At 55.4% G+C, this 66658-nt stretch overlaps 21 protein-coding genes across 21 annotated transcripts in view; 11 read left to right on the top strand and 10 right to left on the bottom strand.

The window, feature by feature from the left end:
- The window catches only part of C8A04DRAFT_40509 (cytochrome P450), a gene marked incomplete at both ends in the record, with an annotated part of 1699 nt that extends 1319 nt beyond the window's left edge, over positions 1-380 (bottom strand). Inside the window, 2 exons of the mRNA XM_062784970.1 lie at positions 1-157; positions 221-380. The exon at positions 1-157 is cut by the window's left edge and continues 188 nt beyond it. Of these exons, the coding sequence (XP_062633092.1) occupies positions 1-157; positions 221-380 (317 nt within the window). The remainder of the gene's footprint in view (positions 158-220) is intronic.
- Positions 381-1215: 835 nt separating this feature from the next.
- Positions 1216-6870, top strand: C8A04DRAFT_32793 (uncharacterized protein; the record flags this gene model as incomplete). The annotated part of the gene is made up of 6 exons (XM_062782219.1): positions 1216-1286; positions 1378-1404; positions 1478-1935; positions 1991-4122; positions 4222-4612; positions 4706-6870. The coding sequence occupies 6 exons, from the start codon at positions 1216-1218 to the stop codon at positions 6868-6870; spliced, it is 5244 nt and encodes a 1747-aa protein (XP_062633091.1).
- Positions 6871-7876: 1006 nt separating this feature from the next.
- C8A04DRAFT_40507 (putative capsule polysaccharide biosynthesis) lies at positions 7877-8689 on the top strand (the record flags this gene model as incomplete). The annotated part of the gene is made up of 1 exon (XM_062784969.1): positions 7877-8689. The coding sequence occupies one exon, from the start codon at positions 7877-7879 to the stop codon at positions 8687-8689; it is 813 nt and encodes a 270-aa protein (XP_062633090.1).
- A 1052-nt stretch (positions 8690-9741) lies between these two features.
- C8A04DRAFT_40506 (major facilitator superfamily domain-containing protein) lies at positions 9742-12067 on the bottom strand (the record flags this gene model as incomplete). The annotated part of the gene is made up of 5 exons (XM_062784968.1): positions 9742-10449; positions 10525-10653; positions 10724-10800; positions 10867-11633; positions 12051-12067. The coding sequence occupies 5 exons, from the start codon at positions 12065-12067 to the stop codon at positions 9742-9744; spliced, it is 1698 nt and encodes a 565-aa protein (XP_062633089.1).
- A 1342-nt stretch (positions 12068-13409) lies between these two features.
- Positions 13410-28258, top strand: C8A04DRAFT_40505 (uncharacterized protein; the record flags this gene model as incomplete). The annotated part of the gene is made up of 5 exons (XM_062784967.1): positions 13410-19637; positions 19677-19992; positions 20086-20873; positions 20975-22760; positions 22815-28258. 5 exons carry the CDS (start codon positions 13410-13412, stop codon positions 28256-28258), a joined length of 14562 nt encoding a protein of 4853 aa, XP_062633088.1.
- Positions 28259-29222: 964 nt separating this feature from the next.
- C8A04DRAFT_40504 (cytochrome P450) lies at positions 29223-31513 on the top strand (the record flags this gene model as incomplete). The annotated part of the gene is made up of 3 exons (XM_062784966.1): positions 29223-29247; positions 29708-30726; positions 30791-31513. The coding sequence occupies 3 exons, from the start codon at positions 29223-29225 to the stop codon at positions 31511-31513; spliced, it is 1767 nt and encodes a 588-aa protein (XP_062633087.1).
- A 1785-nt stretch (positions 31514-33298) lies between these two features.
- Positions 33299-34010, top strand: C8A04DRAFT_15603 (uncharacterized protein; the record flags this gene model as incomplete). The annotated part of the gene is made up of 3 exons (XM_062778549.1): positions 33299-33509; positions 33606-33813; positions 33887-34010. The coding sequence occupies 3 exons, from the start codon at positions 33299-33301 to the stop codon at positions 34008-34010; spliced, it is 543 nt and encodes a 180-aa protein (XP_062633086.1).
- A 2325-nt stretch (positions 34011-36335) lies between these two features.
- Positions 36336-36590, bottom strand: C8A04DRAFT_15608 (WD40-repeat-containing domain protein; the record flags this gene model as incomplete). Its single annotated transcript, XM_062778551.1, has 1 exon — positions 36336-36590. A coding segment is annotated over one exon (255 nt), but the record flags the coding sequence as incomplete, so codon positions are not given.
- Positions 36591-36835: 245 nt separating this feature from the next.
- On the bottom strand, positions 36836-37648 carry C8A04DRAFT_15602 (ankyrin repeat-containing domain protein; the record flags this gene model as incomplete). The annotated part of the gene is made up of 1 exon (XM_062778548.1): positions 36836-37648. One exon carries the CDS (start codon positions 37646-37648, stop codon positions 36836-36838), a length of 813 nt encoding a protein of 270 aa, XP_062633084.1.
- A 487-nt stretch (positions 37649-38135) lies between these two features.
- On the bottom strand, positions 38136-40076 carry C8A04DRAFT_40502 (acyl transferase/acyl hydrolase/lysophospholipase; the record flags this gene model as incomplete). The annotated part of the gene is made up of 3 exons (XM_062784965.1): positions 38136-38199; positions 39192-39764; positions 39838-40076. 3 exons carry the CDS (start codon positions 40074-40076, stop codon positions 38136-38138), a joined length of 876 nt encoding a protein of 291 aa, XP_062633083.1.
- Positions 40077-40840: 764 nt separating this feature from the next.
- C8A04DRAFT_32785 (uncharacterized protein) lies at positions 40841-41734 on the bottom strand (the record flags this gene model as incomplete). The annotated part of the gene is made up of 1 exon (XM_062782218.1): positions 40841-41734. One exon carries the CDS (start codon positions 41732-41734, stop codon positions 40841-40843), a length of 894 nt encoding a protein of 297 aa, XP_062633082.1.
- Positions 41735-43441: 1707 nt separating this feature from the next.
- C8A04DRAFT_15615 (putative amidoligase enzyme-domain-containing protein) lies at positions 43442-45033 on the top strand (the record flags this gene model as incomplete). Its single annotated transcript, XM_062778553.1, has 3 exons — positions 43442-43799; positions 43922-44043; positions 44143-45033. 3 exons carry the CDS (start codon positions 43442-43444, stop codon positions 45031-45033), a joined length of 1371 nt encoding a protein of 456 aa, XP_062633081.1.
- Positions 45034-46253: 1220 nt separating this feature from the next.
- C8A04DRAFT_40500 (beta-lactamase/transpeptidase-like protein) lies at positions 46254-48225 on the top strand (the record flags this gene model as incomplete). The annotated part of the gene is made up of 3 exons (XM_062784964.1): positions 46254-46314; positions 46656-47039; positions 47117-48225. The coding sequence occupies 3 exons, from the start codon at positions 46254-46256 to the stop codon at positions 48223-48225; spliced, it is 1554 nt and encodes a 517-aa protein (XP_062633080.1).
- Positions 48226-48833: 608 nt separating this feature from the next.
- On the bottom strand, positions 48834-51365 carry C8A04DRAFT_15616 (Six-hairpin glycosidase-like protein; the record flags this gene model as incomplete). The annotated part of the gene is made up of 3 exons (XM_062778554.1): positions 48834-50545; positions 50609-50835; positions 50893-51365. 3 exons carry the CDS (start codon positions 51363-51365, stop codon positions 48834-48836), a joined length of 2412 nt encoding a protein of 803 aa, XP_062633079.1.
- Positions 51366-51999: 634 nt separating this feature from the next.
- C8A04DRAFT_15617 (uncharacterized protein) lies at positions 52000-53928 on the bottom strand (the record flags this gene model as incomplete). Its single annotated transcript, XM_062778555.1, has 3 exons — positions 52000-52450; positions 52506-53425; positions 53521-53928. The coding sequence occupies 3 exons, from the start codon at positions 53926-53928 to the stop codon at positions 52000-52002; spliced, it is 1779 nt and encodes a 592-aa protein (XP_062633078.1).
- Positions 53929-55632: 1704 nt separating this feature from the next.
- On the top strand, positions 55633-56344 carry C8A04DRAFT_15612 (cellobiose dehydrogenase; the record flags this gene model as incomplete). Its single annotated transcript, XM_062778552.1, has 2 exons — positions 55633-55961; positions 56014-56344. The coding sequence occupies 2 exons, from the start codon at positions 55633-55635 to the stop codon at positions 56342-56344; spliced, it is 660 nt and encodes a 219-aa protein (XP_062633077.1).
- A 644-nt stretch (positions 56345-56988) lies between these two features.
- Positions 56989-57640, top strand: C8A04DRAFT_40496 (uncharacterized protein; the record flags this gene model as incomplete). The annotated part of the gene is made up of 2 exons (XM_062784963.1): positions 56989-57498; positions 57557-57640. The coding sequence occupies 2 exons, from the start codon at positions 56989-56991 to the stop codon at positions 57638-57640; spliced, it is 594 nt and encodes a 197-aa protein (XP_062633076.1).
- A 474-nt stretch (positions 57641-58114) lies between these two features.
- C8A04DRAFT_15598 (uncharacterized protein) lies at positions 58115-59151 on the top strand (the record flags this gene model as incomplete). Its single annotated transcript, XM_062778546.1, has 3 exons — positions 58115-58180; positions 58244-58847; positions 58901-59151. 3 exons carry the CDS (start codon positions 58115-58117, stop codon positions 59149-59151), a joined length of 921 nt encoding a protein of 306 aa, XP_062633075.1.
- Positions 59152-59359: 208 nt separating this feature from the next.
- On the bottom strand, positions 59360-60970 carry C8A04DRAFT_40494 (Alpha/Beta hydrolase protein; the record flags this gene model as incomplete). Its single annotated transcript, XM_062784962.1, has 1 exon — positions 59360-60970. One exon carries the CDS (start codon positions 60968-60970, stop codon positions 59360-59362), a length of 1611 nt encoding a protein of 536 aa, XP_062633074.1.
- A 518-nt stretch (positions 60971-61488) lies between these two features.
- C8A04DRAFT_32777 (uncharacterized protein) lies at positions 61489-62747 on the bottom strand (the record flags this gene model as incomplete). The annotated part of the gene is made up of 2 exons (XM_062782217.1): positions 61489-62057; positions 62111-62747. 2 exons carry the CDS (start codon positions 62745-62747, stop codon positions 61489-61491), a joined length of 1206 nt encoding a protein of 401 aa, XP_062633073.1.
- Positions 62748-65205: 2458 nt separating this feature from the next.
- On the top strand, positions 65206-65751 carry C8A04DRAFT_40492 (uncharacterized protein; the record flags this gene model as incomplete). Its single annotated transcript, XM_062784961.1, has 2 exons — positions 65206-65404; positions 65474-65751. 2 exons carry the CDS (start codon positions 65206-65208, stop codon positions 65749-65751), a joined length of 477 nt encoding a protein of 158 aa, XP_062633072.1.
- Between the last annotated feature and the right edge of the window lie 907 nt (positions 65752-66658).

The following is a 66658-nucleotide window of genomic DNA, read 5'->3' as shown; positions in this document are numbered from 1 at the left end:
CCGCCTTTGATGGTGAGTGTATTGGGCGCACGGTGAACTAGCGGTTCGTATGCGCTAGCCTTTACGACCTTGGAATTGCCACTGGTGCTGTAGATGTCCCGGAGAGCCTCGGTGGTGTTGAAAATAAGCCGGCTGGGCCCGTACCGAACGTGGTCGCCTTGATATCAAATGCTTTGATCAACAAAGGTTTGGTTCCATTGCAGGTTTCATTATCACCTACCGTATCGCTGATGGCATCGCCACATGTCCAGATGAATATCGCCTTTCCAAGCATGGTATGCCGCATAGGCATTGGTGAACTTGGCAATCCAGGGGCCTGGATATCTTGCCAGTGGATGGAAGAATGCCAGGTACGTTGCTCTTGCGAGAAGCTGGGACATGTAAGAAGAGGATCGTGCAAGCAATCAGAGACAGAGAGTGCAACGACAAGTCCGACGTACCGAAATTACCAGAATCCCAGCGGCAGCACTGACGCCAACGGCGGCTGATCGGGAAAGGGCTATCCAATCCATCACAAGCTAGCTAGGTAGCTTAAGGCCGGTACGGTAGGTGTTTGTGTGCGTGCGAGGGGTGCTCCGTCCGGTTGGTCGGTGGTCTGAGTAACTCAAACCAAGGTTCTGGCAACGAGTGATGCCCTGCATCGAACTGCGCTTGGTTGGAATAATAAGGACCAAGTTTCCCCCCCGATAAATTATCAGACAAACTCGCTAATTGCGACGACAAAATTGGAATCAGGAATTTCCCTCTGCTAGGGCCTGGCTATTGCTTTCCACATGTTGCATAAGTCTTCGAGTCTCCCGTGGCGCTGCATTGTCTGCTATCGTTTGGCTTACTCCTACCGCTATGTGCCTGGGAGTTTGTGGTAGTTGTGGGATGTAGTAAGCATTGGGTATAATCGTAAGCACGTGCAGCCAGCGTCGGCACCGCGAAGCACATCGACCCCTGTCCCACATCAGATTGGGATACCAGATTGGTACTGGCAATCGCACGGCATGACCGCCGTATTGTGGTTAAATGTAATGTCGTCGGGCTGGATTCCGCTAAAGTCGGGCGTAGGAAAGTTTCAAAATTCGAATTGAGTGGGAAGGTTGGACGGGACATATCACGAATTGCCATCCGTTTGTCGAGACAGCCATCGTATCGCACTGTGCACGCATTGCCCTTGTCTCCACTACTTGCTGTACGCAACAGTACCAGATCTTGGAAGCGTCCAAGATGTCCTCCACCAAGGATTACACCGCTGCCGAGCATCAACTCACGCAGATTCTCCTCACTGAGCTACTGGCGTACGTCACTTCCGTCAAGCGGTGGAAACATCACAAACATAACCCCCCAACTCCCAAGATGTGCTATCTAACATGGCATCCATGGTTTTAGACACCAATTTTGCTCCCCCGTTCAATGGTAAGATTACAACGCAAGTCCGGGTTTTGTGCTCACAGTAGACTCAACACACTAAACCATGGATGGGTCATAGGATCAAGACACAAGATGCTATTCTCGGAGAATTCGCGACAGAGCGGCTGGTGGAAATTGGCCCCGCCGAGACGTTGACAAACATGGCGTCGAAGACGGTGAATCAGGACTACAGCTTTCAGGACGTTGCACTGGGGGTGCAGAGAGAACTACTGAGCTACAACAGGGATGCCCCCGCCATCTACTATGATACCCCAGGCGAAGAGACGGCCGCTGCCTCTGTTGCCCTCGATGCTGCCGTCAAGAAGTCACCCATCACTCCGGCTCCGACCGTATCTCCGGACATTGTCCCAAGTCCAACGATCGATGTTGCGGTGACTGCACCCGCACCGACCATCGTCTCGGTCCCCGACAGGGCTGTATCCCCCCACGACATCATAACAACTCTTGTGGCGCTTGCTCTAGTGAAGCAGCCGAGTGATATTGCCCAAGACCAGACACTCAAAGCGCTGTGCGGCGGTAGGTCGAGTACCCCATTCCGGCTTCCTCAACTTGGTACTAACACGAGAGACAGGTCGATCAACAGTTCAAAACGAGATCATCGGCAACCTCACCAGGGAGTTTGGGTCTCTTCCAGACCAACCCGAAAGTGTGGCATTGGAAGACCTCGCCTCTACAGTTGCAGATCATGGGGCTGGGGCCAAGCTGGGGCCCTTCACCAATGCCTTGATCAACAAAATGGTCACAAGTAAGATGCCCGCCAACTCGAATGTGACGGTTTTGCGGCAGCATCTAGACCATCGCTGGGGATTTAAGAACGGCCTTCAAGACCGGGCGCTCCTTGCCGCAATTCGCAGCCCACCTCCGGCAAGATTGAAGGGCGAAAAGGACGTGCATTCTTTTCTGGACGAAATTGCTCGGACCGTGCTTGGAGGTGTTGGTGTTGACCCCGCCAGCCTCACGACATCAGCTGGCCCCGGGGGGGATCAAGCCAGGGCCATGGCCACGGCCACTGTCGCGGTCTCGTCCGAGGCTCTCAAATCCTTTCAGAATGAGCGAACGAAGCATGCGGAAGACTTGCTTCGCGTATATGCCAACCAACTGGGCCGTGACATCAACGGCACGACGAGCGAGAAAGCCGAAGCCAAAGCCACCATCGACCAACTCCAGGCCAAGCTCGATGCCTGGTCGGCCGAGCACGGCGATGTGTACGAGCAAGGCATTCGCCCCGCCTTTGACGTCAAGAAGGCTCGCAAATACGGCTCGTGGTGGAACTGGGCCGTCCAACAAGTCGTGGCTCTCTTCTCTGCCGCCCTAGTCGGCCAGTTAGACGACTTCCTCGTTCGGAGCAGACAGTCCTTGGATCTGATTTCCACGCGGGCTTCCCCGAGACTGCTGCAAACCATCGACTGGCTTCTGCGAGAGCTTCGGGAGGTGCCGGCGTCCCAGGCCGTGAGGCGGGATGTTGCCCAGGAATGGCTGCTTGACCTGCAGAGAAGCTGTAAAGATTCCGTTGCCTGCAAGCACCCGTTGTTCAGATGCTCCGTCGTCTCGAGAGTTCCTATCCTGGAGATTGACCAACGGGGTCGGATCTCGGTGAAGGAAGCGGCCCGCATGGCACGACCATTCGAGGCAGACAGCGCTGTCCGGTGCGGGCCTGGCTGCGATACCTTTGATTCCGACGAGACGTGCTCTGTCGTTGACGCTCAGTCATACTACGGTTCCTTCACAGTTCCAACCTTGTCCATCTCTATGTTCGAGTCCGCCTACCGACCTCCTGGGCCTCCTGGGGGGGCCGAATCGCCCAACAGCTCCGCCATGGATGAAGACGGGGTGTTTCTCCAAGTACCGGGGACCATCGAGAGTCCAGTAGGAGGAGGCGTGCTGAACAATAACACGTGGACCCCCCAGCTCAAGACAAAAGGCCGCAGTGGATGGCGCACCAACCACGTTATCACCAACGGCTACCTCCGCTGGTTCCAACAGTGCTCTACGGAAGGCATCTCGTTTGCCGACAAGACCGTGTTGGTGACCGGGGCCGGCAAGGCATCCATTGGATCCGAGGTGGTGGCCCTGTGTCTTGGTGCCGGTGCCAAGGTCGTCCTCACCACGAGTTCCTACTCCCAAGAAACTTGTGCCTATTACCGCGATCTCTACCATCAACACGGCGGCCGGGGCTCGCAGCTTGTTGTCGTCCCGTTCAACGGCGGCAGCAACCAGGATGTACAGAAACTCGTTCGGTACATCTACGATGACGACGCCAAGGGTGGTCTCAGCGGGCTTGGCTGGGACCTCGACCACATCGTCCCGTTTGCCGCTGTAGGCGAGACGGGTCGTCCCATTGACGGTATTGATGACAAGTCAGAGCTTGCGCATCGCGTTATGCTCACCAACGTCGTAAGGCTTCTCGGCGCCGTCAAAGCAGCCAAGGCAGAGCGGCGCATCACCACGCATCCCACCCATGTTGTCCTTCCGTTTTCTCCCAACCATGGCGTCTTTGGCCAAGACGGGTTGTACGCCGAGTCCAAGCTGGCCCTGGAGGCCTTGATGAACAAGTGGTCTTCCGAGAGCTGGAGCGAGTACCTGACGCTCTGTGGTACTGTTATCGGCTGGACCAGGGGCACGGGCTTGATGAATAACAACGACCTTCTCGCTACTGGTATCGAAGCCGATTTGGGCATCCGCACGTTTTCGGCTTCTGAGATGGTCAGTTTAAATCTCCTCTTTCTGTGTTCATGTGTTTATAAGGTATACAAAGCCACCAGGTATACCAGTAATTACTAACCGTGACCAAACTGCGGGCAGGCATGGCACATCGCCGGGCTGATGGACGCGAGTACAGCCTCGTTCTGCGACCTCGAGCCAATGATGGCTGACTTGGGTGGCGGCTTGTCTTCCTTCATCAATCTACGACCAGTCCTTCAGCATATCCAGGACAAAATCAACTCCAAGAGTGACATGAACAAGTCCATCTTCGAGGAGCAGCTTCTTGAAAACGGCGAGGACCACCCGTCTTTCTCGTCGACTAACCCGACTCCGAGTCCCCCGTCTCGTGATCGTTTAGCCCCGAAGGCCAGGCTTCAGGTTGAGAAAGCGAGTCTCCCAGAGTACCAAGAGATCCAACCTCTGGCTGCCAAGTTACGGGACATGGTTGATCTCGAGCGTGTCGTCGTCGTCGTCGGTTTTGGAGAAGTCGGTAAGTGCATAAGTGCAATTGGCCCTTTATCTTATGTCAAAGCACAACGCGTCAGGTCTGTTTATAAGCAGCGGTGCAGCTGACCTTACCTAGGCCCGTATGGCAGCAGTCGCACTCGATGGGAAGCCGAGTGCTCCGATACCTTTTCTGTGGCCGGTTGTGTGGAGTTGGCTTGGGTCATGGGCCTCATCCGATATCACTCCGGTCTCCTCAATGGGAAGGACTATTGCGGCTGGTTTGATGTCGAAACCAAGTCTCCCATCGCAGACGCCGAGGTAAAGGCAAAGTATGAGTATCACATCACGCAACACTCTGGCATCCGCATCGTCGAACAGCGAACCCACGACCTCACTTCCCCCGACAAGGAGCCGAAGCTTCACGAGGTGGCCATCATCCAAGATCTTGAGCCGTTTGAAGTTCCTCTTGAGATTGCAGAGGAGCTGAAGAGAGAGCATGGCGCCAACGCGGCCGTGACCGAAATCGACGGCGGCCAGTGTTCCGTCGTCTTGAAGGCGGGCACTACCCTGTGGGTTCCCAAGGCTGCTACGTCGCGAAGCACAATCGGTTCCCAGGTACCTACCGGGTGGGATCCCAAGACGTACGGTATTTCCGACGACATCATCGGCCAAGTAGACCCCGTCACTCTGTACGCACTCGTGGCCACTGTTGAGGCATTCCTGTCTGCTGGGCTCACGGATCCGTACGAGCTGTACCAGTACATACACGTCTCAGAACTAGGAAACGCCGTCGGGTCCAGTATGGGAGGCTTGCAGTCGCTCGACCGCATGTACAAGCGTCGGTTCCTCGATCGGCAGGTTCAGAGCGATATCTTGGCCGAGACGTTTGTCAACACGACGGCGGCTTGGATCAACATGTTGCTGCTCGGTTCATCGGGTCCTCTTCGTACCCCCGTCGGTGCGTGCGCCACCTCACTCGAGAGCCTCGACACCGGATACGACATGGTCATCAACGGGCGGGTCAAGGCCGTGCTTGTGGGCGGGACAGACTACCTGGAGCGGGAGCTTGCCCGGGAATTCGCCAACATGCAGGCCACCATCCACGCGGGTGACAATGCAGCGGCCGGGAGGACGGCCAAAGAAGCTTCGCGGCCTGCCACTACGACCCGTGCTGGGTTCGTCGAGGGCGAAGGCTGTGGCGTGCAGCTGCTCATGACGGCACGTCTTGCTCTCGACATGGGTCTCCCAATCCGCGCCATCGTCGCTCTGACACACATGGCCTCGGACGGCATCGGCCGCTCCGTGCCGTCGCCGGGCAAGGGAATCCTGACAATTGCAGCAGAGAAGCCCAGTGCCGAGTTGGTCGCATCGCCACTGCTCGACGTCAACCACCGCCGCCGACGGCTGGCGATCCGCCTGCGCCAGATCGACGAGCAGCGCGAGGCCGAGCTGGCCCGGGTGAATAGCTGGCTGCAACAACAGCAGCTACTACAACAACAACAACAACAACAACAGCTGCAACAGCAACAACAACAGCAACAGGAACACGGGCAGCACAAGACGAGCCTGTCAAGGTCTACCTCGGCCGAGAAGCACGCGGAATACTGCCGTACAGAGATCGACAGGGACGCCAAACGTGCCCGACAGGTGGCCAAGAACACGTACGGCAACGACTTCTGGAAACACGACGAGTCCATCTCGCCCCTGCGCGGCGCCCTCGCGGTCTGGGGCCTCACAGTGAACGACCTCGGCGTGGCCAGCCTGCACGGGACCAGTACCAAGCTGAACGATGTCAACGAGACGGCCGTGGTGCAGGCGCAACTGGCCTCGCTGGGCCGGACGCCCGGCAACGTCCTGCCCTGCTGTCTCCAAAAGGGACTGGTGGGCCACGGCAAGGGCGCCGCGGGCGCCTTGGCCGTCAACAGCTGCTTGCAGATGCTCGCGTCAGGCGTGATCCCCGGCAACCGTAACGCCGACGACATCGACCCCGCGCTGCAGCAGCGCGACCTGCTGTTCTTCCCATCGCGCACCTACCAGAACCCGATGGGCGTCAAGGCCTTCTCCGTCACATCGTTTGGCTTTGGCCAGAAGGGCGCCCAGGTCATCGGCGTTAATGCGCGCTACCTGTTTGCCACGCTGTCCCAGGGCGAGTATGAGAGCTACCGGGTCAGGGTCACCGAGCGGGAGGCCGCGGCGGATAAGGCGCTGCAGCAGGGCATCTACGGGGGCAAGTTGGTAAATGTCAAGGAACATAACGTGTACGACAAGGCCAAGCTGGAGGAGGCCATGTTGTACAGGTAAGTCGTGCATCGGCAAGGTACGGCAAGACACTGAGGGGCAGCTGCTCCCTAGCAATCCGGAGCTACATGTGTATTTTGGTTCTTTTCCTTTGCCAATTTATGTCAATTATCAAGTTGTTCATTCCCTCAACATCTATCCACGCTTCATGTCGTTGAAGCTGGAAAAAGTTGAATCCCTACAGGCATCTCGTCCTTTAGATCGGAGGCCAATACAACAGAACAAAACCAGCCTTACAGTGCACTGAGTGCAGTTGCGGATCCCGCCATAGACTGGCGTCTAGACGTGATTGTCTGGACTCTGTGAATCCAGTGGCTTCGGTGGGTTTACTGTTGGTGGCCCCTCGGCCCAGGTTACGTTCGCTTACACTGCCCCGATGCAGTAAGTCCCAGCTCGGCCTAAACAAGACGATGCCTATTTCGTACCGGGCACTGGGTGCATTGCTTCGTGTCGTAGTGTTGCCGGCTTCCGCTGACTGTGGAGCAAATTTGACGTTATACCACCCATCATGACCGATGCAAGGCACCCTACACATTGCCCAATGTACATGTAATTACAGTAAAGTATGTACAGTACAGTAATTACCACCGCGCCCATTAGGTTGTATTAAACTCTGCCGTGCAAGCCGATTCTAGATTTAGCCTGTGGGTCCGACCCACGATTTTTTCGGCCCGTTGAGGAGGTATGTACATACTCAGAGTCCCAGCAGTAAGCAGCTTACTATTGCAGTGTCTTGGATAAGTTACTACGCCTCCGAGTTGCCTCGAGAGGCTCGAACAAGCAAACAAGCGAATCTCGTCTTCTTCTCGGTCTCCGATCGGCCTGGAGCCCATCTGGGACGCTGTTACACAGTTACGGTGTGATCTGTAATTCCGTATACTGGCTCGTGGCCGTGCTAAGTAACAGCTACAGCACTGCACTCAGTGCACTGCAACCTACGAGCCCGCAAGCCACAAGACATTCTCATTTTTCTCTCATTCAAGTACACAGTACCGTCAGGCGGCTCATCATGGACAACCTCCCAGCTTCAATTCCGAACACTGCCGCGCTGCTCGGCTCAGCCCTGGCGGTGTGCTTTCTCCTCGCCAACGCCAAGAGCCTTCCACTTGCTCATAGCTTCCGCTTGCTGCCGTCGTTCTACGGCTTGTTGCTAAAGCCCCGCCTATTTCCGGTGGCAAAGAAGACAGGAGTTTTGCCCTCCGAGCCGAGCACTGCAGCAGCAGCGCGGCCAGCCCTCTTCAAGCACCATGTCACCAGCTCCCGGGCGGTGCTGCTGGACCTCGACATCAACATGCACAAATCAAACAGCACCTTCTTTGCCGATGCCGATATCAACCGAGCCGAGCTACTCACGAGGCTCTTGGGGCCGGGGCTCGCAGCCACAGGGCCACCCGCCGCGATTCCCCTCCTAGCGGCGGTCCAGTGTAACTTCAAGCGCGAGATCAGCCCGTTCCAGGCCTACCACCTCTCGTCGCGCATCCTCGCCTGGGACGACAAGTCCTTGTTCACCGTCACCTACTTCTTGAAGCCCGGCGCCAAGCTCCCTGCCGACGTGGAAGTGGCCGGCGGACCAGGGGCTGTCCTAGGGGATCCGAGCCTGAAGAGATCCGTGTATGCCGTCATGGTAACGCGCTATGTCTGCAAGGCAGGACGGGTGACGGTCGAGCCCGCTGCTGTTCTGGAAGCAGCCGGTTTGCTTGTTGCCGGGGCCACAGCGCAAGGAGCGGAAAAGGAGAAGCACGAGGCAGGGCTGGTCGCAGCTGGTGATGTAGAAATAGCTGTGAAGCATGGTATACAGTACGTGGGTGACTGTATGGTATGAAGATTCCATCCACTTTAAATACCAAGTAGAGTCGGGCAGCCCTGTTTTTGGACGACTTTTGTAATTCATTACTTTGTATGGGGATGGTTGAAAGCCAACTTTGCAAGCAGCGCAGCTCACCTCACCGTGCATTTGGCAAAGAACATGATGCTAAAAGGATCTGAAACGGCACATTTCACCACAAAATAGAACAGTTGTACTCTTAATATGACGCTTTGGTATATCAAATTCCAAGATATCGTGGTTCAAAGTTTGCCTTTCAGTTTGTCTATTTTAGCTGTGTTTGTTTGGGAGTGTGATACAGTCAAGCAAAAAACAACAACAAATGAGGTCTTGGCCCCCCCACCACCAACATAACCACTCTCATTCAAATGGCCACAGTGATCGGATTCGAGAGGTAAATGTAACTAAATACAGTCATTAAGACCGTGGGAATGAGTGCTTCAATACGATACAGGCTAAAACCTTGTGCATTATCCTCTTGGCCGTGGAATAAGCTCTACATGGTATTAATTACCCTAACCTCGAACTTCTTAGATTGTTGACTACGTTAGTTAATTGATTAATTAGGTCTATTCTAATCTCCAACTCTGTAATAATAACCACCTGGTAGCAACTTTATAATACCTGATTATCATTAGGAATTGATATTGGATCTAGGAGCCCCTTGCTCATCGCTTCTTTGAACAATATATGTGGACTTTTGATCAGGTTATAATTAGGGTAGGAAAATAACTCCTCGACAAGCTTGAACCATCACTGTTCCAACAATTTATTTTCTACCTTTCTGTGACAAAAGATATATTGTTACTGTAAATAATAATAACATAAGGGTCGATCATATTGGGGACCTTTTCGTATATTAAACTCTCCTTATAAATCCGGGCTGTTATAATTAATTACTTGTTCGTTTAGCATCTAGGTTAACAATTAACTGGTTTTCTTATCATCCACTGTGGATGAATGCCCTGGCAACACTGGAACATTTTGGAAACGAGATCGATTTTTCCGGGAGAATGAATCTATGATACCCTAAGGGAGAAAGGTCCCTTTTAACATGCTGCCCGCAAGCTTGTGCTGCTGCTTCTAACTACCGCGGCCACACCCTCGTCGCCTTGTGCGACACGTTTTGGCTGCTTCACTGATTTCCACTCCATAAACACACTGCCAAAGACGGATAAAACTGCCAGGGCAACAGCTACAAAGAAGGTCTGCGTAAGTGAAGCGTTTACTGCCTCGATGAGCCGCGGAAGCTTCTCCGCCGGCACCAAAGCTGGTAGCGAGGCCGGGCCGTTCCCAAGCAGTTCGTGGGTGTTGACATTGGTGATCCCCAGGTAACTGGCCAAGTTGGCCAGCAGGCGGCTCTGGAAGACGGTCTCGCCGATGGCAATCATGATGGCAGCGCCAAAGGTCTGCCCAAACACAATGACCGAAGTGCCTGCGGCGACGTCGGCCTGGGGAAGAACGGTCTGGACGCCGATGAGCGGCTGTTGAAAGCCTAGACCAACCCCGATGCCAAAGACGGCGGGATAGCCTAGCAGTGCCGCCCGCGGGGTGTCGGGACCAATCGTGGTGAGCAGGCCAAGGCCGATTGGCATGAGGACAGAGCTCACGAGCATGAATGGCGTGTAGTAGCCAACGAGGCTAATGACAGCGCCGGTGCCGAGAACTCCACTAATAACTCCAACCAGCATGGGTAAGATGCCAATGCCAGACTCCTGGGCGCTGGTCGCTTTGATGATTTGGAACCAAAGTGGCAGCTGTGAAGGGGGAGTCAGAGTTGGCAATCTCTTGTGGTTGACAAAGGTGGGTTACGGAGTGCGTGTTGCGCTTACAAAGTAGGTGATGACAACCAGGGCCGAACTAGTGCATGTAATAAACCAAAACCCTGCCAGGACCGAGCGTTGTGTGATGACGCGGAATGGGAGTATGGCAACCTCTGCGTTGCGGTGCTGCGAATAGGCCTGTTTGCAATTGTAATAGTCAGCACTACCATTACTGTGTAGGGAGAAAAATAGGCAAGTCAGTCCTCACAAATATGCCAAACAACACAACTCCGAGCACCAGGAGCAGAATGACATCGTTGTCACTGAACGAGTGACCGTCGGTCCCTACAATATCCAGGTCAGCTCTCGATCGCGACCATGTTCACCATGTTTTCTGTACTTGGTACTTACCAGCAATATGAAGCCCCAGCAGCACGCAAACAACGGGAGGAAGAAGAAGCACCGCTCCCAGAACATCCAGCTTGTACAAGGTCTGCCGCATAGTCTCCTTGCCCGTGCCCGTCTTCCGAGGGCCCTTGTGCTTGAGGTCTCGCAGGCATACGAGCACGATGATCAGGGTAAAGCCGCCGATTGGCAAGTTGATGTAAAAGCACCAGCGCCAATTGAGATTGTCCGTCAGCACGCCGCCGATGACCGGGGCCGAAATCATGGCGACGCCCTCCATAACTCCTATGCAGCTGGTAAGGAGAGGCCGTAGCCGCAGCGGCACGACTTGGCCCAGGATGATAAGGCCACCAGACAGGATGCCTGAGGTGCCAAGGCCTTGGACGGAACGGCCCAGGATCAGGATGGGCGAGCTTGGCGAGAGGGCCGCGATGAGGGAGCCGGCCATGAAGATCATAATGGCTGAGGTGAAGACCCATTTGGCTGGGAACAGGCTGTAGATGCGGCCGTACGGGATCTGAGCGGCGCACGTGGCCATCAGGAACGCCGAGCCGTACCAGCCGACGTCTTCGAGGCTACGGAACTCGCCCGTGATGCGCGGGATTGCCGTGGCGATCACGTTGACGTCCATGGCCACGAGGAACACGGCCGCGCTCAACGCGATGGTGACGGACACCAGGGGCAACCCGGTAAGGTGGTTGGCTGTGGGGTCGTCCTCGTCTTCGTCCTCTTCCTCTTCGGCCTGTTCTTCCGGTTGATTTTTCTCCTGGTCTCTCTCAGGCGCTAGCTCCCTCGAGCCCAGTTGGCTGGTTTCGTCATCCGGGATCAAAGGCTTGATATGGACAACCTCGGGCTTCTTTTCCAATTCCGACAAGTTTTCGCATCCGAGTGAGATACTGGGGGCCGCCGTACTGTCGCCTTCTGGGATTGGGGTTCCAGCTGGAACGATGTCGCTACCGGCTTTGTTGCTTGCGATGAAGCTAACTGTTGAAGAAAGGACCGTTTCCGCGTTTTGGGACTTGGATGATTGTGATAGCCTGGAGGCGTTGCTCGGTGGCCTGGGACCAGGGGATCTTGGGGAAGATGTCCCGGTGGAGATCCGGTGCAAGCTGGTTCCGGCCTCTGCGCCTCCCAGTGCAGCCAGTGCTTCTTCCGGACCCGGCGAGCGCTCCTCGCCGTGGGCCACAGACTGGCTGTCTTTGCTCATCATGTTGTTGTTGTTTGATTCTGCGCTACCATGGGATTCGGCGTACTGCCGAGTTTGGTCAAGTTGGCTTTCCTTGTCGGCATCGATGCTCAGCTCACTAAGCACCCGTCGGGATCGGTTGATCAAATGCCCTAAATCTTCGCCTGGCGCTGCCGTCTCGCGTGCAAGTGAATGAACGCTGCGCTTATCCGAGTGAAACGAGAAAGTCGATGATGCGTAGGACTTGCAGTTATTGCCGTACCAGGTCTTGGCCGTCTTGTGTGAATCTGAAGTTGAAGGGCGCTCAAGCTTGTCGTTGTTGAGGCCCGGATAGAGGGCGTGGGACATGGGCCACATGGTCAACGCTGTGCTCGAGTGAGTCGAGGCAGAGGGGAACTAAGATGGTATAGGTATCCAGGAAAGAAACAATATTGGCACCGTGGCACGTCCAGGAGGCAACGCAAGCGATATAGTTTGAGATATTGACTTGCAGGGGCGGGAAGGTTTTGCTGTGGGTTTTAATTGCCTTGGAAAAAGGTACCTCGCGGGTACCGTGATTAGCCTGATCATGGCTGGAAACCCAAGGTAACTGAGTCGGTTTTCTTTGATTCGTTTTCGTTTGACACGCGTTCAACGGAACAGCAACTTGCTGGCCTGCAGTACTGCAGAGCCAAGATGCACGGATTCGATGACCGAGCCGGTGGTGTTGGGTGGTGCTGACTGCAACGCTGCTGGACTGCTGCGATGCAGTGGTGTTTGCTTACTGCGACCCACTTACACGCTCAAAACTATTACTATGCCTGTGCCATTCGGATGCCATTTGGAGAGCCAGGCCCACTCCCAAGGACGGCCAATGTAACCCTGAATACACTCCACTCCTAGCTGCGGCTGGACCGACGCAGGGCGGGACCTACACACGTGCTACAGTACACGGTGAGCAGAGTCCCTGGCAACACACAGCTAGCTGATTGGACCAGGAGCGTTTGCGGGTTACTTGGGACATAACACGGAGACTGGAGTGTTCAGTCCGAGTTTAGAAGACGCTTTGTTTACCATATCTGGATGGACATGTTTGGAGCACATAAGGCAGTACCTTAGACATTAGACTTGAACTCCTCGAGTTCTCTCTGAAGCCGCTGCTCTAATGATAGTCCCTCTGTCCGACTGTTACCTCACATACTTGATCACCGTGGACGGTAATCGGCCTCGATAAACCTTGCATGTCCACTGCCTTGACAGGCATACCTCGTCACTTTTACCGTACACTACCGGTCCAAATCTTGAGGCATTGCGCCTCAACTCATCCTAGATTACCGCACAACACAGCTCAACCTCCCGCTTGAACAACCTCAACCTCGACAGAATGTCAGTCAGCGCCCCCTCGAGCCCCTTTGACCGCGCTGCCTTGGAAACAAGGTGGCGTGAATATCTCAGGGATGCGCCTCCGCCTGCGTTTCCCCATCGCCAAAACTCCACGGCGGCCACTGCGGCGCCAACACCTGGGGCTATCCTACGCCGCAAGATCCGGCTCCCAAAGAGCTTGTCTGTGGAGCATTCGCAAGCTCTCATCCAGATTGCGTGGTGCCTGGTCATCGTTTATTATACAGACGCTGAAGACGTTGTCATTGGGCTGCTGAGCCTGCCGGGACAAAGGGGCGGCCAAGATGATGGCACAGCGTCCCGAGACTCGGAAGAGCGCACGCGGGGAGGGCGGGCGCCGGCATCGATGCCGTTCCGTTTCCACATGCAGCCCCAACAGCCCATCATTGCGTGTCTCGATGCGGTTTTGCGCCATGATCAGGACCTTGCACGGCATCCGTTTGGGACGGACGACCTTGCCAGACTCGGTCCGGATCTGGCTGATGCCACCAACTTTGGCAACCAACTCATCATTCACGGCGAGGCCAACGCTGACGCCAACGCCGCCGACACGGACATGGAGATTCCCTTGGACCGGGCCATCAACTTGGAGTGCACTTTGGCACGGACGGGGGTCACTACCCAGGTTGTTTACGACGACGCCATCATCAGTCGCACAGAGATGCAGTGTGTTCTCACCACGTTTGCGCACCTATTGCAGCAACTCGCTGATCCCGCCAGCCTCGATCCTGCCAGCAACAGGAGGCTAGGAGATCTCAACCCCGCAAGTCCGGATGACGTTGCCCGGGTCGCCGACTGGAACGAACATGTCCCTTCGCCAGTTAACGACTGCATGCATCACATGGTTGAGCGGATGGCACAGCAGAGGCCGCTCGCTGAAGCCGTTTGCGCACACGGGCTGGGGGTGTCTCTTTCCTATCAGCAGCTGGACATCATGGCTGACAAGCTTGCCCACCACCTTGTGGCAAAGGGGGCGGGGCCGGGGCACATCGTTCCATTCATGTTCGAGAAGAGCCCATGGGTCATCCCGTCTTTGCTGGCCATCAACAAGGCCGGAGCAGCGTTTGCACCGCTCGACCCAGCCCATGACTGGCAAGATACCCAGGGCCTTCTCCAGGCTTGCGAGGGCACTTTCGTTCTCTGCTCTCCTACGCACCAACACCGATTTGCCGAGCACGGCGTGGACGCCGTGGTTGTCGAGCCAGCCCTGTTCGACAGCCTCCCGACTCTCGGCCGCGTCTCAGAAGTCTCAGATCACCAAGTAGTCCGTCCCGCACATCCAGGTTATGTCATCTTCACGAGTGGTTCCAGCGGGACACCAAAGGGCGTCGTTTGCGGCCACAGCGCCTGGTGCACCAACACGGCTGCTCACGGCCCTCGCGAGTTCCACAGCACCGAGACCCGTCTGCTCCAATTCTCGGCCTACACCTTCGATATCAGCATCACAGACATCTTCACCACCCTGGCCTTTGGCGGCACCGTGTGTGTCCCGACAGAGCACGAGAGGCTCAGCGACATAGCAGGAGCCATCAACCGAATGCGCGTGAACCACGCGGCTCTGACCCCTACCGTGGCTCGGTTCCTCCGCCCAAAGGCGGTGCCCACGCTCAAGGTGCTGGTCACGGGCGGAGAGGAGATGCCCGAGGAAATCATGTCGCTATGGGCCGGCGTGTGCCGCCTCGTCAACTCGTACGGGCCTGCCGAGTGCACAAGCCGCGTCGCGTGCTCGCTCAAGTCAGCCGGTGACACGCCGAGTAACATTGGCACAAGGATGGGCGCGGCACTGTGGGTCACGCGCAGCGACGACCCGACCTGCGTGGTACCTATCGGTGCGGTGGGAGAGTTGCTCGTCGAAGGGAACATCCTGGGCAATGGATACCTAAAGGACGACGAGAAGACCAGGGCCGCCTTCATCGATGCCCCCGAGTGGCTCAGGGGAATGTATCCCGAGCAAGAGGCTCGCAACACGCGGGTGTACCGCACTGGCGACCTTGTGCGACAGATGCCTGACGGTTCCTTTGTCTTTGTTGGCAGACGCGACGCCCAGATCAAGGTCCACGGTGTCCGGGTTGAGGCCGGGCACATCGAGGCCAAGATCAAGCGGGAGCTGCCCGAGGATGCAAGGCTCGTCGTCGACAAGGTCAACATTGCGGAAAAGCAGTCACTCGCCGCCTTCATCAAGCTTCCCAACTCCGTGACGCCAGAGAACGGGGCGGATATGCAATTGCTCCCGGTCGACGATGCGATTCGCGAGTTTGTCTACAACCTTCGCAGGACGCTCCTAGCCGCGTTGCCATCCTATATGGTGCCTAGTCACCTCCTCGTGGTCAACACCATCCCGCTTGGCGTTACTGGTAAGGTCAACAAGCGGGCAGTGCAAACATTTGTCCGGAATCTGTCGGCCGAGCAGCTTAACCAGTTCACCGGCTCCGCCAGCCCCGCTGCGGCATCCAACGGGACAGTCGAGAAACCATACACGGAGGCGGAAGCCGCCTTGAGCAAACTCTGGGCAGAGGTTCTCGGTGTTGACCCGGCCTCCATCGGCAGGCAAGACACCTTCCTTGGCCTCGGCGGGGACTCTGTCTTGTGCATGAAGCTGGTCTCGGAAGCCGCGACGACAGCTGGCCTGCGCTTCTCGGTGGCCGATATCTTTCAGTACTCCACATTGGCAGAGCTTGGTCAATTTGTCAGTGACGGATCTGGAAAGAGCAAACCTGGAGCGGCCCCACCATCCTTCGTGCCAGAGCCCACGGAACCCTTTGAGCTGGTCGGGGGGCTGCCCAGCTTCCTCCAACTCCGCGGAGAGCTCCGAAAGACATACAAGCTTGCGGCAAACAGAGTTGAAGATGTCCTCCCTGCGACTCCCATGCAAGAAGGCATGATGGCCGAGACCGTCGCCCATCCCGAGGCTTACATCCTCCAAGAAGTCCTCCAACTCTCCAGGGACGTCGACACGGACAGGCTCCAGGATGCGCTAGAGACCCTTGTCGAGGCATATCCCATTCTGCGGACGTGCATCGTGCGTCTTAAAGACCATGGGACTTGTCAAGTGGTCCTTTCCGACAGCGAGCCGGTCGAAGTGGGTTTCTTCTCGGACGATTTGCACGCATTTTTAGCCCGAGACAAAAAGCAACACATGGGCTATGGGGAACAACTGAGCCGCTTCGCCATCATCTCCGACCCGGCCGGTGAGCAGGAGCGTTATTTGGTGTGGACAAGCCACCATGCCATCACCGACGGACATATGCACCGGCTCGTGCTGCAGAGCCTGGAACGAGCATACAACGACGATGCGTTGGGCATCCCGGAAATCCCGGCAGCCATCGGGTTCAGCCAGTTCGTCAAGTACTGCGTGGACCCGGACAAAAAGGCGGCATCTCTGGACCATTGGCGGAAGGAGTTTGCTGGATTTGATGGCAATGGCAGCCATTACCCCAGTTGTCCAGACACGTACGAGCCGTCCATCGACAAGTACGTGTCCCATCACACCCCGTTGTCCTTGGAGTCGACACCTTCGTCACGTTCGTCTGTCACGCCGGCGGTTCTGCTCCGCGCGTCGTGGATGATGGTGCTCTCGCAAGCCAACAATTCAAGCGAAGTGGTCATGGGCGTGACCCAGTCAGGGCGCGATATTGACCTCCCGGGAGTCCATGAGTGCATTGGGCCCTGCCTGGCCACGATGCCAATCCGCACAGGGATCGACGGCATCGACGGCACGGACTCCACCGAAGTCGCATCCTTGTCGCAATACCTGACCAAGGTGCAGCGGCAGTACGTCGATGCGATCCCCCATCAGCACGTTGGCCTGCAGCACATACGCAAGGCCAGTGACGAGTGTGCCAATGCGGTGGGCTTCCGGAATCTTCTCGTCGTCCAGCCCTCGTCCGCCAACGATTCGAAACTTGTCACGGCCGTCGTCGAGGCTCGCAATGCCGGGGACCAGCTCAACTTTGGACTGCTCCTCGAGTGCACCCTGTCGGCCGAGGGAGTCAACATCCGAGCTGGATTTGACAGCTCGCTCTTGTCGGAAAACGAGGTCGTCTTGTTGATGCAGCGCCTCGAACACGTCCACCGCCAGCTGGGCAAAGCCGAGAACGGGGCGCTTCCACTGTCCAGCCTGGACATGGTGAGCCCTCTTGATCTACGCTTGCTCGAGAGCTTCAACCCCGACGTTCCTCCGTCGGACAGCTGCTTGCACTGGATGATTGAGGAACAAGCGCGCCGGCAGCCCGATGCTCTGATGGTGGACGCCTGGGATGCTCGTCTGACCTACCGCGAGGCCAACGAGTACTCTGACCGGCTTGCTGGAGTGCTTGTGGATCTCGGCGTCGGCCCTGAGGTCATGGTTCCCTTTGCTTTTGAGAAGAGCGCGTGGGCGACGGTCGCAATCCACGCCATCCTCAAGGCAGGGGGTGCCTGTGTTGGTGTTGATATGGCTCACCCCCGCGAGCGGCACCAGCGGATCATGGTCGATACCGAAGCCCGTGTCGTCATCGCATCCACGGCGTACGCCAGCAGCCTTGAGGGTCTTGGAGTGCAGCACATTGTGGCTGTCGACCGCCACATGTTGGACGAGTTGCCGCCCTTGACGTCTCGACAGCCAGCGAGCACCGCAGAGAGCACCGCAGTCATCCCGGTCCCGGTCTCGCCGAGCAACGCTGCCTGGGTCGTCTACTCGTCTGGCTCTACCGGCGTACCAAAAGGAAGTGTTCTCGAGCACCGGTCCCTGTGTTCCACGTCGCGAACCAACTCGGAGGTCCTGGGCGTCGGACCGTCCACGCGAGCGATACACTTTGCCAGCTACGCATTCGACGTGGCCATTGAGGAGAACGTCATCATCCCCATGTACGGAGGCTGCGTTTGCATTCCCTCGGACGAGCAGCGCCTCAGCAACCTGCCGGGGGTCATGCAGAGCATGGAGATCAACTGGGCCGATCTCACCCCGACCGTGGCCCGCCTCTTGTCCCCTGAAAACGCACCGTTCCTGCGCACCCTCGTACTCGGGGGCGAGTCGCTGACAAAGGACATCATCGACACCTGGGCGGGCCTCGACAACATCCGGCTGTTCAACACATACGGACCCTCCGAGTGCTCGATCCAATGCACCTCGAGCAAGGCCCTTGCCCGCGTCGCCACGGGCGCCAACATAGGACAGCCAGTGAACTGCAAACTGTGGGTTGTTGATGCCGATGATCCGCGTCGTCTACTTCCCGTCGGCGCCACAGGGGAGCTGCTGATTGAAGGCCCCATCGTCGGCCGTGGATATCTCAACCAGCCTGCCAAAACAGCGGCGGCTTTTATCCAAGGGTTGCCCTGGGCTACCACCAATACTAACGCGGACGGCCCCTCCAGACGGTTCTACCGCACCGGCGACCTGGCCAAGTTCAACCATGACGGCACTCTGGACTGCCTAGGCAGGCAAGACAGCCAGATCAAACTACATGGCCAACGCATCGAGCTCGGGGAAATCGAGTACAACATCACCAAACGACTGTCCGTCCCTGACGCCTCCCAGGTCGCCGTCGAGGCCTTCACCCCCGGTGGACTCCCACCGTCGTCTAGCCGCAACCTGCTGGCCGCCTTTATCCAATTCTCCGACACCGACAGTTCCCATACCGCCAGCAGCTCTTCGGGGTTCAGCTCCTCGGGGTTGGCTGTCATGGATATGAACGAGGCCCTGAGAAAGGAACTGCTCCGTATCAAGTCCGAGGCGTCTCAGCACCTCCCCGTGTACATGATCCCGAGCCTGCTTATTCCCTTGCACCGGATGCCCACGAACACGTCGGGCAAGATCGATCGCAAGAGGCTCCGGGAAGAGGCCGGCAAGTTTGACCAGCGGCGCCTAGCGCTGTATTCACTCTCCGAAACTGCTGCTCAAGCTGGGACAGCCCGGACGGGCGAGGGGCGGGAGGCCAAGGCTTCCTTTTCTTCCCCATCCGAGCGCGCGCTTGCCGTTCTGTGGGCCGAGACGATTGGGATTGACTTGGATGAAAATCCCATTGGGCCCGACGACAGCTTCCTGGAACTAGGAGGCGATAGCATCACGGCCATGCAGCTAGTCGGCAAGGCCGCGGCGTCTGGGCTCGGATTGTCCGTACCCCGCATCTTGAAGGCGCCCAAGCTAAGGGACATGGCGGCCGCCGCCGTGATTTCAGACGAGAGAGCGCTGCTGGCACTTTCTCCCCCTGTTTCTCCCCCTGTTTCTCCCCCTGTTTCGCCTCCTCTTCCCACTACTAACGCCTTGGCCAAGTTGCCATTGACCATCCAACCCGTTACAAACACGGCAACGCAGTTAGAGCCGACATCCGAACCGACATCTCCTTGGATGACACCTCCAGAGACGCCAACGCCACTCTCAGAGATCCCGTTCTCACTCTCAGCGACGCCATTCTCTGAGACACCATTTTCTGAGAGGCCATTTTTTGAGCAGGCTTATTTCCCGTTCCAGCTAGTCTCCGGCAAGGACCAAAAGGTGTCTGTGGCTGATATTGTGGCGCTGGCGGCCAAGGCGTGCGATCTGGACCGCGACCTTGTCCAAGACATATACCCGGCCACGCCTCTGCAAGGTGCGTACTGCCTGTTGGCTGTCTTACCAGTCGTGACAGCCCCGCTAGACCAGTAGAAGACGATGCTAACAGGTCCCATTCCGCAACTTCCAGAGGGTATGATGGCGCTCACCGCAGACAAGGCAGACTCGTACGTCCTGCGAGACGTGTACGAGCTGCCCGACGAGGTTGCAGTAGAAAGGTTCACAGCAGCATGGGATGCCGTCGCACGGGACAATCCCATCCTGAGAACTCGTCTGGTCTTCATCCAAGGACTCGGCACCTGCCAGGTCGTTGTTGACGAGAAGATCCCCTGGCACCAGGGTAATAACCTGGATGAGTATCTCAGCAAGGACAGAAGCAGTCCCCTGAATTACGGCACCTCCCTTGCTCGGTTTGCCATTATCGACGACGGCAAGCGCAAGTTCTTCCTTTGGACAGTCCACCACGCTCTCTACGATGGCTACTCCATGGACATGACCCTTGCTGCCGTCGACCACGCTTACCAGAGCCAGACTAATCTCGCCGTCCCTGGCGTGCTCGGCGTCCTCGACAGAGTCCACACCCGGCCGTTTGCAGAGTTCATGGGCTATCTCGGCAAGATTGACAAGGAGACCCTGAAACAGTTCTGGACGCATCAGCTCAAGGACCTCGAGACATGTCCCTTTCCCGCGTCGCCACCGGGCCATCGATGTCAGGCGGACAATACTGTTATGTACTCGATCCCGTTCTCACTCAATCGCAAGACCGGCATTACCATGGCCACGCTCCTTAAGGCAGCCTGGGGTATCTTGGTCTCGAGGCTGTCTGAGTCTCATGATGTGGTCTATGGCGTCACCCAGTCTGGCCGGGATCTGGAATTGGCGGGCATTGAGCGCATCAACGGGCCTACTATCACAACGGTCAGTTTTTGTTTTTTTCTTTTTTTTCTTTTTACTTTTTTTAGTAATTAGCCGAATACCCCGTCAAACGAACCGCTTAGACTGACTCTTATCCATCACAGGTTCCACTAAGGATGAAGATCGACGGACAGAGATTTGTGCGGGAGTTTTTGAAGCAACTGCAGACGCAAACCGTCGACATGATTCCTTTCTCCCATGTGGGGATCCAGAACATCAAGAACATGAGTGGCGATGCGACACACGCGGCCTGCGACTTCCAAAATCTCCTGGTTATCCAGCCCGGCGAGGATGAACAAGAATCGGCATTGTTCAAGAAGCATACGTCAGCCACCACAGCCAATTACCTTGGCGGTTACGGGCTTGTCGTCGAGTGTGCGCTCGAAAGCGGCGAAATTGTCTTCTCGGCGCACCACGATTCCAGCGTCATCTCCTCTCCCCAGCTGGAGAGGGTCCTGCGACAACTGGAACACCTCCTGCATCAGCTCCAGGCGCATAGCACCGACAAGGGGACCGGCCGCATTCGGGACTTGGACATGTTTTCGCCGGCAGACCGCGCGGACCTAGTGGCGTGGAACAGCAATTTCCCCAAGGTTATCAACGAGTGTATCCACGATATCATTTCTCGAAACGCCGCGGCCGCGCCTTCGAGTGTGGCTATCGCTTCGAGCGACGGCGGGAACATCACCCGCCAAGAGCTAGAGGAGCTCAGCAACCACCTCGCCCACCAACTGCGCGATCTCGGGGTCGGCCCAGAGGTGCTTGTCCCCATTTGCATCGAAAAGTCACCCGAGGCCATCATCGCCATGCTCGCCATCCAAAAGGCCGGCGGAGGCTTCGTCCCGCTGAACCCCACGGACCCCAAGGACCGGCTGCTCGACCTTTTGGACCAGGTCGCAGCGACCGTGGTGATATTTTCGGAGCACACTGAGCACCTCTGCTCTGACTTGGTGTCCTCGGACGACGATGCAAACAACAATAATAACATATCGCCCGTTGTGCTGCCCAAGACGTTAGCGCAATGGGCCCCGTTAAAGACGGAGCCCGTCACGTCGTCGGGGATTAAACCATCCAACCTGGCGTATGCCTTGTTCACCAGCGGAAGCACGGGCAGGCCAAAGGCAGTCATGATCGAGCACGTCGCCGTCAGCTCCAGCACGTATGGCCACGGCATGGCCATGGGATTTGCCGACTTCCCACGTCGGACGGTTCAGTTCGCAAGCTACACCTTTGACGCCTGCATCGCCGAGATCTTCACGGCACTACATTTTGGCGGCTGTATCTGCGTCCCCACCGAGCACGAGCGTAGGAACGACTTGTCCAGGTTCATCCGGGACATGCAATGCGACTGGGCCTTCTTCACACCGTCGTTTGTGCGGCTGCTACAGCCCGACGATATCCCGTCCATGAAGACGGTGGTGCTGGGCGGCGAAGCACTCAACCAAGAGTGCATTGACGTGTGGGCTGACAAGGTGCACCTGATGAACGGATATGGTCCGACCGAGACATGCGTCTTTACCGTGACCCGCACTATGGCTGGCACTATGACTGGCCCCGGCGCTCGGCCCGAGACGATCGGCCATCCGGTCAGTTCTATTGGGTGGGTTGTCGACCCCAACGACCATCACCGCTTGACACCCGTCGGTTGTGTCGGCGAGCTGTTGATCCAGGGGCCTAACGTGGCTCGCGGCTATCTGGCCAATCCCGAAAAGACGGCCGAGTCGTTCGTCCAGAGCCCCAAATGGATGCGGGCATTTGGCCACACGAACACGGCGCAGCTCTTGTACAAGACGGGTGATTTGGTGCGGCAGGATGCCGAAGACGGCTCGTTGACGTATCTCGGGCGCAAGGACAATCAGACCAAGGTCAACGGGCAGCGGTTGGAGCTCGGTAAGCAACCCTAACCATAGCCCCCACGTCCGGATTTCCACTAACATCAGCCAGGTGAAATCGAGACTCAACTTAGGACCCGGGGCGACAAGGTCGAATCCGCCGTGGTTCTGGCGACCAAGGCAAAGACTCAGCAAAAGCTTGCCGCATTTGTCCAGTTCTCATTGGAGTCCAACATGGAGCAAGACAGAGACACAGTGATGATGGAGGTCGATGATGCCATGGTAGGCCGCCTGCAGCAGCTGGAGAGCACTGCGCGCGCCGCTCTGCCCAGCTACATGGTGCCTTCACTGTGGATTCCCGTCACGAACATGCCGACCCTTGACGCCAGCGGCAAGACGGACCGCAAGACGCTGGCCAGTTTGCTCGGCAACTTGACGCCCGCCCAGACCACCATGTACTCGCTTGGCACGACGACTCAAGAACAAGATTCGGCAGGCCAACAAGAGGCCGAGACGGGTTTGGAAAAGACGCTGGTCGAACTCGTTGCCCGTATCCTAGGCCTGCGCGCCGAAGATATCGGGCGACATGACAGCTTCTTCCGGCTTGGCGGGGATTCCATCACGGCCATCCAACTTGTGGCTTCTGCAAGGGCCGCCGGCATAACCCTTTCCTCGGAGGCCATCTTCCGCCGGCCAAGCATATGCGACATGGCCATGTCCGCCGAGCTGGCCCGAGGCGGCGCTCTTGGTAACCCTAACTCTAAGATCGACCCCTATTCCCTGGTGCCAGTCGGCAAACGCACCGAACTCCTCAATGCAGTCGAGCGCAAGTACGGGATTGAGAAGTCGTCTGTCGCTGACTTGCTACCCTGCTCTCCTCTCCAAGAAGGCCTGATCTCCCTGACTATCCAAGACCCTGAGGCGTATGTGCTTCGGGAGATCTACCGCCTGCCGACCAAGATGGACATGGACCGCTTCAAGTCGGCCTGGGAATCGGTGGTCAAGGACGCCGAGGTTCTCCGCACGCGCATCGTCCACTTGGACGAAAACGGCTGCTATCAGGTTGTCATGAACCAGGACGGGATTCCGTGGCACAACGCAAGCAAAGTGCAGGAGTACATCGACCACGACAAGGCGCAGCTATTTGAGTACGGTGCGCCCTTGGCGCGCTTTGCCCTCGTCGAAACCGAGAACACGGGGTGTTACTTCGTCTGGAGCATACACCACGCCCTGTACGATGGGTGGTCCAAGACGCTCATCATGAAGCACGTCCAAGAGGCGTATAACCTGGAAATCTCGCCTGAGCCGCCTCAGCCTTCTCAGCCTGCTCCCGCGACGAATCCCACGCTCGCGCCCTACAACCGCTTCATCGAATACCTGCAGCGAACCAACCCGAGCGACTCCCACAAGTTCTGGAAAGCGCAGTTTGACGGTCTCGAGGCCCAGCCTTTCCCCCGCCCCCCGTCGGCTTCGTTCAAGCCCATCCTCGACGGCACCCTGACCATCAAGATCCCGTGGGCCCGGACAACGGCAGCAAGCCAGTGGACCACGGCCACCGTCCTCAAGGCCGCCTGGGCTCTGGTCCTCTCTCGGCACACGGGAGCGCCCGATGCGCTCTTCGGTGCCGTGCAAAGCGGCCGCAACGTGCCCATCCCGGGCATCTCAGACATGATCGGCCCAACCATCACCACCGTGCCGATGCGGATCCGGGTGCAGGGTGAGATGCCGCTGGCCACCTTTCTCAAGACGCTGCAGGATCAGGGCACCGACATGATGCGCCACGAGCACCTGGGGCTTCAGAATATTTCCAAGATCAGCGCCGAGTGTCGCGAGGCCTGCGCTTTTACCAACATCATGGTCATCCAGCCCGGGCAGCAAGGAGGCCAGGCGGAATCGGAGCTGGACCTCATGGGCGCGACGCGTATCGAGGACCAGGATAAGGGATTCCTGCGGTTCAACCTGGGCTTGGAGTGCGCACTCGAGAACGACGCCATTTCGGTCACCGGGGGGTACGATCGACGCTTGCTGTCCGGAGCCCAGATGCGCCGGCTGCTCCGGCAGTTTGAGACAGCCATCCTCGACATCAACGACAAGAATAACGAGGAGGGCGAGAAGGGCGCTTTGGTCCGGGACATCAACCTCGTCAGCGCTGATGATCTGGCCGAGATGGCCGAGATGGCCAAGATGAACGAGACGCCATCCGACGACGACGACGACATTCAGAACATTCAGGAGTGTACCCACGACGTGATCCACCGCGTGGCCATGGAGCGCGGTGGTGCCATGGCGGTCAATGCCTGGGACGTCGACTTCCAATACATCGAGCTGGACCAGCTGTCGACCAAGCTGGCGTACCATTTGAGGTCGCTGGGCGTGGGCCCCGAGTCGGTGGTCCCGCTGTGCTTTGAGAAGTCGGGATGGGCCGTCGTGGCTGTTTTGGGCGTGCTCAAGGCCGGCGCAGCGTTCGTGTTCCTCGACCCGGGTTATCCGATGGCCCGTCTGAGCGGCATCGTCAGACAGGTCAACGCTAGCGTCATCCTCGCTTCTCTGGGCCAGGCACCGCTCTGGCGTGGCTCCCACATTCCCGTCGTGGTCATTGACAATGTGTCAATCGAATTGCTGCCCTCTTCCATCTCCGGCGAGATCGATTCCGGCGTCAAGCCGTCCAACGCCGTGTACCTCATCTTCACCAGCGGATCGACGGGCGAGCCCAAAGGGTGCGTCATCGAGCACCACAGCTTCCTCACGTGTGCCAGGGCGCAGGCTTCCCGCACGCACATGACGCGCAGCAGCCGGGTCCTCCAGGGTGCCTCGTATTCTTTCGATGTCAGCGTCATGGAGATGCTGACAGCCCTGATGGTGGGCGCCTGCGTCTGTGTGCCCAACGACAGCATCCGGAAGCGCAGTGCCGTGGATGTCATCAACGACTTCCGCATCACCTGGACCTTCTTGACCCCGTCCATCGTCAAGTTCATCAAGCCAGCCGACATCCCGCACCTCAAGACGTTGGTCCTGGGTGGCGAAGCCCTGACGAGACAGAACATTCGGACGTGGGCGGGACACCTGCGACTCATCAACGGCTACGGGCCGAGCGAATGCACGATCGCAGCGGCGGTCCACGTCATCACCCATGCCGAGGACGACCCGGCCAACATCGGAAAGGCGCTCGGGGGCCTATGCTGGATCACGGACCCGGACGACCACAACAAATTGGCGCCGCTTGGTACCATAGGAGAGCTCGTAGTGGAGGGCAACATTGTGGCGCGCGGCTATCTAAACAAGCCTGAAAAGACGGCCGAGGTTTTCATCGAGAACCCAGCGTGGGTGGAACAACTGCCACTGCCGGACGGCCGTGGTAGTGGTACGCGAAGAGTGTACAAGACCGGCGATCTTGCTTACTTCAGCACGGATGGCGATATCATGTTCATGGGCCGGAAAGACGCGCAAGTCAAAGTCAGAGGCCAACGCATGGAACTGGGGGAAATCGAAACCCACCTGACGCGCGACAAGAAAATCCAGCACGCCATGGTCGCGTATCCAGCATCCGGCCCATGCAAGCGGCAGCTCGTCGGCATCCTCTCGTTTGAGCGCCTCGGCGCCACGACTAACTCCAGCGGCGAGGTCGTGCTGGTCGACCCGACGCTGGCGGTCGCCGAGAACGTCACGGCCGAGGTGGCCGAAATGGCCCGGCATCTCTCAACACAAATCCCCTCGTACATGATGCCCGAGATCTGGGTCGTCGTGCAGAGCTTCCCGCTCCTCCTCTCGGGCAAGCTCAACCGCAAGCGCGTCGACCAGTGGCTGGCGTCGTTGGACAAGGCCACCCACCAGAGAATCTGCGGCATTGGCGCCAGCTTCCGCGTTCAGCAGCCGTCCACGCAGGCCGAGCAGCTGATCCACAAAGTCTGGGTCGACATCTTGAAGCTGCCGGCCGACGAGGTGGGCGTCACGCAGGAATTCACCACGCTGGGCGGCGACAGCATCCTGGCCATGCTCGTCGTGGCCAAACTGAAAGCGCTCGCTCTCCGCGTCACCATGACCGACGTGGTCAGCGCACGGACTATTGCCGGGCTCGCGGCGCGGATCACGCGGATTGGTGGCGACAAGCTCGGTGCCATAACCCTAACCCCCTCTGCGCATGCGCAGGTCCCCGAAGAGACCGGCGAGTTGTTCGATCTGTCGCCCATGCAGCAATTCTATGCCAACTTCGCCCTGAAGGATGATTACCTGTCCCAGCAGACCAACAAGAACTTCAACCACACCTTCTGTCTCGCGGTGAAGCAGCCCCCACTCTCGGCTGAGGCTGTCCGCGGCGCGTTTGAGGCCCTGGTCAAGCGCCATGGCATGCTCCGTGCTCGGTTCCAGCGCGATGCGGCAGCCGCCTGCGGTTGGCGGCAGTATATCTCCGCCGATGCAGCCGGCTCCTTCCGCTTCCGCAACTGGGAGAATGTCACGGTCAAGAAGATCAAACCCGCTCTCGAAGAAGCCCGGCAGGGCCTGGACATCGAGACAGGCCCGCTCATGGCGGTCGATCTGGTGACGGTGAGCAAAGACAAAGACGGCGAACAGTACTTGATGATCGTCGCCCACCATCTCGTCGTCGACCTCGTCTCCTGGAACACCATCCTCGGCGACCTCGAAGCCTACCTCCGGACCCAGTCGTTCGCCAGTGAAGCACCATACCCCTTCTCGGCCTGGGCCAGGGAGCAGCAGCAGTACGCCATCCAGAACTTCCCGCCATCCAAAGCCCTGCCCAGGCTCGTCCCGTCCGCCGACTACAATTACTGGGGCATGGAGGACCGCGCCTGCATCGCGCGCGACGCTGCGCACTACACGGTATCGCTCTCGAAGCGCGACACCACCACGCTGCTCACGACCTGCAACAGGGTGTACGGCGCCGAGCCCATGGACGTGCTGTGCTCATCGCTGGCTCACTCGTTCCGCTACGTCTTTCGTGACCGGCCGCCGCCGACCGTGTTCCGGTACGGCCACGGGCGCGAGCAGCTCAACAACAACCAGGCCGGCGACCCGTCCTCGGGCACTGTCGGCTGGTTCACAACACTATCACCAATCCAGGTATCCGTGCCCAAGCGCAAAGATGACAGCATCTCGGTCCTGCAGCGCACCATCGAAGCCCGCGAGTCGTTGCCCGTCAACGGCCTGGCCTTCTTCGCCTCGCGCTACCACCACCCGGCCGGACCCAGCGCGTTCGGCGCCCTCGACCTCATGGAGGTCAGCGTCAACTACCTCGGCGTCTCCGACAACCAGCAGCGGGGCGGCAGCAGCAGCAGCGCATCATCGCTTTTCGACATGAGCAACGCCATCCATGGCGGCCTAGGCGCCGACGAGCACGAGGTCAAAGCCTTTTCGCTCTTCTCCATTTCCGCTGAGGTTAAAGACGGTAAATTCACCATCCAGTGTTCGTGGAGCAAGAAGTCGCGGCGCCAGACTTCGATTCGGGAATGGTTTTACGAGTATGGGAATGCCCTGAAGGACGTTGCCCACCAGGTTAGGAAACGCACCAAGGATGAGCGTAAGCCTGGTAAATGGGATTGATCAGGTCGGGTGTTGACGAGATTCACGAGACTGTACGGATGGACTGGTCTGGGGTTCTGGGAGTTTTTTTTTTTTTTCTTATATATGGCATGTTCTTTCTTCATGTCGTTCACTTTTATGCTGTTCACTTTATGCTGTTCACCATTGGGTTTTGGATTTAAGTAGGGAGAAAAAGGGGCGTAAAGTTCATGCCGGATTCGGAGTTTAGACTGAGTAGTGATTAAGTGGTATTATATACATCATTGTTAACTAGATTTCTCTGTTTATGGGCCGGTCAAAACTCCTCTCATTCCACTTACAAACTTGTCAAGTTGATTATAATTACCCTGTTGCTACCACTTGTATTGGTAATTACATGACTTTTCGTTTCACTTTGTAACAAGGGACTGCATTACCCTCTGCCGGAGGAGCCGCACGATATGTTTGTGCATCCTGAACGTCACCTTTCAGCCGCGATGTTTTTCGCTTGGGTCTTGGGGAAAACGGAGATGGGTTGGGCAATGGCCAGGCGAGAAACCCTGGTGCAAGTCCCCTGTCATGCTGCTTCGATAGGGTTAGGGTTAATCATTGCCGAAACATAACATGACGCTGATTTGGACCAAGTACCTAATTAATTAGAAACCTGTTCCCAAAAGCCTCCACCGGCAGATTTTGGGACCGAATCAACACGCAAACCAATTAGACATTCCTGGTCTCTTACCAGTTAACTTTTCCAAGGGCTTATGGGCCAACCTGTGTCTTGTGCGGCTTTACGGGATATTACAGCGAACCAGACATTTCTCGGCGCTTACTGTGCACTACCAACCACGTCTTACTATGTTCATATGTTGCCTGCCAAGCTGCGGTGCGCCCCCAAACGAGCTGACGTCTTGGCACGCTCCAACATAATCCACAGGTCGAAACACTGTTCTTTCGAACCTAGATTCTTGAATTTAGGTCTGCTGCAGCTCATTTGGACCTCACGATGACAATGCAAAAGGGGTGTGGGGGTGAGCAGTGCGGGTAATCAATTTATGTGCCAGAGGTTAATACTTATAGAAGAACACTGGGACAGTAAGCAGGGCAGTTTTGGCAACCTCGTGCTAGCTGACTTAGCTGGCTACCCGACTGCTTACTATTTGTGTTGTTTGACAGTAACATTGTGAGCATGTTACTGTATCATGGAACGCCTCTCTGCTTCATTCAGCTCATGCCCAACGTCTGCAGTCTCGTCCGCCTCAGCAGTGTTAGCTGTGGAATCTCTGCCCTGATAATCAATTTACCATTCAAGAATCTTGATGTTTCGGTCTTAAATGAACAGGACCCACCCGACAAAGTCCGACGTTTGTGTTTAGACTTTAGACGCACTCACCAATTGCCCAGACGCCATGTCCTCCTTCATGTATCTGACCCCGCTTGATCTGGGGCTCTCCCGGGTCAATCTGAGCCCAACAACGACAACTCTCCTAGTCTCCATCCTGGGCCTCAGCCTCTGGCGCCTCTATGTCGCCCTACTTCCCAAGCCCATCGCCGGTATCCCCTACAATCATGCGTCCGCCCGCTCACTCCTCGGCGATATCCCCGGCTTCATGCTCGCGGCATGGCGCACCCGCGAGCCCATCACCTGGCTCTTATCGCAGGCACGCGCCACGGGGTCTCCCATCTCGCAGATCTTTCTCGCCCCGTTCGGCGGCCGGCCCTTTGTGACGATCACTGACTTCCGCGAGACCCAAGACATCCTCGTCCGCCGCGGCAAGGAGTTCGACCGATCCTCGGTCCTGACCGACACCCTGGGCGTGGCGCTACCGCACCACCACATCGTGCGCAAGACGGACGCCGTCTGGCGCTCGCAGAGACGGTTGCTGCAGGATCTGATGCTGCCCAAGTTCCTGCACGGCATCGCGGCGCCCAACATCTACGCGAGCGTGGACCAGCTGGTGCAGCTGTGGGGGTCCAAGACGGAGATTGCGAGCGGGAGGCCGTTCAGTCCCGAGCGGGATATCTACTATGCCGCGCTGGATGCTGTACTGGAGTTTGGCTTCGGGCGCAACTTTACCCACCGAGCAACGCAGCCGCAGCTGGACGCCATGTTGAAGTTGGGTCCGGAGGAGGTGCAGAAGCTGCGGGGAGAAGAGGCCGGCAGCGCAGATACGCCAGTGGAGTTTGTGAACGCGCCACTGCACGAGACCATAGTTGCAATCTTGGATTCGGGAGACATCGTCGAGGCGCTTCAATCCTCGCCGTTCCCTCGCCTAGGGTTGTGGTTCCAAAAAACGTTCACGAATTTTAACAAGACCTGGAATACCAAGAATCAGTTCCTTGAGGATGAAATTCGAAAGGCTGTGGACCGCATGGAGAAGCAGGACGGTGAAGCCAGCGACGAGAGTTGGGTCATGTCGGCCGTCGACCACATCGTCCACCGAGAACGAGGGTTTGCCGAGAAGGAAGGGCGAAAGGCTGATTACTGGACACCCGTCATCAGGGACGAGGTAAGAGTGCTTTCCCCAAACTTTAAAAAGTAACAACATTTCTGACCACGAAACCACAAAACAGGTCTTCGGCTTCGTTATCGCCGGCCACGAAACCGTGAGCACCACCATGCTCTGGGGTCTGAAGCTCCTTGGCGACAACCAGGACGCACAGTCCACTCTTCGCATGGCCCTCCAATCCGCCCACAGCGCCGCCATGGCAGAGAAGCGCAATCCCTCGGCGATGGAGATTGCCCACACGAATATTCCCTATCTTGATGCCGCCATCGAGGAGATCCTGCGTTGCGGTCCCACCGTCCCCGGCGCCATGCGTGAGTGCATGGTGGACACTGTCATCCTCGGCCACCGGATCCCCAAGGGCACCCAAGTTTTCCTCTTCAACCAAGGCGCGTCCTTCAGGGAACCCACCCTTGCCGTTGACGAGAAAGACCGAAGCCCATCTTGCCAAGCCTCGGCAAAGGAGAGAGGCGTCAGGGAGTGGGATCCCGAGAACATGGACGCCTTCCGCCCGGAACGGTGGCTGGTTCAGGCTGACGGGTCCTCGGGTGAAAGAGACGGATTGGTCTTTGACTCGGCGGCCGGTCCGACTATGCCATTTAGTTTGGGCCTCAGGGCCTGCTGGGGGCGTCGGCTGGCTTACTTGGAGATGCGCATCATGGTGACTATGCTGGTCTGGAACTTCGAACTACTGCCGTGCCCACCGGAGCTGTCCGACTACGCGGCTGTAGATGCGATGACACATAAGCCGCAGCGGGCCTTTGTTAGGTTGCAGCCCGTCAAACACTAGTCTGAGGCCTTGTCATACAAGTTGAGCTGGAAGCGAGGCAATGTATTTTGATTAGGCGGTTCAATGTTCAGCTGTATATGTAATTGCCCGGCACGGATCCGGGAATCTCTCTGACATGCTTCTAACAATTCCCTCGCTAATTACCTAATCACCTAAGAACCTGAACCACGGATCTATGATATCCTCTACGCCGAATGCCACCGTTCCAGGCCAGGTACCAGGTGGTACGGTAGTACACAATAGTAGGTAGTTAGGGTCATCTTATGCTAAACTGAGTAGGGCAAGTCAGTATAAAGACGTAGGAGAGCAAACGGGTTTTGAAGTGTTCCCTCTTCACTGTTAAAATTGCGGGTAGAGTCGCCCTCGCCAAAGGTGACCCGGAAGGCCCTAAGTGATTTGCCCGAGCCATCCATGAGAACTGGAGCATCACTCAGCCAGGCTAGGCAATGCTGACGAGCGGTATATAATCATTCGTTCCTGCATCGCCGCCGTACTCCGCTCACCAGGGACCGAGAAAAAGGGCGGGTTGAGAAACGTAATCCAGGTCGCTCGCTGTATGAGTGGAAACTTCCCCGCTCTTTAAGCGAGGAGCTCGTTCCATACCTACCTTATGGTCCCCAAATCATCAACTTGACTGTGTTTAAGCCTACTGTCGATACCTTAAAGGTTAGGCTGCTCGATTTCGAGGGATCAGTAGTGTTGACCGGTTAATGAGCGCTTTACTGGATAAGTGGCTACCTAGAGGTAAGGCTTGTGGAAGGAAGTCCATTGTTAATGGCGTCTTGCTCTCTGGGTTGGGGCTTCCCAGCTTCTTTATTTTTCCGAGCCGCAACCCCACCACTCTGGGGCCAGAGAGGCATTTCCCCTCCATAAATTCAGCCAATATATATACCTGATGTGTCTCTTTGTGTAACACCGTATCTGCAAAGTGTGACGTGTAAGACCAAAGCTAAAAGCCTAGGGTTGAGCCAGCAAAGTAATACGCGACACAAGTACCTTACCTATATTAATTACCTGGTGTCAGCGTAGATAGTGACGGGCCTGACCCGCGTGCGGAACCGATGAAAACGACCAGCGCTGAGCGGTCCCCTGAACCGTGTTGTAATTAGCCAAACATGCAGTTAATACCATATCACCCCACATAACACCATGCGCAGTAATGGATCTGGACTGTCTGTGAGGCGCCGACGGAGAGTAGAAGACAACCCAAAACACCTGGTTGAGTCCACATCCAAGAGACTTTGAGCAGGTGCTTTTGTCACTTTTCATGGCCGTAGATGTACCCAGGCGCTGTTGACAGAGGCTATGACCCAATAATAAGCCTCTTTATTCCTCCATATATAAGGTGTCTCCGATGTATCCATGGATGGTCTAGATGGAAAACGCCTCACGCTTTGCTGGGAGACTGGCTTGGCCAACTGCCAGCTCTGGCCTGCGGCCCCGAAAGGCACGCTGACCGGGTGATAAAGTTCAAAGATGCAGGGTTATGATCTGACGGCGTCAACATCACTTTCTACCTGCCTAGGTCGATATAGTAATCTATAGTACAGCTCCATGCAAATTTGAACACCAACCTGTATACCAGGTAAGGTCTGTTCTTGCCCTCCCTCTATGCAGCGTGTCTGTATCCCCGCGTGCTACAGGGACTCGACGAGCTGACCCTCGGAGTGCCGAGGTATCCCAGAGCGAAGATTTCGCCGAGCTATAAAAGCCCACGGCGTCTCGCTCTCCAATACCAAATTAATGCTTGCATCTCAAGTCAAACCTCACCATCAACAAAAGAAAATGGTTCGAGCTGCTTTCACTACGTTCGTCTTGCTGGCCGTGTGCCGAGCGGTTGGCGCTTCTCCCACCACCGACACTACCTTTGTCACGTCCACCTTCTCCTTTGCCGAGTGGGTTGAGGGTATCATCGCTGATCCTCAGGGCAACCACCTTACCGCCAAACAAGCCATCGCAGCTTTCTATGCCGGCCGCAATAACACTGTTTTTTCCGGTATGTAGCCTGCCTGGCGTCGTGGAGTGATACATGTACACGCACACGCACCTATCCACCATCGACACAGGGTGGGACCAGTCACTGACAAGTCAGAAAACGTGAGACGCGGCCCTCTGTTGAAAAGAGCGTCATGCAACGAACAACCGAATACCGAGATTCCGGTCGGCGACGCGGTGAGCTGCATCAACTATCTGACGGCCAAGGGTCAGACGGCGTGCGTCGTCAATGACTATTCGAGATTATGTGAGAGTGGCCAGGCACTCATGGATGGGAATTCGGGGTCTCCCACATCCTCGGCTTGGTAAGAACTTCCCGGATAATATGCAATCCTACTTCTCCTATTAGTCTCTGCTTTGGTCACTAACTCGATGTAGCAATGACGTTGCTCGCGCTGGCGGCTTCATCATGGATCATTGCACCCGAGCCGACAACACAGTGGAGGGATCTGAGTATGCGTACGGGAACGGGAATCTGCTCGTGCGAATCCACAGGGCATAATCTGCGAAAGTAGATTCTAGGTAGACAGAGGGCAGATCTTGTTATTATCTGCCAAGCCATTGGTAGATGAGGTAATTATTTGAGAACCGCCTGAATTATTACAAACCCTGTCCCTCCCCTCGCCAGAATACGAACTGCCCCCTTTGGCGTATTATTTCTGAAAAGCCGTTTATTGCCGCAGGAAAACGGCCCTTAATTATACCATCTAATCTCAAAGTCCTACGCGCTGAGGGCCTCAAGTTCCGAGCCCAATCCTTGACTAGGAATGAACTAGCCACCGGTGCCCAAAACCCCCTCCCGCGACCCACCCCTAGTCAGGTATTGAGCAAGCTCATGGAACCCTTCACTCTGACTTTTCCTGCAGAAGAGGAGATCAACCGTCAAGAGATGCGCCGCAATCTTGACAACCGACTGGCCGTCGGCCTCCTCTTCCCGGCGCGCCTCGGTCCCGTCCCACGCCAGGTATGTGAGGTTGTCCCGGGGCAGAAAGCGGCCCGGGCGCCAGACGTTCCACAACACCGAGTTTAACGAGCATGAGCGCGGCCTCGAACACGTAGAAGACGGCCTCGTAGCGCGCCGATGTCAGTGAGGCCCACCGTGGTAATTATTGCCCGTGTGTTCCACCAGCCGGTGGATGCAGCGGAGCGGCATCAGCGCCATGCTCGCGTACAGCGTCGCCAGCATCGTGGTGACCGCCCTGGAGCGGACGCCGGCCCTCGCGCATCGGCGGTGGAGGAGGGCCGCGAGGGTGACGAAAATGAGAATGATGGCCAGCTGCATCGCGAGGGTGGCGATGGTGAGGTTGCCGGCGAGGGCTACCCCAAGTGCGTTCAGGAGCTCGACGAGCATCACTAGGCCGCCAAACGTAGTAAGCACTTTGCTATGAGGGAGTGGGGAAAGGTAGGGAACGTATTAGAAGATACGACCGAGGACGTAGTGGTTGGCCAGTTTTAGGAGTAGGCTGTAGTAGGACTGAGAATCATGTTACCAGCTGGGTTTTAAGGCTGAACTAGGTACTCTTATATATACTGTTCATGACTTACGGACAAAGGTAAGGAGCTAGCTATAACGTTACTTGCTGAAATCAGTTATATGCTAGTCCTTACTTAGTAGGTAGCTGCTTTCCACTCCTGCTTCTATTTGAAACTACTACGCTTCCACCAGCCCTAGGCTTTGCATGACCAATGGACCTTAAAGCTTTGAGTCACCCCCAGCGCTTTAAAGAATATTAGCCCCAATAATACACTGATTGTACCTCATCTGCCTTCTAGGCTGAAAATGACCTAGGCATATATTTATCCAAAGGTTCTTCTATAAACCTAATCTCGTCCCTCGGGAGATCAAGCCGTCGAAGTAAACGCGTGCAGGTCTCAAAGGAGGGCAAATCTCCTCTAACTGAATAGGTGCGAGATGTCCAGCTAATAATTAGTGGCTAGTTAGTCATCGAAAGTGTACCGAAATAGGTGCTTGAGAAAACTGACATCAGGATTCTTCCATCGTCGCTGGCCGAAGCAAAGAGATAAGGATCAACGGAAGACCAATCCACTGAGTTGCATCTTTGGTCGTGAAACTTGAGACGCGATATGAGTTCGCCAGTTGTGGTGTGGAAAACCGAGATCCCACCATCTAACGGCTCCATTAGCGTTAGTAGACGACCACGGTGGAATACCTGCTCACCGTCGTTACACCCGAGAGCAAGCGTCTCATCAGGGCCACCGAGGCCACAGCCTAGCACAAACTGGCTCGCGCCGGCTTCAGGATCTGAGAAATCTTGAACCCACTTCCCTGAGAACGGGTCAACTAGCAACATATCGCCGGAATAAAGCCGAACCAAGACATGTGGAGAGCCGGTGATGGTAGACAGGTGAACGACACGTGACGGCATGGAGATGGTGCGAAGAAGGTTCTTCGTGGTGATGTGGTAGACCCGGAGAGAGCTGATGTTATCGCCCACCACGAGCCATTCCCCATCGTCACAGACAGCCAATAGGAGACACGAGAACCCATCTACCCACACGGCGCCGCGATTCGGGGTGTATAGAGGGAAGGTCGGGCTTTTTCCAGGGCGAGTCTGTCCATTGTATTGGTGCCACACCCATCGTCTCGTGGAACGCTCCCTTGTATCACGGAGAATTTTTGGGCTGGCAACACCAACGAAGAAGCACTCGGGGTCCAGTGCCCAAACACAAGTGTAAAGGGCCGTCCCGTACGGGCCGAGGGTCTTGAGAAGGACACCGTTTCTAAATGCCAGCAGCGGGTTAGAAGCTTAGATCCTTAACTGGATACCCAAGTACCTATCTTTGGATACTGGATCGACACCAGACATCACGATAGGCCGCCGGGCTTGCTTCTACTCACATCGGCATCCCACAACTTTGCTGTGCGGTCAAGACTGGTGGTAACCACCATACTATCATCTGGTGACCATGCCGCGCAGCTCACTGCCTGCTTGTGGCCTTTGAGTTTGAACAGCGCCATTTGGAAAGCTAGGTCCCAAATAACAACGCAGTAGAAATCTCCACCAGCAACGAGCCGGCTCCCATCGTGAGAGAACTTGACAAAACAAACCTCGCGTCTGTGGTCTCCCAGCACAAATGCCTGGAAGTCGGGTCGATTGTCGTTCTCGACCTCTGCAGTTGGCTTGTCTGGAGGCGACCGGTCAATGCGGAAGCTGTGTAATGGCAAGTTGTGGGAATCGCTGGGAGTTGTGCACGCGTTGGGGTGTCTGTTGCCCTCCAAATCAGCGGTATCTTCAGTCGGTAGCACGCCATCGTGTCGACTCTGGGCAAGCGCGTGGAGGTCCCGGCCTTCGTTGTCGACGGGATTCACCGAGACATCATAGCGACTGCAAAGCGCCGAGACAATATATCTCGGTGCCCACGTAGGGCGGCCCAGGATAGCGCTGTCCTGCCCAAAATGTCCCTCGCATCGGGCTGTATTCCGGCCAAGCTGAGCAATCGCGTTACGACCGAAGTCAGGCCTAAACTCGATGCCCAGATGAGGGCTGTTCGTCCTCGAAAATCGACAGCGTTGATATTGACGTCGCCGTGCCCTCCAAGAACCTCAATAATGTTGTCGTGCCCACCAAAAGCTGCCCAGCTCAGCGCCGTCCGGCCCTCTTCGTCGACATCATCGGGCCGGATGTTCTCGTAGCTCAAGAGCACGCTAACAATCTCGACATGGCCCCAAGCGGCCGCCAGGACGAGAGGCGTGGAACCGTCAAAATTTGCCGCACGGATGTCAACATCGTTAAACTGCAAGAAGCAATCTACCAGATCGCCGTGGGCCCACCTGGCGGCAACATGCAACGGCGTCCAGCCACCGGAGCTTACTGAGTTGATGTGATGCCCTGAATTAACAAGCTCCCCTATAACGCCGGCGCGATCAATTTCGTGGGTTGGAACATAGGACCCACCTGTCCCATGTAGGCGACGCTTGAGCGCCGCAGTATGAAGGGGTGTCCAACGGCCCTGGTAAGCAGGCTGGGAGGCTCCGAAGTCGAGGGCCAGCTTCACCAACCCAAGGTCGCCCACTGAGGCCGCGTAGTCTAGGATACGGTAGGGATTGGAAACGATAAGGATCGGCGGCAAATCGAGCGACCGATCCGACAGGGCAGGGTAGGTTAAGGTAGCTTTCATGTGGTGGCGGAACAGTTTGAAGGCAGCCCCGAGCCTCTTTGTTGGCGTGAATGCTAGAGCCGACCAGGCCAGTCCTTCTGGTCATCCATAGATGATAGGATATATAAGTGGTCCAGCGCTCTCTGACATGCGTATTGCAGCAGTGGATATGGTGGTTGCTGCCATCCGGCCGCGGCGGCGTCGTCGTAATGGGCAACATACGCCATGCAAGTCCTGAACACGAACACATGGCTGTTGGTGGGATCTAGCCAGAAGGAGGCCGGCACAACTCCGCTGCTGTGTAGATAGTCGTGAACCGAGCTATGGTCGAGGTAAATTATAACATCACCAGAATGTGATGCCTCCTTCTCGTCGACCGTCACGAGGGCCCGCCAGAATCCGTTGGATAGATGAAGCTTCCATCAAGCGGTTGCCGGGGTGAAAGGCAACCGAAAAGTCGTTCGACTCGGGCAAGATGTTGGTGTCGTCAATCTCAAAGGCGGCGACCTCAGCCGCCTCGGCCAACGTCAGAGGCTGCGTGGAATACGCAAGCCAGCGCAAGATCGCTAACGCTTCCTCGAATTTATCCTCATCTTGGACCCGTTTGAGGATGGCTTCGTGGGTTGCCTCGAGACCCTTGCGAAGACGTTTGAGCGCCTTCCTCACATCCTTTTCTCGCTCCTGCCAATCAAGGGTCTGCATCTGCAGGTGAGCCCAGCGGAACACACCATCGGAATGCCTGGCGAGGTAGTCCAAGACCTCTTCCTTCAGCGAATCCGCCCACCGTTTGAAGGTCTCGGCCTGCAGCAGCGTCTCGAGGTGGCTCCGGATATCCCGGTTGATCTCTCCGACGCGAAATGGCACAAGGTGTTTGTGAATGGGGAGCGCCTTGATGGCTTCTTCGAGGTCCGGCTCTCGACGGCTTGTGACAAGAATGCGCGTGTTGCCTATGTCCTGCTGTGACAGCCAGCCGAAGAAATGAATCACCCGTCTTTGCAATTCGGGCCGGCGGCACTCATCCAAGGCATCCACGAAAATGTACGCGTTGTTCGACAGCCCGAGCATACTCAAAATCACCTGATCGAGGTCTTCCATCCCGGGTTCGGCAGAGGGAAAATACTCAACTTATCCGGTCGGATGAGCTGCTGGAGGATCTGGACAAGTAACGAGCACTTGAACTGGCGTAGAGTAACTGGCCCATTCCGGATGGAAAAGTAAAAGAAGGCGAGCGCGCCAACATGGTCCTGCTTCATTGCGTCAATAATCGTGGAGCTAAGAACCGTCTTGCCGGACCCAGCTACGCCACCAACACAAGGCTAACATGAAAACCAACTCCCGCAGCCTCACCGGGCCGGGCACAGATAGTGACCACTCACCTTTGGCATAGAGCCACGTAAAAGACCGAGGATCCTTCCTCCAAGTTTGGAAGTGTCCTTCCAAAAACCACAACCCCGTCGATTTGTCGGTACGCAGATCCCGTGCGAGGTTATGGGCTACTCGCGGATCAAAATATGGCAGCAATCGCAGATACCTCTCCCTGTCGGCCTCGGTGATGAAGATGTACGACGGTGACTTGGCCTGGAGGAAGTCGGTGACCAGGGCATGGACACGCGGGTCGTCGAGATACGCCTCAGTGGCTGTCACGATGTCCCCTCGCTTTTCGTACTCGTCCAGCACAACATCCTCTAGACCACGGTCAACATTGAAGCGGAAATAGCGTCCACCAACGCCAAAGTTCTTCTGGTTCCGGTAGACGCGTTGCTCTGTCTCTTCGGCCTCGGTGGCCAAGGCCACGAGCGTCCGCTTCATCTCGATCAGGTTACTGCGGAAGTCCCGGAACTGAGACTTGCCCGTCCCGATACTCACGAGGCACTGGATCCTCGACGGGGTGTCTTTCCAGATGGAGTTGGCTTCGGCCAGGACGGCCTCGACGGGGTTGTTCCAACCCGTGGCCCCGTCAACAAACTCCTGGCAGCCGATGCGTATCGGATCGAAGAAGGTGGATGCTGCCGAGGTCGCACGGGCAGCTTCCCATATCTTGACATCGGTCGTCGATAAGCCGTCGACCGAGTCGGCCGTAGTGTAAGATCGCAACAAGACGGGCGTGTTGAGCGCTTTGGACTGTGTGCAAACAAAGCTGCCCGGTTGGGAATACCATGAGTACCAGGAGAGGAATATCGGCAGGTTTCCTATCGGGATTGGAAACTCACACTCTGCACAGTCCGCCAGGCTCGAATAGAAGTGCGTCCGCATCTCCGGCGGCCTCGCTGGCGGCTGCTCTGAACTCCTCGACGAGACTCTCGGATCGGTATTTTCCGTGCATAGTCCATAAGTCTTTTCCTTTGCCCATGATGTTTATCTTGTTCCTCTTCCGCGTGAAGGCCGACGCAGAAAGCTGCAGGTACTTGTCAATACATTCCGTAACGCCCATACGAAGCCGACCGAGCATAATGGCTATCAGCCTGCGTTTCATTAGCATGTCTAATACCTCGCTGTTTCTCCGTCGGTAATAATCACCCGCCAGTACTAGTTCCTCCGATGAGGTCGAAGTAGTCGCATGGCTTTGGCGGATCTTCCGGATTGACACTTTTCATCAGGTGCTGAAGGATGATCAAGGACGAGAGCCCACGAATGCCCCCTCCGTCTGTCAGGTGGTGAGCCTGGAGTTGTCACACTATGACGGAGCATAGCGTCACATACCTAGGGAGAGTAACCTTAGAGGACCTGTATGCCCGTTGTCCATGATTCGCGTGTGTGGTTTGAGATGTGGACGGTTCGAGTCGAGAGCCTTGTTGGAGCTGCAGCGGGGTAGATTCGCTCAACTTATGCATGCGAACGTGGATTAGCAACCCAATGAGCCTCATCATGTCAGCCCTTCGTGCAGCACTGCCTCCATTCACCAAAACCCTCTCCAACTGACAAGCCGAAATGCAAAGTCTACCAATTATATAATGAAACTACCTCCCACAATCTACATAAACCAGCGTTGCTTCTTTTAGAATAAAATCTTACATGGAATCGTAGTGCTGTCCTTGAATCGTTTACTTCTTTCTGGGACACCGTTTCTGGAACACGTACTGCTGGTGCAGCTGAGGACGATAGGGAATGTATATAAAACATCGCGGTTACTTCAGCTTTAGGATACAATCTGTTATTAGCTTGGAGCTAATGCCAAACCAAAGTCTCCTGCCTATCCTTCGATTTTCCACGGCTCTAACGCTGCTGCTGTTGTCCAGCAACAGCAGCACCAGGCCTACCAGAAGAGCCCCTCGCAGCCGCGGGAGCAGGCGTCCCGCCAGCTTGCCGGTGCTGAGCGGGGGCGGCGGCGGGGGTGGACGAGTTCGCCGGTTGGCGATGCGGAGTAGAGCTGCCGGGAGGACCGGACGGGTGCGCAGGGGTAGGAGCGGCGGCGGCCTGCTGAGCCGCGGGAGGAGCCTGACCATGAGCGGACGAGTCGGTCGGGACAAGCTTCGAGGCGAAGCGTTGCAGGTCCTGGATCTGGACCAAAATCCTTGAGAATTTAAACTTTTCCTCAAGTTTCTCCACCTGGACGCCGCTAACCTGCGCGACGTGGACGGTGCCAAGATCGTCGCGGCCCTCGGGAAGAGCCTCGTACGAGGCTGCCACTCGGGTCACGCTGAACGGCTTGAGTGCGTGCTGCGCGTCTAGGCCGAGCTCCCTGTCCAGTTCCGACTTCATGGCAAGAGTGGACTGGTCGAAGGCGATGAGATATGTGTATTCGGTGTTGCCGGCGCTGAGCGCCTTGAGAAAGTGTTTTTCTCGCCTGGAATCTTTATTCTTCTCCTCCCTATCAAGCTCGGGACTTAGGGGCTCCGGTGGGGGAGGTGCGCCTGACGAGGCTGCTGAAGCTGACGAGGCCGCCGGAGCCGCCGAAGCCGCCGGGGCTCCTGTGCTACGGTTTGCCGGGGCCGCGGGGGCCCTCGTATTCGAGGATGCCGGAGCTGCCGGGGCCCTAGTATTAGAGCTCGCGGGAGGCGCCGGGGCCCTGGTGCTAGAGCTTGCTGGAGCCGCCGGGGGCCTGGCGCTAGAGCTTGTCGGAGCCGCCGGGGCTCTGGTGCCAGAGGTGGTGTTGTTTCCGCTGGGCATGATTCCGGTTTCCTAAGAAAGGAGGTAGGTCGGTGAGAAATTGATTGAATAGCAGAGTCGAGGGAGATGGTAGATATAGATAAGTCACGTCGTCGATGAGTGGCGAGATAACCAGCGGGTTGTTTTCAAACAAAATACAATGCAGTTGTCCTCAATGTTATGTTTCCGAAAGTGACTTGATGCTTTATTGTACCTACCTAATTACGTCGGGGGCTCATCCCGCTCTTATACAACGGCAGCCGTCACTATGGAGGCAAGGCACGCATCGCCGATCGCACGGAAATGAAAACGTTCGCTTACGCCAATGACGCTACAGCTATACGGAGTCAGCAACCTTACACCAAGCTGGTTGGTAATCACGGTCGTTGGTGACCTCGTACCTAAATGCGGCGCAGTGAAAGTAATCTAGGTAGCAAAGTATAACACATCGGCCTGCGGCCCTGGGAGCCCGCGCCGCCCAACTACTTCGTATCCTCAAGCACTCGCAGGAGAAATAAGGTCTCCTACATTTTGAGTGCTGGCTTTGTACCCGAAATATCAAGGGTTTATCTCCCTTACCTAATCAGAGGTCATTATGAAACCAATGTGTCTTAGGTCAGCACCGAATATTGCCTCAAGGTGGAAAGCAGCCAGCGATCGCAAGAGGATTACTGAACATGGATCCCAGACCTCGGTGGTCGTTTCTTCTTTGCCTGTCATTGTTGGTTAACAATGAGGCGGGTAAAGTTGGCCCTGCGGTCCTGCCTTCACAGAATCTCAATTTCCACCCCACTCTTCACTAACAGCCAGAGAAAACTACGGATAGCTACCTAGGTACCTAGGTGCTGAACGTTTCACGTCAGTTCCAACATCCAATTGGGAGAAATCTCCAAACTAGAAAGAATATGTCTATACATCTATCTATATTTAGCTGTTGTTGTACACCTTCCATCATGTTGACCCTTGCCTCTAATTAGGTCAGCTCAGCCAGGCCATATGACGGCCTTGAACACACTCGTAAAGTAGCGCTCAACTTGAGGACTTTGACCTTGAGCTCTGACAGCCTGACTAGGCCCGCAGTAAGCAGCAAGCATGGAGAACGCCTGTTACCGACTGTGATGTACAAGGGACGAAATCGGCCACTTACGTTGTTGTTACTATCAAGTCTTAATCGGCCTACGGTGGACACCAGAAAACACAGATCAGCCCAACCAGTGAGCTGTCGGTTGGCCGTCCCGTCACAGACGACATAAGCAATTAGGTTTTCGGTGGGCCTAATGTCCGCTAGGAGAATGAGATATTACGAGTTCAACGTCTGAGAAGTGGTGGCGACCACAGCTTGGGCCACCGTCCAGAGGATCTCGCACGTTATTCTCGTACATGGTGGGAACCTTCTCATGTGTCCTGGCTTACTTACCATGCTGTTGCTTTAGGCCACGACATCGTATCGATAGATTCATCGGACAGATTCGATAGAGATTAACTATAAAAGCGTGTTTTCCGTAGCCGTAACACCGGATAACCTTCTCTCCAGCACACACACCTTCATCTCTCATTTCTCACGTTTTGCCTTTGACACTGGTTGTCGTAGGCCGCCCCGCTTTCCTTACGCCGCCTGTATCCTAAGTCAAGTCTGAGGAGGTACATTGTATCTATACCCTCACAGCTGTTCCATCTTTCCCTGTCACCTCTTCTTATTCGTTTAACCCCAACTCAATATTTGTAATCATGAACTCCCGCCGGGCCGCTGCTCCTGCTCCTTCCCGTGCCACCGCGTTCCGGAACCCGTGGTGTGGAGCCGAGATCGAGATCTTCGTCAAGCTTAAGCCGAGTGTCCAGGGGATTATCCAGCAGAAGCTCCGGCGGAATCCCAGAAGCATGGCAGGGCACTGGAGGGATTGGGATTTTGACCTCGAAAACGGCACCGGTAACCAGGACAGGAAGGAGAAGCAGCGCAGATGCGTCGGGAAGGCTATCCTGGAGATTCTTGATCAAACACTTGGACCCAATCATCGCTGGTCTTGCGAAAGCGATGCGAGCTTGAAGGAATATACGCTAACGCACCCTCCTGATACCCGGAAATGGTGTATGTCCCTGATAACTTCCGTTTATTTGTTGCCCTCACCCCCTCATCCCCTCATCCCTTCATCCCCCAACCCCCAACCCCCCGAATATCTCCATGAGCAAGCTAATCATTATACGGCGCAGGGGGTATTGAGATCATCTCGCCGCCATTCCCAGCGGACAGCGAGTGGAACGTCACCTTCAACCAGGTGTTTGATGCGATCAACCGCACTTTCGATCTCTGGACGAACGACTTGACGTCATGCGTAAGCTCTTCACCCCCTTTACCGCCTTGAACCTATTTATAGTTGGTTATAACTCGTTGAACCGGTTGACTGACGTCTGATTTGGGAATAAACCATTAGCATGTTCATGTCTCCCCGGGGCCGTATAAGGACAGCAAGTACACGATGGACCAGCTTGCGCAGGTGGCCAAGGGCGCCTTCTTCTTTGAAAGTGCATTGAAGGGGCTTCTACCGGCCGAGCGTCGGATGAACCGATACGCATTGCCGAACTGGTCGATCTATAGCCCTCAACAGTATTACAGTGTGGCACTCCATGGCTGGGCCCCGCTCTTCGAGAGGATCACCAGGCATGCATACCAGCATGGGAACGACACTAACGCCTTCGCCAGGCGAATGACCACCATGGAAGGTTCGGGAGAGACGACCAGGTACGCGTCGACAAGCTTCGACCCTTTTGCCCGCCTGGGTACCGTCGAGTTCCGTCGTCAGGCCGGCGTTGCCTCGGCCAAGACGGCCATCCGCCGTGTGCTGCTGGCGTTGACGCTTCACATCACCGCCCTGACTATGAACTTCGACAACGCCACTCGCGACGTAGGACGGGCGCATCCAACCACCGAACACCTGATCGGTACACTGTTTACAACCTTAAAGACCTACCTCCCGGAAAGGGCATACAAAGACGCGGCATTCAAGACCTGGCTCCAGCAGTGCGCCAGGGATTATGCCAATGACTCTGACGGTGAGGATCAATTTGGCAGAATGGTGCGGAGGTTTGACGAGGTGGAGATCAACAAGCGTGAGGCTAACATGCGCGCGTACGGTGTATATGTGGTAAGTTCCTACCTAGCCGACGCTGATATCACGGACAGCCACCACGGCCTCCCTCTCAGGTCTCAGGACTCAGGGCCCATCTACATTGGCCGAGTTTCCCACTTAATTGCACATATAACTAATAATCAACCCACCGCAGGGTACCGGAACGCCCTCTCGACCCGGCTCGTCCATGTCTAACCACTCACACGTACCATCGGCGCGCCGGGAGCGCCGGGCCTCTGTCAGCGGACCCCCTCCTGCGCAGTCGGCCGGTAGGAGCGGTATCCGCCGCTCCAGCAGCCGGCAGCCCGAAGCCCGAGTGCCGCACCCCGCCGCACCGGCTGGACCTACCATTATCATACCACCTGCTCCGAACGGTGCTGGCCGTACTATCATCGTCCCTGGTCCTGCTCCCGTCATCCCCGCCACGCCATCCTCCTCCCGACGGCGCCGGGCTAGCGTGACAGCGCCTGCGCCTGTGATCCCTGTCGTTCCTGCGCCCAGGCACCACATAGCCGCGGTGCCCGTTCCCGCTCCTAGGTACCCCGCCGCGCCCGTGGTGCCCATGCAGCCGGTGCCCGTGCCGCAGGTGTATTACCCGCAGGTGCCGCCGCAGCAGCCGCAGCCGCGGGGCCCGTATAGGTGATAGTTTAGTTACGCCAGCGGAGAACGGGAAAGTATGACTTGTCTGAACAGGGAAAGGGCTGGGCGGTGAGCGTGTGGGAAAGCTGTGGGGATGCAATACAAACGAGCTGCAATGCGAGAATCAGGGAGCTGAACTAAGGTATCTACCTGTCACCTGAGACAGATAAATATACGCAAGTACAGGGGCTGGTCCCTGCTCGGAGATCGCGAGTTTCCTGTGTGCTGTAGGAGATTAATACCTCAATTAATCGCAGTGTGCAAGTCGAATACACACAGAAAAGAGGCGAACTATATAAGTACACCAATCCCCATTCCCTAACCATCCTGGCGACACCAGCACCCGCGGATTGCTCGCCTGTGTCTTGACCTCCCCGGTATATGGTCCTAACTTTGACATTTCCGCCACGTCATGCTGAGGGTCCTGATGCGCAGTTTCCTTTCCTTACAACTCCAAATTGAACCTTAAGCATCTACCGAATCCTCATCTTAAGACTTCCTCGTCCTCCCTGCGGTAATGGTGAAGCCCTCTGTCTCGCAACTGCTGCTGATATGATGCTGAACTAAAACCTGAATTTATTGTAGGATGTCCGGAGATTGTTTGCTCTGGTGGCGGCGCTCCCCAGCAAGCATCATGACGAAATACTAGATTTAAACACTGTGTCGTTCCTGCCCTTTCACCGGGAGTCAAGCGGTAGGTGCTCCACCGCGATAAAAGAACTGTTTGATCAGCGGGGTCGGATGATAGCCAACTTTGGGTGGGGAGGGGAGGGGCAATGAAGCGGTGCGCTGGTGCCAACGCCAACACCTCATGTTTGCGTGTTGGTCGGGTGTTGGGTGAGAGCTCAGGTCGCACCGCCACCCCCCTCCATGAGATAACCACGCCTGGCTCCAAATTCCCCATCCGACCAAACATTGAGTGCTGCGGCTCTCGAGTTCCTCCTGCCTTCATACTTCTGAGCGGGCAGTCTTGCTTGCTATACCGTCCGATCGAGGCCAGCCTTCGGCGCCGGATTCTAGGATTTCTGTTTGTCCCGACAATTGCGTTCCTCTCTGGCCTGTCCGGCCGTTTTCAACGAGACAATTTGAAACCATCTAGGTCGGTGTGAATATCCCTTTCTAGAGTTGACGCGTTGTGTCGCTAATTCTGTCCTGTTCCATTAGCGTACCTCAACAAGACTTGCTGGATGCTCTGAAATCCAATCGAGGCAAAATCAAGCAGATATGCAAAGCATCAGGCGTCGCCGGCGCATCTGTGGTCGTCATCGATCACGGCGAAACGATCTTCAAGGAAAACTTCGGATACCGCCACATCGCCAACAAGGAGCCTGTCACATCCGACACGATTTTTCGTATCGCTTCCTTGACCAAAAGCTTCATGGGAGCTTGTATTGACCGACTGAGAGCCCAAGGAAAACTTTCGTTGGATGACCTTGTTCAGAAGCATCTCCCGGATGCTAAGAGTCACGATCCCGTGGTTGCCGCAACGGCAACCATTGCCGATCTTCTGGGTCATCGGACAGGGCTCCAAAAGGCCGACCCCCTATGGCTAGGCGCCGGTGGTAAGCTCCTTTTTGAGCGGGACCAGACGATCATGGCCTTCAACGCTCTCCGACCTCAAGCCGGTTTTCGGTCTCAGTTTGCTACAACAATATTGCCTACGGCGTATTGGGCAAGATCATTGCGAAGATCACCGGCCAGCCCTACCATATCTACTTGCAAGAAACCATTCTGAGCCCTCTCGGTATGACGCGCACGGTTGTGACGAAGGACAACGGCCTCCCAGAAAATTCGTCGCTGGCGTATAGCACTTTGGACAACGGCAAGCCATACAATGTCCCTCTCCCTGGCAGCAGCGGGAGCACTGCAATGGGCTCCGCTGGAGGTTTGCTGAGCAGCGGGAACGACTTGTCCAAGTACTACAAGGCACTCATGGCCGCATGGAGTCGCCGTATCAGCAGAGACAAGGAAGCTGTTTTCAGCGATATCTCGTGGATTTTTACGCCGCTGCGGATCATGGAAACACCAGCACTTCGAGAGAAGAGTTATACGTCAGGGTGGGTCAGAAGTCAGCTCCCTACCACCGTCGGTAATATGGGTGTCAACCCCGGGCTTCTGGAGAAAATGCCCGTCCTCTCAGACGGCATCAAGCCTCGATTGGCGCTCTGGCATCAAGGAAGCCTTGTGGGCGCAACATCCTTCGTCATGATGTTCCCAGAGACGGAGTCTGCGGTTTTGGTCCTCACCAACACCATGGCGCTCAACGATGCTGCTGACTGGATCGGACAGCTTCTTGTCGAGACGCTGCTAGACAGCCCCATCCGCAATTATTACGTCGGCTTTGCCTCCGAAAGTGCAGAGCAAGCTCTGAAGCTGTACGCGAAGCTCGGGAGGAAAGTAAAGGCCGGAAGAGCGCCCCAGGGACCAGGTAGACCGCTGAGCAATTATGTTGGGCTATATGTTGGTTTCGCGGGCTTCTTTTGCATCGAAGTTTTAAATGATGACAATGGGCTCGAGATTCTCTTCCAAGGACGTCAATCGCAAAACTACTCACTACAACACCACCACCACGACACTTTCACCTGGTTCATGTCACGGGACGAGCAAATCAAAAGAGTGCGGTTTGTCAGCTACAATCCCGCCCTTTATTTCATTCGCTTTAACGAAGAAGAGGGTAGAGGAATCACCGTGTTAAACTGGGCATTTGATGCAGGAGCACCTGGAGGCGAGGACTTCTTCAAACAGTGAGCATACTCATTTCATACCCACAATGTCCCGGGACTGTTTTGTTCCGAGTTGGAACTGTTGATCACGTTCTGAAACTGGAGGAAATACCGGCGGCCACGAGTGCTAGTTCAGAGGCAGTCAGGGGTTTGGCAAGAAGGTTATCAAAGCTCAGGAGTTACGCGAGTAGAGGACCAAAGAGGAAGTGAGAAAATACGTACTCTACATGCACTGCGTACGATTAGGTACGGCCCTTGCGGCCTGGGGGTTATAGCTCCGTTTCATAAGCTCTCTTTAATTTCTTACAACTGTGAACTATGGCCGTTGAGCATCCAACAAATCTGCTACTCGGCTCCTCGATCAATTACTTCACTTTACGTTATCCCAATCTTCAGAGAACCCCTCCTCCCACCACACTGAACTTCTTTTAAATCGTTCCTCAGATAATATATCAGCTACCACTCAACTTTCCTACCAGATCCAGCCCTGTATCCGAGAATCGCGAGATTACACTGCCAGTGTTCTTAGGCCTATGCAATTACGGGACGCCGCTATGAGATGTGGTTCATGAACTATTATTTCGAGAAAATACTCAATTTCTGTCAATTTCACTTTTAACTGCACATACAGTCTTAGGCTGTAGCAGTAATCTCATACACCTCTCCAACCTCTGTTTCAATCGCCCCCTCATATGGCTGTCCTCCGACTTCAAACTTCTCCGCCCCTTGAACCTTAACCCTCAGCACCCCGCCACTCCTTGCCTCAATCTTTGCGCTGACAAACGCTCCCTGTTCCCAAACCAGCTCCTGGACTATAAAGTTTCCCCGAGCTACCAACCCGTCTGCACTCCCTTTCGCACCAATACTCTCGGGGAGTGCGGGCAGCAAATGGACAACCCCGTCATGGCTCTGTATCAAGACTTCTGCGATGCCAGCGGTCAATCCAAAATTGCCATCGATCTGGAACGGCGTCCCGGGCCCATTGTCCGAGTTCCACAGGTTGGGCGACGGATATGTCTGCACCAGGGTCTGCGCGTGCTTCCAAGCGTCGTCGCCACGCAGCAGGCGTGCATACAGGTTGATGGCCCAGGAGCGCGACCATCCGGTCGAACCGGATCCAGACTGGATGCGGTGATCCAGAAGAGCGGCTGCGGCGCTGCTCAACGATCCGGAAGGACTGGTGAGAGACGGAGTCAGTTGGCTACCGGGGTAAAGCGCCCAGAGCGGGGAGAAATGACGGTGACCAGGTTCAGTGTCACTATAGGCAGGGTTACGCCATTCCTGCAGGCGGGAAGTATCGGGGTTGATTGCTGGTGGACGGATAGCAGGGAGTTTGTCGAGTGCTGCGGCGCAGTCCGTGTCAGATTGATCAAGACCCAAGGCGTTGCAAGTCTCGTTGACGTTGGTGAAGAGCTGGTGAAGGAGCTGGTTGTCCATCTCGATGCTGATGTCAAGGCCTTCGCTCCCGCCGGCTTGATTCATACCCTGAGGCACCTTGAAGGCGTGCTCCGGCGAAAGAGACGGGCCGGTGGTCCAGTAGTCGTTCCATTTGAAGAGGTAGCAGTGGTAAAACTGGGCGGTTTGACGAAGAATGGGCCATGCCACTTCTTCGAGGAAGGTCTTGTTCTGTGTGAAACGGTAGTGCTCCATAGCGTCGGCCGACAGCCAGGCAGCACCCATTGGCCATACGGTGTAGGGCGTGCCCTTGTCGACGGGTGCCGCGTCACCCCAGAGATCGGTGTTGTGATGAAGCACGAACCCGCCATCGTCGCATCCGTACATGGTCTTGGCCACGGCCTGACCGCGGGGAATCGCGATGTTGATCAGGTCGAACACGGGCTTTTGGGTTTCCGCAAGATTGGTAACGAGCGCGGGCCAGTAGTTCATCTCGAGGTTGATGTTGATGGTGTACTTGCTCTGCCACGCCGGGTTGTAATCCTGATTCCAGATACCCTGCAGGTTCGCTGGCAGTGACCGCGGCCCCGTGTCGCGAGAGGACGAAGCAAGAAGGTGGCGGCCGAAATTGAACATCAGAGTCATCAACTGCGGATCTGCGTCAGGGTTCTGCTTGAAGTTGCTCAAACGAGTGGGCACTGGCTGTGACCCGGCATCCCCCGAAGAACCAAGATCAAGCGTCACACGCCCCATGAGGTTGCTGAAGTCGTCGATCGCCGCGTCGTGGACAGCTGAGTACCCTACATCCACGGCAGTGTCGAGTTTCCGTGTGACCACGGCTTGCGCGTCGGTGCCGTCGGGATATCGGTAGGACGTCTCGGCATCAAAGAAAACATCGATCGTATCGGCGCCGGTCACGGAAATTGTCTTGCCGTCCGAAGAAGCAGTGCCTACAAAAGATTAATTAATTAGCTGTGCGGCACCGCAGCGTTTCCTTCCATCACAATACGCACCCCCTGAGTTGACAACCCTAGCCTCGGACCAAAACGTGATGGCGTCGGAGGACTGTCCACTGTTCCCACTCAAAGAAACGACCCCTGTGCCATTTTCGACATTGGCGCTTTGGGAGAGTACCGATTGGGCACGAGAGAGCGACAGCTTGACATTGAGTTTGCCCTGCTCACTAGCACTAAGACGAACGGCAAGGACGCCGTGGGGATAACTGGCCACATATTCACGGCTGTGTTTGTCAGCGCATGTCTTGGTTTCCAAAACTCATTCCAAATTGGTATCTCACCTGTAGTCAGTGCCGTCGTGGGTGTAGTTGACACCGACCGTGCCCTTGTATGTGTCGAGCCAGCGTGTGTAAGATGAGATGCCAGAACCGTGTCCAAAGTCAATGCCGAGGTCGACAAGCGGCTGGTATGCCCTCGGCGAGGTCGGATTCCCTGCCATGTTGTCCATGGCAGACTTGCCCGCACCCGTGATATCCCCTGAGATCAACATCTCCCTAATTTGCGGGACGGCATCCTTGGACTTCGAGTTGGCGCGGTCTAGCCAGGGGCCACTCCACATCGAATTCTCGTTCAAAACCACCTTTTCGTTAGCTGTTCCGAAGACGGCGGCCCCGAGCCTTCCATTGCCAATTGGCAGAGCGCTGGCGAAGTCGTCCCCTGCATCGGATGTGTACCACGCAAACCGTGAGCCATCCCACGCGGTCGCGGCCTCGACGGCAGCGGAGCCCGCGATTAAAAGGGCTGCGAATAACATCTTAGAGACGATGTGGTCACGGATATCATCCACGGTCGTGGCCGTTTTGGAGGCTGTGCCATTGACAAGGAGCCCCGTAATTATAGGTAATTATATACACAACACCGGTGACCTTCAAAAGGAGTGCGGCGCGATGTGTAATACACGCTATTACCGGGTTGTCGGGGTAAATCGCCCAGCCTGGATCTCGGTCCTGCGCCTGATTCGCGCGCATGTGTCCCATTGCGGGTGATCAACGTAAAGGAAGGTAACTCCCGGACAAGGTGAAGCGCACCAGTCAACAAACAATACCAACGCCAGTTTTGATGTCAAAATGGAGCCGAGACGTCCGAGCGGGGAAGTAAACCCGCCAATGCTCGACTCCAAATTCAGTGATGAACTTGATCTCAGGGGCGGCGTTTTTCCGCCTCAACATGCACGTCAAGATTCCCGATATTTTCTCCGGTACCCTGCGAGAAAATAAAGGTGATGGAGAAAATAAAACAGCCGGGACAATTGAGACGCTTTCCCGCGAGCGACAATTCACAACTATAAGCAATTAATATAATTATCGCCAAATACGACTTCAATTAGCAACAGCACTTGGGAACGATTGCCACCTTTTGAAACAGCGACGTAGTGTCAGAATGTCTTCCTAGATACCGAACACGGTCAAGCTATTTTGAATGAAGTAGTTGATGCCCTCAGCCCGCCAGCTGTCGACCTCGATGTAGCTGTCCTTATCAGTCCAGACGATATTCTCTCCCACTCCGCCACCAGCGCTGGTATTGTATGAGGGCCAGGTCTCCAACCCCGGCAGGCCCAAACCCTTGGGCCCGTTTGGATCCTGACCCGTGATGAAGTTGACCCAAGCGGTGGACATGCTTTTGGCTAGCGAAGTGAGCACCTCAGTGTTGTTGGCAAATGGGTTTTCCTCGTAGCCATCACCGCGAATGTTATCGAACACAAAGGCGACCTCTTGGAAGTGGGTGGCTCCGGCGTAACCGGGGATTCTTGGTAGCACAACGTCAAATCGGTAGCTCCAGGAGCGAAGATTCTGGGCCGCAAAGGCGAGGCTTGCGCGTCGGCGAGAGTACTGCATTATACTATTCGCGTCTTAGTGTTTGCTCGGTTGCTGAAAGAGAAATTGGGACAACTTACAAGTCTCCAAACAGGGCGGCTGTACGGCGGTACTGCAGGCCCATGGACTCGGCCACCATGTCTCCTGGCTGGATAATGGGCCACTTGTCCAGCCCGGGAACGCCAACAGCTTGGATGTTGGGGTACAAGTACATCAGCTCGTCCACCACCTGCTCCAGCGATTTGCCCGCCGTCTTCTCCACCTCCAATCCCACTATGGACGCAATTGCGTTTCGCATCTCATCGTCCGTATTCACACCACCACCATTAGGGCCACGTCCCGTGCCAAAGGATGCCCCCTCTTCTGAGTTGCACCCGATCAAGACGGAGACCTTGGGAAACCGACCCTCACTCAACTGCTTGGACGGATAGTCTGCAATGAAATCTCCGTCCAATACCGGGCCCCAAGGGTTAGCGGCCGTGCCATTAAGCGCATTGTGTAGGTCTTCTAGTGGTAGTGTCCGCAGGCAATCAAGCGACTCGGGTGTCCCAACTGTCTCTGCACAGGTGGTGTTTTGTACGAGCGTGTCGTATGTGTCCTGCATGAGATTGGTGGCATTCAGACCCCCGGGGAACCGCCCGATGTATCCACCGTAGCCTGACTCTGCGATGACGCCCCGGAAGAGGCCGTCGTCGCGACCACCATAGGCTAGCGTCTGCGCGTTGACGCTTTCTGCACCCGAGCTTTCACCCCAAATCGTGACCTTGTCAGGCGCCCCGCCGAACGACGCGATGTTCTCGTTCACCCACTGTAGCGCCAGGCGTTGGTCCCTGAAGCCCAGGTTTGTAATGCCCGCATCGAGGGCCTGCTTACCGGAGGGGAATCCAAAGGCCGAGAGGCGGTAGTTGAGGCTGACACCAATCATGGGTGTGTCTTGGTTCACACTGTTTTGCACGATGAAGGAGAGGTTGTACCGCTTGTCCCCCGAGCCGCCCATGTACTGTTGATTCCCGAGAAATAAGGTGTTAGACAAACTTGGACATGCCAAAGATTCTCCTCTCAAACTCTGTGTAACCCGGAAGTTGAAGGACGTACCAAACCACCGCCGTGGATCCAAACCGCTACCGGTAGGCCAGCTGTGTCCTCAATACCAGCCGGTCGGATAACGTTGAGGTATAAGCAGTCCTCGGAAATCTCGTACCCAACTTCATCCCCGCCGTAACCAACGCAATGGGGTGGATAGGCGGTGGCGTCCCTCACATCGTCCCATGACGAATTTAGGTGTTGCGAAACAGTGAATCGAGGTGCTTTCCGTGCATACGGTATGCCGAGGAAGAAGTCTTGGTCATACTCAGGTGAGTGAACGCCGGCGTACGAACCGTTCCGAACATTAACGATGGGAACACTGGCGGCAACTTGACGGTGCGCTGGCAAAGCCCCAACAGTGGACGCAAACCATCCCGAGCCGGCGGCTAAAAGCAATGACGTGAGCCAAGGGACCATGATTTTGTTGGGCGGACAACACTGTGCGTCACGATGGTAACACAGCTGAACCAGATCTTGTACTCTGTCTTTTAACCGTCAGGTATGTCGAACTTATAGCTCTCCAGGATAACGGCCATTTTGCTTTGCTCACTCGGCGCCATCTCGGTCGGCGTTCTGTCCCAATATTCCGCCTGCAGGAGCGGCACCAAGTAAGCCGGGGTGGGCGGCGCGGGGTTGGTATGTACAAGTCTTGTTCACAACTCACCATAGCTCCCCAGAACCGGGACAGTGGCTTCCTATGCGTTCCCTTGCAGCCGTAGGATCCGATTTATCCTGGTACTGTGTCGATCCGAAGTAGTGCTGTCACGGTGGAAAACGTTGCCCGGATGTACGGTGGGGCTTTTTGGTAGCCGAGCACGCCGAGGCGGCTTATAATATTCCATGCGAATAAGATCGTTGCGTGCCTCTTTTCAAGAGTCGTCAACTGCGGGGTGACATTAACATAGGTGATTATACGGCAACGCCTTGTGGGAATGAAGGCAGCGGATCGATCCCAATTGCCTGGTTCTCTCCTTGTAGGTCCTGTTCCAAATACTGCGAGCGGTACCTAACTACGAAGTTAACTTAGGTAGGTAATTTATCATTTTCCTCCGACGTACAAGCCTGCAATTGTAATTAATGCACAACCGACTTTCCGAGTTGCCAATTCTATTTCACCCTTTCCGCGTCTTAAAAATTACACAGAAACACCAATGTTATAACTACCCAATCTTGCGTGCTCGATATTGACTGCCGCGTTTGTTGGTCCAGCATCAAAATATGTCCTCAACATAGTAACCAAGAACGCGAAGGGCAATATACTTATCGTGCATAATATATCAAGGGATAAGAGGGGCCCCCCCCATAGCTGCAACTGACCTTTCCCTCCTGCGACATTATACTTTTCAGAAGCTGCCCGGACATTAAATCTGGCAATGTGGCGTGAGAAGGAATGTCTTTCGTCGTACATTCCAGTGTTACGGGAACGCCCGTAATCTCTACCGGTTTGTATCCTGCGAATGTATACAACGCTGCTTGGGACCTGGCTGCTGTCACATTCGGCATGAGCAACCGGGTAATGGGCGGCATTGTATCTGTACATGGTTGAAGAACTCCCAAGGCGCGAGGGGGCTTGCTCAGGTCCAACATACATGGTCGGTAAATGGCCGCTTCCTCGCTCGGGTATCTAGGTGGCTGTAATGTACATGTACCTTACTTTACCGCAAATACTGTGCGAGGCTAACAACATGTGAATAAAACGAGTCGCTTTCGTTTGGGAAACGCCACCATTTCGACTAAGCGCAAACATAGTGCGACCAGGCTTCCCGCTTTGCTGAAGAAATTATCCTGCTTCTCCCTTTCATTTCTAGCGTTCTGCTCGACCACTTACAGCCCGACCATTATGAATCGTCATCACTCTACCATGCATGCCCTTTCAGCCGCCCCGAACTTCAACACATCCAATATCGAGAGAATGATGGCGCATCGGTTAATATTTACCCGCCACCATGCTCCTCTCCACGCTTATCTGGGTGTCGTTGGGGCAGGCCGACAGATACCCTCAGTGTGCTTGCTTAAATGGCAATAATTACATCGTGTTCCCGCTTGGGACCTCACGGTCTTCTCAGATAATCTCACTCTTCATGTTCAAGCCTTCCACCTCCTGCTCTTTTTCACAATAACATGGCCTTCCTTCGCTTTCTCACGGCCGCTGTTCTTGCGAACGCCGCACTGGGCACCCCGGTCCCCCAAAGCGACGATAACCCGGCGCAGTACTGTGATGCGGCGACTACGATCTGCTACTCTGAGTGGGTGAGCCCGGAAAACATTGCCTACCGTGTTGCCATCCCAGACACGGCCGTGGCAGGAAGCTTTGATGTCCTGCTTCAGATAGAAGCGCCGACAACCGTGGGATGGGCCGGTCTCGCTTGGGGCGGCGTCATGGTCAACAACCCCTTGACCATTGCATGGGCAAATGAGGATGGGGCAGTGGTTTCGAGTCGGAGCGCAACGTAAGTCCCGAATTTACTATGAGCAGTGAAATCACAGGACTGACTGCTCTAGCTCCCGCTCCTATCCTACACCGTACACCGGTGCAACCTACGCCGTGCTCCCCGGCTCCACGGCCAACAGCACTCACTGGTCCATCACCGTCCTGGCTCAAGGCTTGAGTTCCTGGGGCAGTACCAGTCTTGATCCTGCTGGGACGATATCCGTGGCATATGCTCAGTCAGGGACTCCTCCTACGGAACCGGCCAACAATGCCAGCCGCTTCAGCATTCACAACAGCCACGCTAAGTGGACACTCGATCTTAAGGCGTCTCAAATCGCCAACTTCGCCGAACTAGTGGCCAATGCTTCTGCACCGTTGGCCGGGGGAGTGGGAGGTGCTTGAGCGGTCCTCATGAGGAATGCGCTCGAAGAGAATTAGCCTTCTCAATCCAAGAGAGCAATGATCGCGGGGTTGGGAGTGGACGCTTGACCCTAGCTGGGAGGCTGCCTACCGTCGGAAAATTTAGTCTTGCGAATTTATCATAGGTACCATCTTGCTCCCAAAAGATCGATCATTACCGCATCGTACATCTTCAATGATGATCCTCCCATTGACACCGGGATTTACTTGGCTTGATGTCTAAACGTTTACAAGACCCGCTTGGCCGTTTCCCCCGCCTTGCCCAGCACCCGTGGTCGGTCTCAACCTTAATTCCGCCGAGAGTACTGTGTAGTGTAGTACTTCAACTTCGGATCAGCGCGTTACCGACGGCCCGTAGATTAAAAGGCTTATCAATCGCCATTTCCCCTTTCGCAGTTTGCCAGCCATTGGCCGCTTTGACCCTAATCACTTTGCAAAGACTGGGCTATTAGGCAAAACAGCGGAGCGTCCAAAACAAGCAGACCTTCCTGCTCCGCGTCCACCACTAACAAGCCCGGATAGAAATTAGGAGATCAGCATTTAAGAAAGCCGACATCCTGGGGCTGCATCTGCTTTTCGCGTCCGAAAAAATCACATCACAATTGGCATTCCAAGACCCAACCATCATGCACGCCTCTTCCATCTCGCTTCTCGGCCTTGCCGGGCTCGTCTCACGGGTCTCGGCCCATGGCCTCGTCACAGCGCCAGCAACCCGGACGCCGGGTGATGCAACCGAGGCGGTATGTGGCAGCATCATGGCCGAGTTCTACCGGGCGGACAACACCTCCTACCCCGAGGCTCTGCTCCGGGCCAACCCCGACGGCCTGCCCGCTCCGTACGATCCCAGCAATTGCAACCTCTGGTTCTGCAAGGGTTACCAATTTGAAGACAACGTCGACAACGTCCAGGCGTACACCACCGGCCAGGTTGTGGACCTCAACGTTTGGATCCGAATTCCGCACGAAGGATATGCCAACGTCTCGGTCGTCGACACTGCGACTAACACCGTGATTGGGGAGCCCCTGATTGCCTGGCCCGATCACTACGCCGGTTCGGCGACACCACCGGAGGATCAGACAAACTTCAGCATTGAGATTCCGGATCTTGGTGAGCAGTGTGCGGAGGCTGGTGCCTGCGTAAGTCAATTGTCCATCGTGAAAGCCAGGGCATTCATTATCTGACATTTGACAATAGGTCATTCAATGGTACTGGCTTGGACAGGGACAAACCTACGAGTCCTGCATTGACTTTACTGCGGCCCCGGCAGCGTCGGAGTAAAGCCAAACTGAAAATGTACCTTAGGGAGATCATGTTGGATAAATTTCTAGGGCCGAAATCTCGCCCGTAAAAATGTACAAAGTCAACTTGATTTGCTATTTTGTGAGAAGAGATGCATCTGGGACTTGTGTGTGAAGTTCGGACTTTTACGAGCAACCGAATGGTCGGAGCAAACGCGAATTCTCGCCCACAAAGGAACTGCGGAGATTGGCCGGATTGCCGCTGGGGATCGCCCTCCATTTGCATCATTTCCGGCGCCGGCCACTTGGTTGGCCGCCCTTTCATGGCTTTGTGTTTCAGACTGTGGCAACTTCCCGCCCAGAGATTGACGCGTCACACCAGGATTTTAAGGTGCTGACTTCAACGCTACCGTAAAAGAACACACCTCCATTTTCTGCGCAATTCCCCGAAACCTTCACTTGCACTCTCGACTTCCTTTCGTTTTTCGGTCTGACTTTGAATTCCCGCCTCGGCATGGCTCGCAATTGCACCGTCATTCCCAATTCGGTGCCGAGTGATGCGGGCATTGCGGGTGCAGGGGTACGTTGCTCGCCGACAGATTCAAGTCATTCCACGCATTCCTTTCTCGGCTAACAGCACCAGGTCCTACTCGCCTCGGCTATCACAACCGGGTTATCACTAGGACTATCGGCTAGTCTAGTCCTCCAAGATGTGTTAAAACGCTCATCATCCCGGAATCCATCCGTCATCCGGCGACAGCTTCTCAATGGATATTCAGACCAGCAAATTATGGTCGGCATCGGTCTTCAAAGTGTCGGGCTGGTAAAAGCCGACTCCCTGGTGCCGTACCATTTCTTTTTGATATGGATGTTGGCGCTTCTCTCCATGGCCACGCATAACGCCACACTCCTCGCCTTAGTCCAGGACTTTAAACGGGACTGGGTTTTGAGGTGGATGCGGCAACTCTTAATGTTTGTCAACCTCGCTCTCTCTTGTGTTTACGGGGTCTATGTGCTCCAAAGCAAGATCAAAGGGTTGCCGGCCACGCTGCCTATCGGCTGCGTCTGGGGGCTGGATTCTACTTCGTCAAATGTCGGCGGGCTTGATTACGTGGGGACCATCGCGACCATTGCTGGGAACTGCGTTGTGTTTGGCCTCGCAACATGGTACCTACAAAGCCGGAGGCAGCGGTTTTACAGAATTGTCCAAATTGTCGGCTTGGTCCTTATGTCAGCCATCGCCATCGGTGTGTACTGTTGCTCTTCACCCATGACGTCATCTGCTAATTGATGTTTTCAGGTGCGACCGTTCGAGCATACCTTCTTTCACAAGCCTTTGGAAGACCAGACGTCAAGCTCAGTGATGAAGGAGAGAAACAATGGAGCTTCGGTCAGCTTCTCTCACTCCTCATGCTCATCCTGCCTGTTATTTCAGTAGTTGAGGTCATGCGGGGGGCGATAGCTGTGGCGCCGCCGGTGCCTGACGATGACAAGCAAAGTTTGCTAAATGGTGAACTGTCCGACATCCCACGATTCAGGGGGAGTGATTAGCAAATTACATTTGGATTTTTTATTAAATTTTTTGAAGAGAGTGATGTGCGTGCTATAGACATCGCTCACTCATTCAAATCTATTTTTCTCGCATTCTGCAGGTCAAAAACCACTCGCCCTTCAACATTAAACAGGGTCTGAGCACTTGGGCAAGAACACATGCCGTCATGGAAAGGCCATCTTTTTTCTTGCATCATGGCTTCCAAGTTCATTCTCCTAAATACCCTGAAACAGCTTCCCAAAACTCGGCCGGAGATTCCGCCATCGGAAGATGCCCTGCTTGGGGGACGATCTTAAGTTCAGACCCTTGGGCGCCCAATAGCCCCCTGAATCCATCCATCGCCTTTACAAGTGCGCCTTTGCCGTCTCCGTCACCGACAACTAATAATCCCGGGACCTTGCAATTCTTCATCTCGTCACGCAGATTGTAATTCCACAATGCCTGGCAGGAATGCTTGAATCCCTGAACGCTGTTGGCCGCTACCATATCCGTCATCCATCCCGCAACCTCCTTCTTATCGTTCATCGTGTGCGGATGGAACCATCTCTCGACGGTTTGGCTAGCGAGTTTCCGAATCCCGTCCCCCTCCGCCACGGCAATGCGATCCTTCCATGCAGCCGTGTTGGCATCGCTTGAGGCAACGTTAAAGTCACAAGCCACGAACTTCTCGAGCAACTCTGGGTACTTGAGCGCAAACTTTAGTGTTGTCGCACCGCCCATCGAGACCCCGACTAGTGCATGAAGCTTGGGAATGCGCAGTGCCGACAGGAGAGTAGCCAGGTCATCGCTAAGCATGTCGAGGTCGGCCGGAACAGGTGGAGATGGCACATCGTGCCGGCCACGGGTGTCGTACCGAAGGATGCGCAAGTCTGCCCGCGCAGTCTTGATAATAGCGACCAAGGGGTCCCACATGTTGAGTGAGGTGAGGAGCGAGTTCGAGAATGCGATAGTCGGAGCTGTGGGGGATGGATTTCCCTCTAGGCGATACGGAATCCGCAAGCCATCCGCAGTGCTGACGGAGGCCTCAACCACAGCATGTCCGCCCGGGGTTGTTGACAAAAAGTGTCCGTCGGAAAAGGCGGCAGACTGCGGTAATCGAGACAGAGAGTCCAGCTCTCTAGGTCCAGGCCCAAAGACGTAAAACAGCTCGTAGGTCCGGCGGCCCTTTTGAGCAATGTACTTGGAAAACACTTCATCACGCCAGGTCGTGTTCATGGCCGCCTTGTGCTCGGGGCCATCCAGCCCGTTGTCGCGGGTGTACTCATGCAACGTAATGACTCTAGTCTGTCCCCGGCCTTCGATGGCCGATGGAGTGCGAAAGACGCGGCTGCGAAGCCAGCCCGGGATCTTGGACAGCATCGGGATGTGTTCCTTCTTGTACCATTCAATGACGGGCCCTTCAGCGTCGTCGGACTTGAGGGACACCTCAACTGAAACCAAGACAAGCCCCTCAGCCTCGGTGTCTGTTAAACTCTCGATTGGGACGAATAAGGGGCTCTGCTGTGAGTCGACGAGGTCAAAGAACTTTCGATCAACGTCGACCTGCCCGATAGTGGCCGCCTCTCTCGCAGATCGGTTAGCTCGGAGGTTAGTGTAAGTCGGAGTGTCGAGAAGCTGCATAGACGTCACGTCATAGGCTGCTAGGAACTCCGGCCAGTGGCCGTCTGTAGAACGGTACCGTAGCCCGTTTGTGAAGATGTGTGGTAATCTGAGACGTGTCGGGCCGTGTTCGTTGTTGTACCATTCGTGGAATTGGTCCAACGAGAGCCCCTCGCGGGGCTGCATTGTGACGTAGAGCATACCCGGCCCGTTCGCCATGGTGGTTGTAATGTCGTTCTATGATGGGAAACGTCGGTCTTTCTGCGTTTCCGCCCCGAGAATACTGAAGTCACTTTCAAGAAACAAAAAGCTTCATCGGAGGATGCACTCAAGTTCGAGGAGTTGTGACCCGCTCCCGAGTTCGTCCGGCTCGAAAACATTGGGGGAAGTGGAGCACGGCTCTTTTCCCGGCTCCGGCATTTACGAGGCGAAGCTTTTTTCCGTGACGGGCCGCCGGGGCCCGCACCCTGCCAAACTGGAAGGTAAAATCGAAGCAATACGTATCAAGGACTGAGGCGTGAAACCTAACGGAGCTACAAAGTAGCATACGTTTATTCACTTCGGCGGCCGAAAATGGTGACCCAGGACAAATCTCACAAGGCGGCCACCTTTCTGATGAACAATTTGCGCCTAGTTAGGTCGGTAATATACTGGCACCTCAAGCAAATGTATTCTTAAAAAAGAAACCTCGCCAACTCCATAATTCCACACCTCCTCCATCTTGCCTTACGGTTCCCCTACGGCTCGCCCCAGATTTCATCAGCAATCTGCCTGATGAGCGCTAGCTTTTTCTTTTCATCCTCCTCCGTCAACGGGTAACCGGTTTCGTGGGTGCTGAACCCGCATTGCGGGCTAACGGCGATGCGCTTGAGCGCCTCTTCGCGCGATTCACCATTACCCGCAGCCACAAAGTCAGCGGCTTGGTAGATACGCCGCTTCACCTCCTCCTTGTCCTCGAGCTCACGCAGTTTGGTGGAGATCGCGCCGATGACGACGTTCCGGTCCTTGGGGAGGAACTTGAGGGGTTCAAAGCCCCCGGCACGCTCGGTGTCGTACTCTAGGTAAAAGGTGTTGACTTTGAGCTTGGTAAAGAGCTTTTGCGCAATCACGTCGTAGCCACCCTCTGCAAAAAAGCGGCCGCCGATAAAGTTGCCGCGGCAAAGGTGCACACCGGTGTGGAAATCGGCCGGCACCTTGCTGATGCTGTCGTTGTAAAGCTCGATGTAGGCATCAAGAAGGTCGTCCACAGTGCCAATGTTGTCGGGGTCCTCAGCCCAACCCTGGCGGAACTTGTCGGAGCAAAAGTCTAACGGGTGAGCTACTACATTCTTTCTCGACATAGCTAGGCCAGGAACTTACACGCCAAACCAGGGTCGTCAAATTGAACGTTGCGGAGACCGGCTTTGTACAGCTGGTCAAGCTCGGCCTGGTACACCTTGGCAACGTCCTTGAAATACTCGGCGTCGTTGGCGTAGGCCTCCTTGGTGTAGGCACTCCCTTGCTTGTACCGCATATGGAACCAGGCCGGAGTGATTAAGGTGAGTTTGATGTTCTTCCACTCGCTCTCGGGCACATACTTTTGCACCAAGCGGAGCTCGTGGAGGTTGGCCTGCGATTTCTCGGGGCTGTGGTGGAGCTTCGAGCCGGCAATGACGGAATCTCCTGGCATGACCTTACGGTCCTTCTCAACCAAACTGACCACGTCCGGGTGGTATAGCCGGAAAAGTGAGGCATCGGCATCCTGCAGCCGGACAGTGCCTTCAAATTCGTCCCACATAAGACCCCAGAAACGGGTGCGATTGTATTCGCCACTGGTAACGGCCTTGAATCCCAAGTCTCGCTGAAGCTTAACCACGTGCTCAACCGCCTCGGATTCGACTGTGGGAAGGCCGGCTTCCTCCGGGCTCAGGCCCTTCTCGCGGATGATCTCGCGTACATCCAACAGCTTCTGCGGTCGCAGGAGCGAGCCCATGTGTTCGGCACGGAATGGCGGCATGTTGAGAGAGGAACGGGTAGGCTGGACAAAACAGACGATGTGTCAAGAAACATCCAAACCAGACGGGAATAAAAAGAGCACAGTTTTCGAGGCAAACAAAAGGCGGGGTTTTCGAGGGATTCAACTGATAAAAGACTCCAACTCATTAGAGTCCCTATGACGGAAGCGGGGCAAAGTGGGAAGATCCAACTCAAGTTTGCCGAGCCCACGCCGACCTCCACTATCCCATCTCCGGCAATTATAATTCTAATTCAGCCAGAGATCCTCCACGCAAGAGTGCGGCCCAAGCACAAACTCCAGGTAATCTCCCTAATGAGGGCGGCTTATGGTTCGTGGGCTCTCTGGTGTGCATTTCGTGGCGCGTCGAAATGTTTGGTTCGCCTGTGTTCGAGGTGGGATTCGGATGCAAACGCGTTGAGTGCGTTTCTCGGCTCCCCGGAGCCATGATCTGGCGCCGGCAAACATGCCATGGAAGTGGTCGGGGTTAGGGTTAGGGTTCGGGTTGGTGTCAGCTCGTGGGTTTTCTTCAATGTATCTTGTGGGTTCATCGTGAGTACCTCCCATTACGGAGGTTCAGTAGATGAATCCAGTCAAAACCGTTATCCCCCACCACAACTCGCATTATACGAATATTTTCCAAACCGAATGTATCTCGACTCTCCACAACCACCAGTCGGTCGGCCGAGAAAGTGTCGCATCTTCAATCGTATCTTCAATCGTATCTTCAATCGTATCTTCGATTCAATCTTCAATGGTAGAGCTAACCCTAACCCTAGCCCTACTTGAAAGAGGCCGAGGAGCCAGCCTACTTTTTGCAGCGGGGCTAGCTTTTTTTGAGCCAAACCATTGAGCCAGCCCACTTTTTGCAGCAGGGCCAGGTTTTTTAAGCGAGTCTTCTATATATTGAAGATTGAATTGAAGATTGAATTGAAGATACAATTGAAGCTACGATTAAAGATACGATTGAAGATGCGATTGAAGATGTGACACTTTCTCGGCCGACCGACTGGTGGTTGTAGAGAGTAGAGATACATTCGATTGAAGAATCGGTCGCTCAATGCAATTCGGTTCGTGCGAAAAATGAATTTAACGCAAGTGTGGTGGGGCGATAACGGTTTTGACTAGGTTCATCTAACAAACCTCCGTATCCCGCCCCAGGATGGATTCCAACAATCTATAGAATACGGGAGGTAACTCATGGGCCCTAACTCTGCTTCTGCGGTCCGCTCTGGCGGAGTGTGGACGTCCAAGGTTGGTATCATCAATCTGAGACAAGCATCAAGCGACTATTGGTACATGGGTAGTGGACCTGCGTACGAATTACTCACAAACACTCGCGATGTGTTATAGGGAGGCCAGATACAGCGGTCCACTGCGAGGGAACAGGTAATTATGCCAAGTCGTACCCACGCACTTCCAAAACTAAGGGGGGCTACCATATCACCAACCGAGCTCTGGAGGCACTCCGAGAGTAACCACCTCTTGTCGGCTACAGGGCCTGGGCCCGGCACGGGCTAGATTAACAATTATCTGACGCAGCCAGTATTTGTTCGGAATCTGTCGTCATGACCTCTCTTTACATTTATTACGCACACTATTCCGGCCACCACTCCTCGCCAACTGTTTCAGGGCCCCTCCCACATTTGAATAGGAACACTCGCAAGTATTTTTCTTGGTCGGACGTGAAACAACATAATTACATAATTAGTACACGACGTGCGTGAAGCACAGGATAGGGTGCTTGTAGCAGATACGCCCCGGGGTATGTACAATTTGCCTCTTCACTGTCTCCAGTTAAATTAATTGTTACAATTCAGACTCAGCCGGCCGAGATCTGTCGCAAAAAGCATAGTAACCAGCGGTGCGGCATGTTCATTGATATCCTATGCAGGCAACAGGTTAGGTACGTACCTCCTGGCCCACTGGGTAGATATTGTAACTACCTGTTGTAATGGATGGCCGGACTCCTACACAAGACATGTAATTACCTAGGCAACGCTCGCTTAGAACCCGTTGCCCCAAAACTAAAACTTGCACGTATTGGTTTGCCAAGGTCGACGACAATGGCTCTAGAACACTCCAAAGATGACCAAGCGCAGCCGTCTCCCATATCGTTCGAACATTGAACCGGCCAAGGAACTCGGGAAGATCGAGGCGATCCCCTGTCCCCGCGATCCGTTCTTGGATGCCCCATTGGTGGAAGCGATGCAAGGCACGCCAACCGAGCGAATCGTGTCCAGAACGGTTACATCCGTTTCATTATTACCGGAAACCGGGATTCCATGACGGCAACCGCGAGAGATCTGCGATGACTCGAGCCTGGGCCACGAGGGCCCAGGTGTATAAAGCGGTCTTAGTTTGCCGAGACCAGTCCTGTAAGTATGTCCGTGGTTCTTTGGAGTGCGTACACGCAAGACTTATGTTCTCAGGGTCCCCAAACCGCTATTTGATACTCACTATGAAGGGTTTTATTCCATTGATCCTGGGTCTTGCGGCCTCGGTCGCCTCCGCTGCTACGCCGGCGACTCCCGGCCTAACCTACCTGTACTCGCTCAATTGCACCCTTGGAGCGGCGCTGTCGGTCGGCGCAGGACCTCACGGCACACGCACCGTGATCCCCATCACGGGCGGCACATTTTCTGGGCCTAAGTTGTCCGGTACGTCGTGGTTTGAACACTCCTGGTGCAAGATCATATGCCCGAAACTAATCACAGTGGAATGAACAGGAAAAGTTCTTGACCTTGGGGCCGACTGGGGCTTGGTCGACAAGGATGGTACCTTCTCAGCCGACACACGCTACCAGCTGCAGACAGACGACGGCGCGCACATTTTTATCCGCACGTCCGGGCCGGCTCAGGCTGACGGAAAAATTCACCTGCGCATGGTATTCGAGACGGGCAACGCCGATTATTACTGGCTTAACAACATTGTCGCGGTTGGGATCTTGACAACAGGGAACGGATATGTCGCAATTGATGGATGGCAACTGGACAGTCCCAAGTAGACTCGGCCCAGGTACTGGACCGGTGCGGCATCGAGGCGATTTGAATTACTTGTTCAGATAGAGAGGATGAGGGGAAACTCAACGGTTTAAATTCTTGGCCACGCTGGAAGCATAGAAGGACATGCTGTTGAGGCTTGCCGATCCATGATGTGATTGTAGTTAATTAGAGCTCCCATCCATGAATCTGGGTTCCATTGCCAATCATATGCCCTCCCATGTGGCCGTATGTTTTGCGACACCACCTAATCATAAATGTCAACACGCATCACGGACCCTCATCGCAACACGCAAATCCGACGGCCTGGCTAGAAAGCTTCCAGATCCACTATTTGAATGCCACAATACTTTTTTCCAGGACCAGGTAGTGAGTCGTAGGATCAGGCCGTTATAATTAGCGTATTCTTCTTCATGATTTTGTGTTTCTCGCACAATCCATCGCTTGAATAATGTATACGGAGGCTTGGCTCAAATCGCTTATCGCCCCACCACACTCGCGTTAAATTCATGTTTCGCACCAACCGAATTGAATTAGGCATACATTTCTCAAACCGAATGTATCGATACTCGGCCTTCTGGCCGAAACAACATTATATAACCAACCCTAACCCTGAAAACTGTAAATAAATGAAATAATGATTTAAAATCCTCTATAAAGGGAGATTTTTAAAATTAAATTAACTTTACTCTAACCCTAAACCTAATCCTCCTATCCTAGCTGGCTTGATAGTTGGCTGAGAAAAATTTAGCCCTGCTGTCAGTGAGCACAAAGACACCGGCCTAGAGGCAATGTGACGAATCGTCTCAACCACACTCTGCAAGGGTTCACTGAAGGTAAGGTAGTTAGGGTTGTGATTCGGTGAAGCCAAAGGGTTCACAACAAGATAATGATCTGGTCTCAATGTTCGTA

Source organism: Dichotomopilus funicola, assembly GCF_033296635.1.
Source record: "Dichotomopilus funicola strain CBS 141.50 unplaced genomic scaffold C8A04scaffold_99, whole genome shotgun sequence".
NCBI classification, from domain to species: domain Eukaryota; kingdom Fungi; phylum Ascomycota; class Sordariomycetes; order Sordariales; family Chaetomiaceae; genus Dichotomopilus; species Dichotomopilus funicola.
Note: the sequence above shows the minus strand (reverse complement) of the source record. Positions and strands in the feature narration are given on the sequence as shown.